General features: G+C 39.7%; 4 protein-coding genes across 7 annotated transcripts; 2 read left to right on the top strand and 2 right to left on the bottom strand.

Annotated features, from left to right (window-relative positions):
- Positions 1-7,565: 7,565 nt before the first annotated feature.
- Positions 7,566-12,547, bottom strand: LOC119489828 (MRG/MORF4L binding protein). 2 transcript variants are annotated; one of them, XM_037772742.1, is made up of 5 exons: positions 12,272-12,547; positions 10,154-10,275; positions 9,965-10,067; positions 9,683-9,757; positions 7,566-9,157 (listed from the first exon to the last, which is right to left on the bottom strand). In XM_037772742.1, exons 1-5 carry the CDS (start codon positions 12,411-12,413, stop codon positions 8,940-8,942), a joined length of 660 nt encoding a protein of 219 aa, XP_037628670.1. In that variant the 5' UTR covers positions 12,414-12,547; the 3' UTR covers positions 7,566-8,939. The 2 variants fall into 2 exon arrangements, with proteins under 2 accessions (XP_037628670.1, XP_037628671.1); XM_037772743.1 differs by having other exon boundaries at positions 9,986-10,067; positions 12,272-12,544.
- A 4,387-nt stretch (positions 12,548-16,934) lies between these two features.
- On the bottom strand, positions 16,935-32,397 carry hm13 (histocompatibility (minor) 13). Of its 3 annotated transcripts, XM_037772711.1 has the most exons (12): positions 31,949-32,396; positions 28,097-28,132; positions 25,678-25,776; positions 24,730-24,812; positions 24,553-24,641; positions 24,348-24,433; positions 23,616-23,741; positions 22,408-22,465; positions 22,035-22,155; positions 21,326-21,428; positions 20,682-20,767; positions 16,935-17,669 (listed from the first exon to the last, which is right to left on the bottom strand). In XM_037772711.1, exons 1-12 carry the CDS (start codon positions 32,180-32,182, stop codon positions 17,582-17,584), a joined length of 1,209 nt encoding a protein of 402 aa, XP_037628639.1. In that variant the 5' UTR covers positions 32,183-32,396; the 3' UTR covers positions 16,935-17,581. The 3 variants fall into 3 exon arrangements, with proteins under 3 accessions (XP_037628639.1, XP_037628640.1, XP_037628641.1); XM_037772712.1 differs by lacking the exon at positions 28,097-28,132 and having other exon boundaries at positions 31,949-32,395; XM_037772713.1 differs by lacking the exons at positions 16,935-17,669; positions 28,097-28,132 and adding an exon at positions 19,116-19,290 and having other exon boundaries at positions 31,949-32,397.
- Positions 32,398-34,454: 2,057 nt separating this feature from the next.
- Positions 34,455-50,405, top strand: LOC119489858 (deoxyribonuclease gamma-like). Its single transcript, XM_037772788.1, has 11 exons — positions 34,455-34,554; positions 35,309-35,508; positions 41,461-41,626; positions 42,477-42,565; positions 43,229-43,240; positions 46,912-46,998; positions 47,205-47,302; positions 47,430-47,542; positions 47,717-47,874; positions 49,190-49,286; positions 49,915-50,405. Exons 3-11 carry the CDS (start codon positions 41,468-41,470, stop codon positions 50,044-50,046), a joined length of 945 nt encoding a protein of 314 aa, XP_037628716.1. The 5' UTR covers positions 34,455-34,554; positions 35,309-35,508; positions 41,461-41,467; the 3' UTR covers positions 50,047-50,405.
- Positions 50,406-53,607: 3,202 nt separating this feature from the next.
- snx21 (sorting nexin family member 21) lies at positions 53,608-60,424 on the top strand. The gene is made up of 6 exons (XM_037772787.1): positions 53,608-53,754; positions 56,867-57,206; positions 57,855-58,051; positions 58,446-58,587; positions 58,756-58,921; positions 59,707-60,424. Exons 2-6 carry the CDS (start codon positions 56,903-56,905, stop codon positions 60,218-60,220), a joined length of 1,323 nt encoding a protein of 440 aa, XP_037628715.1. The 5' UTR covers positions 53,608-53,754; positions 56,867-56,902; the 3' UTR covers positions 60,221-60,424.
- The last annotated feature ends 6,716 nt before the right edge of the window (positions 60,425-67,140 follow it).

Genomic DNA, 67,140 nt, shown 5'->3' with positions numbered 1-67,140 from the left:
GTCACGGAGACGGATGACGTCACACCTCCATCAAAGGCGTCAGTTACAGAGCAGAGCTTTCAAATAGGCAACGAGAATAGCCAGAATTTAGTTCCGCTGTATTCTGTTTGAAAACAGACACGCCGATATAATTCAAAAGGTTTTCAGGATTTCATAGATGGAAAACAAAATTCAAAGCCCGGAGACATCTGTTCAAGATGTCCAGGTCCAACTGAGTGATGCAAGGATTAGGCCGGCCCAAGTTGGACACCCGAACAAGACACTGCAGACACTGAACAAACAACTCTCGGCAAAAGTGAGAGATCTCCAGGACCAACTGATGGCTGCACGGACGCAAGACAACGACGCGCTGTTACAGAGGTTGACCCAACTTGAACAGCTGACCGAGACACAACAGACGAAGATAAAACAACTATCTGCAGAAGTTCATGATCTTAAGGCATATGAGGAAATCACCCTCGCAGAGAGCTTTAGCGTGATTGCTGAGGCGGCCTGCCATGACGCTGTGATAGCGGAGAAACAGACTACAGTCGTTGAGACTGTAGTCTCAACGAAGGCTAAGACTGAGACATTGATTGAGACACCTGGGGATGCGAGTGACAGTGCTACACCTCCTGCCATGAGGCAGAGCTTTCTGTCTAGAGCTTTTGCCTTTTTGGCTGACCTGCAACGAACCCTGGCTGAGCAATGGAACGCCATCCCACATCAACGTGTGACCAGGTTGGTGACCAGCATGAGGAGGAGGTGCCAGGCTGTTGTGGCTGCGTGTGGATCTTCCACCGCTACTGAGGCTCCTGACATATTGTATTAAATGAATAAAGTGTAAAATAGCCAATATGTCTTGTTTGTTCCTTGTTACAGATATAGAGTTCAATCATCCAATCCACCAAACAACTCAAAACAAGAGTCAGTACCAACAGGAGAATACACTGTTTACCATTGACGGAGCATTTTGGCAAATTTTACTTGGGCGCTACCCACATAATCAGCTGTGCTGCTCATCTCACAAATACATGATCCTTACAAGTTAGACATCATTGTGAAGGTAAATAAACAGGCTTTCCAACGATGTAAAATACAATGCCAATTAGCATTGTAACAACAGAGAAATAATCAGCCAAACACAAATTTCCAAACTTTTTTTTTGAGTTTATATATATATAAACATATATATATTTGTCATCTTGTGGACAGATCTGACAAAGCATGAATTCAGACTTTTTTTTACAAATTTCAGCATCCTTTTGATCCGTTTATTGCAATTAAATCACAGCACCATCTGTTTATTTTGGGTTCATACCGCAGTAGCGACGTGTGGCTTGCTAGATAGAGTCAGTGCAATGGCACTGTATGTGAATGCAGCTCGCCGCCGGGTGATGTTATGAACCCAGACACGACAGCGTTTTCTGGGACTTCCACACAACATGTACAAAGCAGCAACAGTGGTTATTTCTTCCATGGTTGATGGCGGAAAGAAAAGTTGTTGGTTTCTATGGCGACAAGCTCCTTCTCCTCCCAGGTGCGTTTAGTGCGAATGAACACAAATCATACCGGCGGTCCAACTTGCACAAGTAAAGTGAGGCGAAAATTCGCTTTTCTCCTTTTTTTTGTTTCTGTTGATATTTCATGATGACCAGCTGCTGGAGGTCATAGGTCACACAGGGTCCGTCATCGTCCTCCACATGGCTGTAAACCGGAGGTGAGGTCAGAAGGTTCTTGGAGCCGAGGAGCTGCTAATGTTCTGTGACGGCCTGACTAGAATATGAAATCCTAAGTAAGTCTGTTAATGTCCCTGAGGAAACCTCCGAGGAGAATAATTTATGACTTTATATCACACTCAGGTTCTCCGGCTCCTCTTTTCATCTCCCCTCACTTTCTTCTTCATTTTCAGTTCAATTCCCATCTGTTCCAGTCCCTCTCTCTTGTCTCTGATTGGTTGGTTGAGATGCACGTCTACTTCAAAGACTAAAACAGCATCACTACTCTGCAGTAGAGGAGGATGAACAGACGAGTCTGACAGACAGACAGACAGAGGAAAAGATGTGATTAGATGGAGGAAGGGTAAAGATGGAAGGAGTAGAAGAAGGAGGATGTTTCAGAAACGATCCCGTGTGTTTCAGTGGGTGAAAACATCACAAGCTCGTCCTGTAGAAAAGGTTAAACTTCTGACGGAGCTGCAGGTCAACAACACTCATACAAGTTTGTTTGAACTGCTTCAAAAGCCTTGGAAACGCTTTACAAATTCAATGCTGTAAAGCTAAAGCAAGTAATTGACATTTTTTCAGCACACACTGGACTACCTGATTATGTGCATTTCACTGAGGTCACATGGGAGTATAAGTAGTTATGAAAATACTTCACTAGTTCTTTCATTCTTTCTCTCAAAAGAACCATTTATAAGTCGCTATTGCACTCAAAATTGGAGCCCAATGCCCCTGGGAGTTAGTAAAAAAATGTTGTTGTTTTATATGTCTCCATGTATGTTTTCATTGTATAGATCACGCTGTATGGTTTTAACTTCAGATTTTCAATATTATTGCATCTCTTGGGGTAACCTTCATGCTGCAGTATATCAATGTAAGTTCAAAAATTTGTTTTAATGCATTACGCATTCACACATCGGTATTTTTTTCTTTTGCCAGCTGTCCTTCCTGCATTTGGCAGCTTCAACTGTGTTACTTTTAGTCTGAATTATGTGTTTAACTTCTTCGTATTTGTCCAATATGATAGTTTGCTCCTGGTTTGTATAATGTGCCGCTCTGCTGACGGTGGACTTGTCCATGTTTGTGATTGGTCAGATTGCTGCAAACACCGCCCCTTTCATGTGAACGCGCTCATAGCCAGATAGAGAAACCCTGGGTTGACTTACCGCCACCGTTGTAGGACCGTTTAGTGGGATCGCGGTTGTTAGGGTTAGTTAAGCCAGATAACGAGAAGATACCCTGGGTATGTTGAACTCGCTTTGTAGTACAGGCCTCTGGTTAGTTCAGATTCACCAAAGTCACACAATAACACAAACAAACTAACTGATCGATGCAGCGGTAGAACAGCAACTCCCGTGTTCTGAGAGGTAAAATTACTGTTTTTGTGAATGGAGCCTGGTGGCTTTGAAGAGAGCGATATAATGACTTTACATACTGTATAATGGGTTTAACTTCACATTACTACCCCAATATAGGTGGCTATATTTGAATAGAAAACAATTGAACGCTATCTTTCTGTTGCCTCATAAATATTTAATTCAAAATAGAATCAATAGAATTTTTCTATTTCAGATTGTACATGATGCACTTTTTGTAATTGTGAAGGGGAAACTATTGAACATGTGTTTGTGGATTGTTTTCATGCTACTTCTTTCTGGTTTGATTTACAGAAGAAAACATTTTGAAAAATATATCACTCTAACAAAGATTAAGATATTACTAGTTTTTAACAATCCCAGTTTTTCAGCAGATGAAATTGACATCATTAATTTGATTAATATCTTAGCAAAATATTATATCCATAAAAGATATGGCTTAAAAGTATACCCTCCTTTTATGCTTTCAAAGATACTGATTTTAAAGGTCCCATATTGTAAAATGTGAGATTTTCACGTCTTTTATATTATAAAGCAGGTTTAAGTGATATATAAATACTGTTAAACTATCAAAACGCTCAATATACGGAGAAATACACACAGCCCCGTATTCAGAAATTGTGCGTTTGAAACAAGCCGTTAGGATTTCTGTCCATTTGTGATGTCACAAATATATAATATTTAGACCATTACACGGTTTTTAAAAGTAAATATTCTAAATGTGTCCCAGTTTATTTCCTGTTGCAGTGTATGTAAATAACATCAGCTGACAGGAAGTACACATGGACCCAAACTGTTGCCTAGCAACGCAAATCTGTTGAAATGCACTAAAACGGAGCGTTTATGACGGAGAGAATACAGGTATATTCAGGCTGACAGTGTGAGGAAAATAAAGTTTTTTTGAACATTACAGCATGTTAACATGTTCTAGTAGAAACACAAAATACAAGTATGAACCTGAAAATGAGCATGATATGGGACATTTAATGGAAAGTCATAATTTAGTTATTTAATGTAAATTATCCATAAAGCAATAACAAAGTGATAAACAGTGTTTTCTATAACATTAAAAGAGATCTCACCAACAGGAACATGCTATTTACAATATATTATAATATTATATAGCCTTTATACACCCAAATAATATTGTTATATTAAATTCAAAAACATAGATAAGAGCCTTTATCATTTGGAATAATAATGCCAGAGTATTTTAAGCAGCTCTTTGTTCTCTTAGTAACGAGCAGCTGTTTCCGCTGATGTCTTGAAAATAAAGCTGTCATGTTATTGTGTTAATGAGAAGAAGTGAATAATGGTGTTTTGTTGGGAGGAGGAAAAAAAGGAGACAAGGAGCTGGAAAAGAGACAATGAAGGGCGGAGGAAGAGGAGAGGAAATAGGTTTAAATCAAAGCTTTTTATTGTCTAATCTTAATTAATGTAGCAACAATCAGGTTTGGAAGGTGTTGCTTTAAATTTACAGTAATAAAAAGAGAGCAGAAAGCCTTTTATGAGGAAGAATAAAAGACGAGCTGGACTCCTTTAACTGACTGACCTTTACATTACTCATCTCTGTAATTTGTTATTTTGTGAATTGTTGAACCACTCACTAAACTTTAACTTTAAAATGTAGGAGCAGTTCCACTTTATGTTGCCTCTCTGAAAAAGGTCAAATTGAAACAAATCAATACATTGACCCCAAAGTCACAATATTTTCACTTTGCACATAAAACCTCTGGTTATTTTCCTGCTGCTGGTGTTAAACAGAGAGAGAATGATGGTTTCGTCCCACAGCAGCAGGACAGCGTCTCCCGGTGGCAACATGAACACACTGCAGCTTTAACAGGAAAGTGAATCACAGGATCCTTAATTTCTCTTTTATTTGCTGGTATCAATTAAATCTCTCAAGGTCAAACACAAAAATGTACTCAATAAGGCGGTCAACGTCTCCAGCAAAATAACACAGGAAACTCTGCAGGAACTTTACAACAATCATTTAAGATTTAAGAAAGCAGAATCCATCCCATATTTTACATCGACAGCTTCAGTCTCTGCCATCTGAAAGCCTCCTCAGACTCCCACTTACTAAAACCAATAAATTCAAACACTCCTTCCTGAACTCTCTCATAACGGTTTAACTTATTGTTTTTCAGAGTAATTTTGCTGTTTTTTTTATTTTTGTTTTATAATTAATATACTGAGTATTTCTAATTCATTTTTTTCAATCGAGTATTTTTTTTATTATATAGTTTATTTATTTTATAATTAATTGACTGATTATTTTTACTGTTTTGTTTTATAAATAATTAACTGAGTACTTTTAATTTATTTTTTTTAATTGACTGAGTTAATAATAATTAAGTAAGTAAATAAGTAATTTTATCTTTTATTTTATAATTAATTGAATGAGGGTTCTACTCTTTTAATTTTATTTTTTATTAATTGACTGTTTTTATTTTATAATTATTTTTAATTTTATAATTTATTTAATTATTTATTTTTAATTAATCGACTGAATATTTTTTATTTTATAATTTATTTTACTTTTTATTTTATAAATAATATACTGAGTATTTTTACTAATTTTATTTTAATATTAATGTTTTGTTTTATAGTTAATTTACTGAGTATTTTTACTGTTTTTATTTTTATTTTATTTTATAGTTAGCTGAGTTTTTTGTTTGATTGATTGATTGACTGAGTATTTTTAATTTCAAATGTTTTTAACTTTTATTTTAATTTTACTGATTTTTGGCCTGTGTATTTATGTGCCCTGTGTTTTATGTGTGCTAAATGTGTGAATCTAACTGCTGCATGACCAACTGCCCCTCTGGGGACAAATAAAGTGATTTGATTGATTGAGTGATTGAGTGATTGAGTGATTGATTGATTGATTGAGTGATTGAGTGATTGAGTGATTGAGTGATTGAGTGATTGAGTGATTGAGTTACTCGCCTGTTGAATAACAAGAAGAGACGTTACTGATCTGAGTTCATCTTTAATGACACAAACAGCCTCAAACATCAATAAATTAACATCTGAAAAATTAAAGGGAACATTTTATTTTTATGGTCTGAAGATGAAACCGATCAGCTGACTAAATGTTCAGCGTGTCATTTCCCTGTTTGCTGACACTCAGACTACAGACTGAAACTGATAAACTAATATAATAATCGAGTGCTTTCAACCTACTGAAGCACTCTGTAGTCACGTGACTAAAATAAAACACAAAAAAACAAAATGAAAACAGAAAAACATATTCAATAAACTTACAAAATGTTAGAACATCTGTTTAGAAGAAATAAAATATACGATAGCGGAGATTTATTGCATTATATTTAACAGTCAAATGATAAAAACCTCCCAGTAAAGACCTTCACTGAGTTAACATTTTAAATGTTCTGTTGGATGAACAGAGTCTTCTCTCTGGTCTCAATAAAACCTGACCTCCTGATGTTATAATAAATAATAAAAACAGCACTATTAAACGCTACTTAAAATGATGGTTTGGTTTCGTTGACAGTGACCTGATACTTGACCTTTAAAGATCTATAATTGATGTTATGTTGTAGGGTGTTTTATATCAACTGTAAATAAAAATGTCATGATTTCTTTTCCATGTAAGGGAGGTGGCCGCAGTTGTTTTGTCTGCAGGCTGCATGCAACCGCAACCTCATATCAGCGGTTTATCAGCCTCATAGATATGGCGTAGTGGAAGGGACCTGCTACACCTACTAGTGGGTTCAGGAGGCCGTTGTCATCTATTCACATGGTTGATCACCAATACGAATACAAGAAGACGACGCTGACCTCTAGTGGCCGTGGTAATTATGACGGGAGACAAGGGGGAAGTCAGGTGACGTAGTACAGAGAGCTACAGGAACGAGTCCTAAAACCCAGAAATGAGTTAGCATTTTAGCTTCTGGTTCCCTCATCTGGAAGTCAACGGGTTTTTAGTTAGACGGCTGAAATAAGGTCCGTGGTTAAAACAAGCGGAAGAGATTTTAACGTTTTGTTCTACGATATAAAATCCGTCAGTAAATATCTCACTCGTGAATTTTGAAGCCTTTATGTGTCTTAAAAAAGGCGGTTGCTAAGAAGTGGCTAAATGAGACTACTAAACGTCATCACGCCGAATCGTTCGCCTTTACAGCCTCGTTGTGTATACTCACACTCGTGACCGTGGTGTAGTTTGTTTATAACCCAACGTTAGTTTTTTAATTCAGGCGATTGCTTTCACACTTCAAAAATCATAAAGCTGTGTTCATTTGTGGAGATTATCTTGCTGAACAAAACGTATATGTATCATTAACGTGTGTTTACCACAGAGCTTATTTTCTGCAATAATCCAATGGAACAATCCCATTGGCTCTTAGTGGAGGGAACCAGGGTGATGCTAACTTCCTGTTGGAAAACAGAAATACGTCATCCCTGGAGCACTCTCTGAAGTTTGTGTAGGGAGGAGGTTGTCGTGGATGGATGCATCAAACAAACACAGGACTTTCACCCAGGAGTCTGCTGTTCATGTCCTGTGCGAAACCAGAAGTCAATGTTGACTTATTTTACCATATTTTGTTACGTAACTTGCGTACTTAAAGCTAGGGTTGGCAATGTTCTTCAAAATCATTTTCGTTATATTTGTCGAAGTTCTCTTTACAGCCGACAGCAATCAATAACTCAAATGCTGTGACGAAAAAAGAACAAAATCCAGCGTCTATGGCTGTTGCAGGACTGTAATAAACCCGTCATATCATTTCATTCAGGCTGAATGTGATGATTAGAAAGCCAACTTCCTGCCTGCGTGCACTCTGCCCGTTTACCGGAGTCTCCCACCAGCTGCTAGCTTGACAGCTGTGAGCACTAACAATGGCCATGTTGGTTGTTTACGTTCATAACGATAATTTAGGGATGTGGCTTTGGAGGGAGGCCTGAAGGGACGGACTGTTAGTGTTGATGACTTGGTGACTTTCTAGATTTAAGGACTTTTGGAGCTAGTGCTGCTAGCTACTTTCATTGGAAAAGAGTTGGCAACACTGGGCTGGGTTTTTGGGTTGAATCATTTTAAACCTTAACAAGTAGTTTTGTTGCCTAAACCTAAAGTTGTTTTGTTTCACTTTCACAACGTTGTAGGTGCAGCATGGCCCGTCTGAAGCATTAGAATGGTCGTGATAACAGCTGACAACGTCCATTCAATCAGATAACTTTCAAAACGGCTGCTCAGTCAGCGACGGTTGAAGAAAACAAGTCTGAAAAATCTAGAGGTGTGGAGTTAGAAAGAAGAGACCTTACCAGACCTCTGTAGCCCCTCATCTCTGCTGCTACTAGCAGAACACACTCCAAGTCACGAATGGTTGGCGATCAAGTTGCATTGTAGGTAATGCAGGCGCCAGGTTTTGACAGAAAAAAAATATTAATGCATGGATGAAAAAGGGGATGTCTCTGGTTCTGCTGCATCTGTTTTGATTAAAGTGTCCACCATGAGCCGACTGTGTTACAGGAGCGAGATGATGAAACTCTTTTAAAGCTCGTTGCTGTAAAAAACTGATGAAAGATTGACTAAATCAAACACCCTCTTCTAATATAACAAAATAAAAAAAAAAGACAAATAAAAACTTGCCGCTGTGGTCAGACGTCACTCAGCATCATGTGGCTTCAGTGAAGGAACAGAACAAGTCAACATGAAGCTCCGCCTCCACTTTATCCAGCGGTTTCCTGTTTGCAGCGCAGCGATCAGACAGCGGACGGTCATGTGACACAGCTGTGACGGCTATTCTTCTTCGTTTTCTGTCATTGTTACTGTAGCCGTCTCTCTCTCTCTCTCTCCTCCACACACATACTATGTCTCTCTCTCTCTGTCCACCTCTCAGGTGCGTCTCCTCTTGGCTCCTCCCGGACTCGCCGGGTTGGAAGACGACAGCAGTTTCTCAGCCGCTCGACTCCTCTTCCTCTTCTCCGCCTCCTTCCCTCCACCTCCTCCTCCTGCCGCTCCTCCTTCACTCCCTCCCTTCTCCTTGTCTCGCTCTCTCTCCTTGTCCCGACTGCTGCTCGTTCGCTCCGACATCTTCGACGATGAGTTACTGCCTGAAGACAGAGAGAGAGAGACAGGAAGTCATATCAAAACACAAAACCCAATGAAGAAACATAAACATCGTACTGGCCCCAATATATAACAATGGATTTTATGAAAGAACATTTTTCTATTCCTACTAGGGCTGTCAATCGATTAAAATATTTAACCCCAATTAATCTCTTGATTGTCCATAGTGAATCGTGATTAATTACACTTTTTTTATCTGTTCAAAATGCAAAATGTACCTTAAAGGGAGATTTGTCAAGTATTTAATACTCTTATCAACATGGGAGTGGAAAAATGTGCTGCTTTATGCAAATGTATGTATATATTTATTATTGGAAATCAATTAACAACACAAAACAAAGACAAAATATTGTCCAGAAACCCTCACAGGTACTGCATTTAACATAAAACAATGCTCAAATTATAACATGGCAAACTGCAGCCCAACAGGCAACAACAGCTGTCAGTGTGTCAGTGTGCTGACTTGACTATGACTTGCCCCAAACTGCATGTGATTATCATAGACGTACCTTCTTCATGTGTAGCTGGAGGTTCTCTCTCCATCCTGAACTCCTCTTTGGTCTCCTCCTCTGAGCCCAGCTTCCCTAAACAAACAGAGAGAGAAGTTCAAGTTTTAATGAGCAACATGTATGATGTTGGTGATGGTCAAAAACCAAGATGGAGACGGCCAAAAACCAAGATGGAGACGGCCAAAAACCAAGATGGAGAAGGTCAAAACAAAGATGAAAACCACAGACATAAAAGACATATTATCATTATTATTATTATTATTATTATTATTATTTTTATACCAGCAGAAATCATGTTCTGACCTTCTTTCACCTCCTGGATGATGTCATCAGGTAGAGAGAAGCTCTTCTCTGTGTTTGGAAACGGCAAGATCTCCGACTCGTGCTGCAACACAAACACACAGAGAGATTGAGATGTGAGGAACTCAGCCAGCCGATGCTCAGACAGAGAGTATCGGAGTGTGTCCTCACCAGAGCCTGCATGTCGTACATCGTTCCCAGATGATCCCAGATGACGGAGGAGGAAACCTGCCGTCCGATGTTCTGGCTGAACTTATCTCTGATACAGATCATGTGGAAGTGACGGTTCACCCCTGAAGAGAGAGAGAGAGAGAGAAGTTAACTTTACTTATCTGTATGTAGTGTATATTAGGGGTGTGTCTCTGATCTGGTTTGCAATCAGTTAAAACTAAATTATGTCCGACACAAACATCAAACTACAGAAATAACAACTTCTCTTCAGGACCCTTCAGGAAGTATACACGTGTGACTACGTCCGGTTTTCAAAATAAGATGTTAACAAAGGGAACTTTATATACAAAATACATATATATATGGAAATAAATTGGATTATATTCACCAGAAGTATAAAACATTACACGTCCCTTATAAATTAAAAAGAAAATGCCACTAATTTGTGAGGAAAATGTCTTTATTCTTTGATTTTTGGGTTGCTGGAAAAGATTTAATAAATAATTCCTGACAATGATCCTGATATATTTGACTTCAGGACATCATTGTTACTGTATTCATTTAGATATTTTCCAAAGTAAAAGTCCCTAGAAGTATATGATTCAACTTTTTCCAATGGTCTAGTGTTAAAAAAGTTAACAAAAATCACAATAAATCGCAATTAACAATCGCAATACTTAAAAATCGCAATACATATCGAATTGGCACTCAAGTATCGAATCAGGAGATAACCCTAAACGTACACAGAGTACTTTTAGTATTTCTACTTCTAGACTGTAGTATTTCTAATTCTAGACTAGTATTTCTACTTCTAGACTGTAGTATTTCTACTTTTAGACTATGGTATTTCTACTTCTAGACTGTAGTATTTCTACTTTTAGACTGTAGTATTTCTACTTTCAGACTAGTATTTCTGCTTCTAGACTGTAGTATTGTGGTATTTCTACTTTTATACTGTAGTATTTCTACTTTCAGACTAGTATTTCTACTTCTAGACTGTAGTATTGTGGTATTTTTACTTTTATACTGTAGTATTTCTACTTTTAGACTGTAGTATTTCTACTTCTAGACTGTAGTATTTCTACTTTTAGACTGTGGTATTTCTACTTCTAGACTGTAGTATTTCTACTTTTAGACTGTAGTATTTCTACTTTTAGACTAGTATTTCTGCTTCTAGACTGTAGTATTGTGGTATTTCTACTTTTATACTGTAGTATTTCTACTTTTAGACTAGTATTTCTACTTCTAGACTGTAGTATTGTGGTATTTCTACTTTTATACTGTAGTATTTCTACTTTTAGACTGTGGTATTTCTACTTCTAGACTGTAGTATTTCTACTTTTAGACTAGTATTTCTGCTTCTAGACTGTAGTATTTCTACTTCTAGACTGTAGTATTGTGGTATTTCTACTTTTATACTGTAGTATTTCTACTTTTAGACTAGTATTTCTACTTCTAGACTGTAGTATTGTGGTATTTCTACTTTTATACTGTAGTATTTCTACTTTTAGACTGTGGTATTTCTACTTCTAGACTGTAGTATTTCTACTTTTAGACTAGTATTTCTACTTCTAGACTGTAGTATTTCTGCTTTTAGACTGTAGTATTTCTGCTTCTAGACTGTAGTATTGTAGTATTTCTGCTTTTAGACTGTAGTATTTCTACTTTTAGACTGTAGTATTTCTACTTTTAGACTAGTATTTCTACTTCTAGACTGTAGTATTTCTGCTTTTAGACTGTAGTATTGTGGTATTTCTACTTCTAGACTGTAGTATTTCTACTTTAAGACTGTGATATTTCTACTTTTCCTTAAGTAAAGGATCTGAGTACTGCTTTGTTGTTGTTGTTGTTGTTGTTGTTGTTGTTGTTGTTGTTGTTGTTGTTTTAAGGTAACGTTAGCTAACTCCACTGTGTCTCTGATCTGCTTTATAACCAGTTAAAACTAAATTAAGTCAAACATCAAACTACATAAATAAACATTATCTCTCCGGGACCCTTTAGAGTCTCCCTGGAGACCCACAGACCGGCCGTGACCCCCAGGTTGAGAACCCCACTGTCCAGCCTGTTTAACGGCTCCTACCAGCAGCTAACATGCTAACAGCGTTAGCCGACTCTTACCGACGGGTTTGTGTCCGATCATCGCGTGAAACAGGCAGACCTCCACCTCGTGGCTCCAGACCACCGAGTCCTCTCCGGGAACCAGCCCGGAGTCCGGAGGCTTCTCATCGGTCTGGTTCAGCGTCACGTCGGCTTCTCCCATCGTATACACTAACAAACAGGCTAAAAACAGGAAGCTAACGGAGCTAACGGAGCTAACAGAGCTAACAGCGCTACTGAGCGACCAGCTGCTGAGAACAGAACAAGAGTCCCGAGGTCGGTTCCGCCTCCGCCGGCAGCCGGAAGTACCATACCCATTCCGGGGTTTATTTCTTTCAGAATAAGTGTCTTCAGCACAGAAACTTAATTGTGGCCCCAACAACTTTTATGTAATTAAGTAAATAGTAAATTAATTTATACGTATACAAATGAATAAATTGATGTCCGATATGACAACACTTCTGGGCTTTTCTTTCAGAATAAAAGCATAACATTAAAGGTCAAAAGAAATTAAATCTAACAGAAAACTATTTTTTGCCCCCAAACTACAAAATAATTAAGCAAATGACAAACAAATCAACAAATAAGTAAATTAATAAATGAATGTCCGATATGACAGCTGAAATTCTAACAACACTTTGGTTTTTTTTCAGAATTAAAAGCATAACATTAAAATGTCAAAAGCACTAAAATCTGACAAAAAAAATGTTTTGCCCCCAAACTATAAAATAATTAAGCAAATGACAAACAAATTAACCAAGAGTTCCGAGTTTGGCTCTACCTCCGCCGGCAGCCGGAAATACGATACTACTTCCAGGAATTATTTTTTTTCAGAATAAGTGTCACGTCTTCAGCACATATATCTGTCCAGAAACTTAATTTTTGCTCCTTCAACTTTTATGTAATTATGTAAATAACAAACTAATTCATACATATACAAATTAATAAATTAATGTCTGATATGACAGCTGAAATTCTAACAACACTTTAGGGCTTTTTTTTTCAGAATAAAAGCATAACATTAAAGCAAAAATGTTTGTAACTTCTTACACGTATAAATCACCTAGGTCGGTGTCCCATACGCGCAAGACTCCAACACAAACTACACGGAAGCACCAAAATCGCAAAGTTATATCTAGTGAAGCCCGTCTGTTAAACAGTGTTGGCCGTGGACGGAGGACGCGGGGGAGACTGTAGCTTTGGTCTCCAGGGCCGGAGTCTCTGCTGTACTCTGCTCCTCTGCCTGCCTTCACTCAGCTCGCTCCACTCTCACGTGCATGCGTGCACACTACACAATGCAGAAGACTTTGTAGCTCTGAGAATATCTAGTGAATGTACAGAGGACGTTTGTGCAGAAATAAATGCTGCAGCTCCTCCAGACCAACAGAGGTTTCCTGTATCTTTTGAAGTGACGGGGCTCCGCAGCGAGAAACGTTATCGCCATAGAACCCATTTCTTATTCATACATCTTGAGGTCAGAGGTCAAGGTACCCCTTTGAAAATGGCCATGACAGTTTTTCCTCGCTAAAATTTAGCGGAAGTTTGGAGCGTTATTCAAGCTAGTATGACATATGGTTTTCTAGTTTCATATAGTATCTGTACATTCACTCTAAAACTGAACTTGCTACAACCTCTGAAAGACAGTTGGGATTGCCTGCGAGTCTCAAGGAGGTTAAACGTGGAGTTCCTCAGGGATCTATTCTAGCTCCTCTGTTGTTCTCTAAACACTGCATTTACTTTAAACATGCAACTCAGTTACACTGAAAAATAATGTCCTTATTTGGAAACCACTACTAAATATTTCTAAAAGCAAGCATATTAACTGGGTCGACATATTACTGAACAATTTAAAAACATTTTAGTTTTGCAACTAAATGTAGATGAAAACACTGGATTTATGCATCAAAGAACAAGACTGACTCAGAGTTATGCTTCTCTATACGGTGATCAAAACACCAAAAAGTTTATTGCAAATAAAATAGATACAGTCGGGGCCGTAGAACGACCTCCTGCACAAATGCAACCAGAGAGAGAGAGAGAGAGAGAGAGAGAGAAAGAAAAACAAAAAACATTTCAGGTACATTATATTTAAAATGATGAGGGGCTACTGAACGTCACTGAGCTGAATATGAGCATGGTATTTCTATTTCTTTTCATGTTTTACATCAAAATACAAAACTGTGCATCTCTTAATAAAGCAACGACATCAATTTACATCGAGAATATTAATGTGAGGCTGAATACGTCCAGTCAGAGCGGCTTTTCTCAAGCATCTAAAAACTGTATAAGATCTGTTCTGCATTTTTAATCTGTGATGAGCAAGACTTCAACATTAACACACACCAAACGTTTGTGAAACCCGCATGGTGTCCTGGAGAGGATTGACTTCTAATTAAATAAAGATTACTTAATTCAATTAATAAAAAGTACAAAAAATTGTGAATTCTGTGATAAAGTCAATATTATGAAGGGCCAGATTTTTTTTTACCATCTAAATTTGAACTTTTATTTTGAAATAATGACTATAATGGGCCACTATGCATTATGGGAAATATAGTTTCCAGCAGTTTTTGGCACTTGACCCATCCAAGGGGCTAATAGTGAGGATATCTCGTCTTCTGCTGCTTTAATTTTGACCATTTTCGTTTTTATCCGTCTCTCGTCAGTCACCCATCTTTACATAAATCTTTATTAAATCGGCGGAGTCGCCCTTTAATATAAAAAATCTGACAAATTCTGACATTTTTCTACTAATTCTAAATTCAGTCACACAGCAAAATGCCCAAATGCCATTATATAACTGTCCAATTAATAAAAAGTAGTAAAAATGGTAATTCTGTGATAAAGTCAATATTTTGAAGTCAGATTTCTTTAAATCTCAGAAGACTTTTCTCCCCAAATTCTTCTGACAACTTTTGCCATCTAAATTTGAACTTTTATTTTGACATAATGACTTAAAATTGACTTTAAAGAGCCACTATGCATCATGGGAAATGTAGTTTCCAGCAGTTGTTTTTTTTAACTCGACCCGTAATAGGAACTAAGAGTCAGGATATCTCGTCTTCTGCTGCTTTAATTTTGACCATTTTTGTTTTTATTCGTCTCTTGTGAGTCACCTAACTTTACAATAGTGCAATATCAAATTGCTGGAGTCGCCCTTTAATATAAAAAAATCAGATTTTTAGCAATACATTCTGACATTTCTCTACAAATTCTGAATTGCATCTTAGAATTCAGTCAGCGCAAAAGTGATTTTTGCACATCTGTATTAAGACAGGAGAATAAATCCAAAAAACAGCTTCTGCACTGTCAACTCTTTTGGTAAATTTATTGAGCTTTAGCTTCAGTCCAGTGATGTTTGTCATGTTCAACAAAGAGAACGCTTGTGGAGAAACCCTGAAGCTCCTTGGCTCATTCTCACAGCTTATTGGACGAGGAGGCCACGGGGCCCGGCCCTTCGCAGCCTCTCCACCAATAAGATCTGGGAATGAGGACTGGAAATATTCAGCAGAGGAGGTTCAGTCTGCCTCCTCCTCCCTTTACGCCTCTCCTCACACTCCTCTCACAGACCAGAACTTTAAGACCGAAAACAAATGTACGGATTGTTTAACCAGACAGGTGACCACTCACCTGTCCGGTCTGCTTAAAGGACTCTGAAGAACCAGAACTATTAGAAAGGAGCTGAGTCTGAGGAAAACATTTGATCCCTTTGGTTTGCAGCTACAGCTGTTGTCCATTTAAGTTTTGTGCATGCTCTAAAACATTCCCACCTTTCAGGTATAACACAGTTATTATTAAGAGCACAACATGTGCTCTGGATAAATGAACCATAACAGTGCCTGATCATAAGTGGGATTTATTTCCTGGCAAGCAGCGGGACAGAACTGGTTCACACGTACAGTCAGTATTTAGACAGGTGGGTTTAAAAACACAGTACAGCTTTTAAACAAATAACTGTATTACAATCAAAAACTTCTAACTGGATTTTTCATCTTAAAATTCTGGCCTTTAACAAGAAACAATAAAACAAAGTAAAACCGAACCAACAGAAAACACTGACGTGAGAAAGCAGAAGGCAGAATGAGCGGCGGCCCGGCGCCAAATAAACTACGATGTGAAGAAACCCAGAGACAAAGAACCACGCCTGGATGACTGAAAGTAACAGCGGTGCGTCAGTTTGAGAAGTCACACCGTGGAATATACGAGCTCAGGTACCCGGAGGATTTAAATTAATCGTGGTTCTTTGTTTGGAGGCTTTGAAGACAAAGAAAACAAAAGAAGCGCTTGTTGTATCATGTGGTTTCTCCACTTTTGAGGCTGTTTAAAGACTAAACCAAACGCTCCTTCAAGCAGTGAGTCTAAAGGTGTGTTCAGACCGCGATTTTCCTGACGTCACCGACAATCAGAAATGGAGGACAACTTATTGTCGCCGTCTGTGACATGGATCTATAAAGTAGTGCCGTCAAAGTTAACGCGATAACGCAAATTCTGTTTAACGCCACTAATTTCTTTAACGCAACTTGAGATTATTAGGTTGTAACAGGCTCAGTTTTACAGCTAGAGTGAAGATACATGTATCATATGAAAATCCAAGGAATCCATTGGTAGCAACCATGTCCTACTAGCTTGTCGGGAAGGAGGCTAAATAACGCTACAAACTTACACTAATATTTTGGCGAGGAAAAACTGTCATGGCCATTTTCAAAGGGGTCTCTTGACCTCAAGATATGTGAATAAAAATGGGTTCTATGGGTACCCACGAGTCTCCCCTTTACAGACATGATCACTTTATGACAATCACATGCAGTCTGCTAACCAAGTTAGCACAAACGTTGGTCGTTAAGGGTGAATACTTGTAACGCAAGGCAAAAATCCGCTTTGCGTTTGGTCTGAACACACCTCCTGGTCCATCTGATCCAACAAGCTGCAAAAACACACAAGATGTTCTGATGCTGTTGGTACTGATTCTACAAACTGCTGGACAAAGTTTAACTGTAATAAAACCAAGACGACACTCGCTGGGCGCTGTGTGTTCCTGTGTGAGAGCAGCGTAGAGACACGGAGAGGAATCATGGTAGGCACCGAGTCTGTAACCAAACAACCACCACCACCGGTTAGCACGACAGCAGCCGTTACCATGGAGACCAGCGGCCGTTCCCGCGCTTATCAGAGACAGACAACGTTTGGCTACGTGAGCCCCGTTTCCCCCCCGGCGACAAACAGGAAGTAGGAGAGGCGGGAGGGGGAGGGGCTTCAGTGAAATGTGGTGGCAGCAGGCTGGATGAGGCGTTTGAGGAGGAGGGGGGGGGCAGGGAGGGGCAGCGAGGGATGCTATTGGTCCTTCTTCTCCGATTCCGAGTCCTCTTTAGCCTCTGTAGCCTCTGTAGCGTCTGTGTCCTCGGGAGGGGTCTCCTCGTACCTGGAGAGGAGGAGGAGGAAGAGGAAGAGAGAGGAGGAACAGGAGGAGGAAGAGAGAGAAACAAATGCATCATCATAAATGTTTCCATTTTCAGTGTAAAATCATCCATCAGCAGAACTTCCTTCACTTCTGCAGGATTATTTTCAGTAATTGCAAACATTATTTAAAGACCCCCTCAAGTGTATTTTGGCATTTCTATGATATTCCAACTAAGTTGATTAGCAACACTGTTTGCTTAATTTTGTGCTCAAAGTAAAAAAATAAAAAGAAGATTGTTGGTAAAATGTGAATATTATGTATGACTATAGTAGAAGCTGCAGGTCAAAGGTCATCCTCCAAGCTGCAGGTGGACTCATGTTAGTTTGAGCAAACTGATAAATCTGAGGCTGAAGAGTTGTTTATTCTGCTGTCTGCTTGTAGTTGTTGTGGTGGTTGTGATAGTTGTAGTTGTTGTGATGGTTGCTGTGGTTGTGATGGTTGCTATGATTGTGGTGATTGTGGTGATTGTAGTGGTTGCGATGGTTGTGGTGGTTGCGATGGTTGTGGTGATTGTAGTGATTGTGATGGTTGTGGTGGTTGTAGTGATTGTAGTGATGGTTGTGGTGGTTGTAGTGATTGCGATGGTTGTGGTGGTTGTAGTGATGGTTGTGGTGGTTGTAGTGATTGCGATGGTTGTGGTGGTTGCGATGGTTGTGGTGATTGTAGTGATTGTGATGGTTGTAGTGGTTGTAGTGATTGTAGTGATGGTTGTGGTGGTTGCGATGGTTGTGGTGATTGTAGTGATTGTGATGGTTGTGGTGGTTGTAGTGATGGTTGTAGTTGTTGTAGTGATTGTAGTGATGGTTGTGGTGGTTGTAGGGATTGCGATGGTTGTGGTGGTTGTAGTGATTGCGATGGTTGTGGTGGTTGTAGTGATTGTAGTGGTTATGGTGGATGTGGTGGTTGCGGTGGTTGTAGTGATTGCGATGGTTGTGATGGTTGTAGTGATTGTAGTGGTTGTGGTTGTTGTAGTGATTGCGATGGTTGTGGTGGTTGTAGTGGTTGCGATGGTTGTAGTGATTGTAGTGATGGTTGTGGTTGTTGTAGTGATTGCGATGGTTGTGGTGGTTATAGTGGTTGCGATGGTTGTAGTGATTGTGATGGTTGTAGTGGTTGTAGTGATGGTTGTGGTTGTTGTAGTGATTGCGATGGTTGTGGTGGTTGCGATGGTTGTAGTGATTGTGATGGTTGTAGTGGTTGCGATGGTTGTGGTGGTTATAGTGGTTGCGATGGTTGTGGTGGTTGCGATGGTTGTAGTGATTGTGATGGTTGTAGTGGTTGTAGTGGTTGCGATGGTTGTTAAGGTGGTGACACACAGACGGCCAGGTGAATGAGGGGATGACAGCACTGGTTAACAGGCTGATTACCTGCCCAGGTGAGACAGGAGGGGGCGGGGGGAGTAAAGAGAGAGGGGCGGGGCCTCTACATGGCGGTGGGCTGTAACCGTCTGCGACGGGGGGAGGAGCCTGTCGCCATAGAGACTGCATCCATGGAGCTAGCCAGGCTGGCGGGTGAGCCGCTGACAGTTGGGAAGGAAGTGAGCCTGGGAGAGCCAGGGAGAACTTCCTCTGACGACTCATAGCTAACCACGGGGGAGACGAGGGAGGAGAGGGGGAGGATGGATGGAGGAGAAAATCAGAAAAAGAAAGGTGATAAAAATGAAAGAAAACAGGGAGGAGAGAAAGAGAGAGAGAGAATGTGTAAGTTTTAATCTTAAACTCTAAAGTTAATAAAAGCTACTACAGAGTTCTGCTGTTAAAATATTATAGAGACGAGAGGGATGGAGGAGGAAGAGAGAGTAGGATGAGGATGAAGGAGAGGACGAGAGAATGAGACAGAAAAGGAGGAGGAGGAGGAAGAGAGAGGAGGAGGAGAGCAGAAAAGGAGAAGGAGGAGAGAGGAGGATGGAGAGGAGGAGGAACAGGGAGGAGGCAGAAGAGAGAGAGGAGGAGGAGGAAGAGAAAGAGAGAGGAGGAGGACGAAAGAGGAAGACAAGAGAGGAGGAGGAAGAGAGAAGAAGAAGAAGAGGGGAGGTGGTGACGGAGCAGAGGAGGCGAGAAGATGGCAAGAAAAGAAAGGAAGAGGAGTAAGAGAGGGAGCTGATGAGGACAAGTGATGGAGGGACTGAACGAGGTGTTGGGAAACTAAATGATGATGATGATGAGGAGGAGGAAGAGGAGGAGGAGGAGGATCTCAATGTCAATCAAAGACGTCACCTTGACGACAAAGAACGTATATTGATAAGAAGTGAAAGTCAATTGTTCGTGCCATTGCAACGTCAGCGCCCAGCAGCAAAGCTACGCTTCCGCCATTTTGGACTGAAAGCGACTACCAGACGCCAGTAAAACGTGGTTGAAAAACGATGCAATCTGGTTGCCATGGTAATGAATTACGTCTGACTATTAACCACACCCCCATTCCCTGTTTGAGAAAGAATGTTAACTAAAAAACAGGAAGTAAAACTGGCTGGAGGAGGACTTTAACATTTTTATAATTATTTTTCACTTATAGACAGATTTCCATCACAGTCGCAGTCAGTCTGTTTCCGTACTTAATAAAATTTAACTTTTACAGATGTTTCTCTTGTTTCAGGCAGGTTGAGGCTGAAGAGTTGTTTAATCTGCTGTCCAATCACACAGCAGTAGTTTATTTTTTGCAAAGAGCAAATCATGTGATCAAAAAGGCTTCACTTCAACCAAACCGACCAATCAGCTGAGAGATTTCAACGCACAGACCATTGAACCTACACATCATAACATCAGGAGTTACTAATGAATTCTATTGTAACGAATAATATATTTCATTATTTTAGTATTAAAACCAAGAAAATGCTTTTTTAACTCAACTACAAAAGTACCTAAAAGATCCAACGATTTTTGACTAATTTAGAAGAACTGAGATGTCGTTATCCCACCAGTTCTTCTTGGAAAGTAGACTGAATTGCAACAAACAAATCATCACATGGTCACTCACCTGAACATCTCTGTGAGCTCTCCTTTGAGCAGTGCTACGACGACGGGGAAGCCGATGCAGGCCGGGACCAGGTAGAGCAGAGCGGGCTGCAGACAGACCGACAGACAGACAGGTTAACATCCAGCAGATAGACAGACAGGCTCAGCCTCCTCTGTGGCCATATTATTGTAGAACTACAGCTGTCAAATTCAACGTGACAATAACACTTTAACGCAAATTTGTTATAACGCCACTAATATCTTTAACGCAACTTGTGACTTTTAGGTTGTAGCGGGCTCAGTTTTAAAGCTAGAGTGAAGATACTGGTATCATATGAAACTAGAAAACCTAAGGAATCCATTGGTATGTATATGTATGTAAAACATGTGTCATTAATTTCTGATAAATCACGATTAACTTGTTAATTGATTTCCAGTAATAAATATATACAAAGGGCTGTCAATCGATTACAATATTTAATCGTGATTAAACACATGATCATCAATCAGATTTGTCAAGTATTTAATACTCTTATCAACATGGGAGTGGGCAAATATGCTTGCACGTGTGACAACTGTTTCATCAACACAGGATATTGATGACATTTTGGCCATGAAAGGCTGAATAGTTTCACCAAAATGTGGCTTTGACCCGTTGCCTCGTACCTGTGCGTGTTTGAAGGTGTGCATGACGAAGATGGTGAGGCCCAGTCCGAAGATGTAGGCCAGGAAACTGGAGTAGAAGTACGTCCTGCTGTTCTTCTTTAGGCTGCAGGAAGAAAAATCTCATCATCATCATCATGAGGAACATTAAACCTCCAAATCTACCTCAGCCAAAGAGAGAGACAACAAAGAACAAAAGATGGAGGCAGAGAAGAAGAAAGAAAAAAAACATATAGATTGGGAGCAAAAACATAACTCAATTTCCTCCCCGAGGATCTATAAAGTATTTCTGATTCTGATATTTATTTGCTTGCCGGAGAGAGGGAAGTTCGTCCCGAAGTGGCCGCTGTATTTATACCCTACACCTTAAAGGAGGTGCTTCATTCAGCTGGGAGTGTGACTACAATCAGAGTTCAGGAAGGGTGAAGGGCCGGATTAGAATTGGGCCAGTGACACTCGCCACTCGCCAGATCGGGCGGGTGTTACTTGACGAAGATGAAGAAAGAGGAGCGAGAAGAAGAAAGAGGAGCGAGAGAAGGAGAAGGAGAAGGGTGTTACCTGACGAAGATGAAGAAGGAGAAGGAGAAGGAGAAGAAGAAAGAGGAGAGAGAGAAGGAGAAGGAGAAGGGTGTTACCTGACGAAGATGAAGAAGGAGAAGGAGAAGGAGAAGAAGAAAGAGGAGAGAGAGAAGGAGAAGGAGAAGGGTGTTACCTGACATCGAAGCGCAGCAGCAGGGCGATGAAGATACCTGGGATGACGATGTCACCCAGACCCAGCATGGCAAAGTTACTGGCTTCAAGTCCTCTCTCCAACAAGTCCTGAGGAAACACCACTGGAGGAGGGAGGGGGAGAGAAAGAGAGGGAGGGGGAGAGAGAGAGAGAGAGGGGGAGAGAGAGAGAGAGAGAGAGATAATGAAAATAAAACAGTGCGTCTGAAATGAGCTTTGTGACGGGATGTTTCATGGTGACCAGCAGAGACTAAAAATAACCACAGACGTGAGCACTGAGGCGGTGACTCATGTATCCAGAGAGAGTCGTGTTGATATTCAGAACCTGTAGAAACAACTGTTTCTCACATACTTACATTTGATTGGTGCTTCAAAGGACTTGGCAACTGTTACCATGACGTTGGTCCCAAACACCTGGAGAGAGAATCAGAATACAGATGCAACGGTGAGTTCAGGTGCTGCTGAGTTATTGTTAAAGACCATCTTTTAAAAGGCACTCACAAACCGTGGAGTAAACCTTATTTATTAAATTTAATTTCCATTGTCTCTGTTAGCAGTGTTGCTGTTTTTTCACTGTTACCTGCTGGCCACAGGCTTAAGCCCGGGACACACAGGTGTCCCAGGCAGCGTGTGGCGGCTGAGGAACCTGTTGTTTTTTATTTCAGCGTCCATGTTAACAGGTCAGCTGCGTCTCTTCTAGAGATTCGAGGTCTCGCCTATTTCTACTGTGAGCTGCACGGTTCACAGCAACAACAGACAGTGAAAATGATCTTTTGACAGTATATTGACATCATACCAGCAACATTACTACAGCTTTAATGTCTGTTTCTGTAGAATATGTCACAGACATGAAAAAAAAGAAAAGATTTATTTTTAAATCAACACACATACATTTCAAAATAAAAGCGCTCAAGCGTTTTTTTTTGCTTTGGACAGAATTTCTTCATTTGTCAATACAAGGCTTTTATTCTGAAATATTTACAGGACAATGTTGTAGAAAATGCAGTGACAGGCACGGCTCTATGAATAAAGTACGGGGTTTAAATGGTGGATTATTGCTATTATTTACAAATGAGCACACACTTTTTAACCCTTTTCTGTCTAAAATAAATATAAATGACATTTATGATGAAATGAAATGGCTATTATGAAAGGCAAACTCTATGTAGAAAGAACGGACGCCACACGCGTGAACCACGCAGCAGTTCAGCGAGGTAGCCGCCACGCACTGCTCATGCGGGCAGTGTGTCCCCGCCGTCAGCCGTCGCAATGTCAAGAGCCGTGCAAAGGCAATAGAAATCCTCCCAATCTCACATTTAGCACCTTTAATTGTTACTGGTGATATTAATGAACGTTTTTGCAGAATAACATATCACCCATCGGTCTCCACTCGGCTGGTTTACCGCAGTTTATTTACAGGAACCAATCAGAGCAATACGTTCTTTGTGATTCTTAGTTTAACTCATTTTGTAACTTGATTGATGTTAAATAAATACTGAACTGTAGAATAATAGACATGTAGTGTTTTTATTGTGAGTGAATGTGTGTTAAAAAGTCATCTCACCCAGAAGACGTCGTAGACGAACAGCCCCCCCAGCAGGATGCAGCCGGTACTGACGTTGTTCAGGTGGAGCAGCTCCACTCCATTCAGGGCAAATGCCAGCCCAAACAGGTTATTGGCTATCCAGTGCTGTGATGTCACAAAACAGAGACAGGTTATTGTCTATTTAAACTGTGACGTCACATGATCTACTGTTAGTCCAGACAGGTATGTGATTGGTTATCCAGTACTGTGACATCATAGAAACAGTTGTGGTCACAAAAACATAAATATGATGTCAGCGCTCTGCAGCTCTGTGATGTCATGACTAGGGCTGCACAATTAATCAAAAAACTATCGAAATCGCAATATGGCCTCCTGTAATTTTCAAATCGCAGGATGAGGAGGGAATCACAATATTTGTTAAAGGTGAAATGTGTCTCAAAATACCATTTTAAATTAAATATTGTGGTGCTGCAGAGATGTCCTGGCCTACACATCACATTCTACTGAAGACTTAAGAAAACATCTTTGTTTGGTTCAGATCCCCGCAACAATCACACCATAATCATTTTAATATGCTTTTTGATGAAAATGAGAATAATTATGTAAAAATTATCATCAAAATATCAGTCAAAATAATTAGTTACTTTTCAAAATCTTTCAGCGCTAGTCGTGAGGACAGTTGTCACTAACAATAACAGCTGAAGATATTACATATCTACCTAATATATCTAATATAACCTTTAACTTTACCTTTTTGAGCAGGTACCAGACTCCCACCACGCTGCTGATGACTAGACACACCAGGTTCTTGGTGTCAAACTCATAGTTGACTATTTCTGCAGAGAGAAGGAGAGACGTGGGTCGGAATTATATTGGTCAGATGTAAATTTTATTAACATCAAAATCAAAGGTTAACTGGTAAACAGTGTTTCCAGTGTTGGGCAGCAGGTCTCACCTTCTTTAGACTCTTCGGAGCCCTGAGTGAAGAGCAGCTGGAACTGCTTGTTTGAGAAAGAATCAGGAAAGATTCTCGTCATCAGAGGACTGAGAGACAGAAACAAGAAGAGTGAATCACCTTCAACATCAATGTCATGATTTTTTATATTTCCCCAACACATACATCGTGATTTACCTCATAGTGTGAGACAGAGCCAGGACGCCCAGCCCAAAGAAGTAGATGGACAGCAGCATGTTGATGTACTCTTGAGAGAATACCTGCATCAGAACACACATCACACATTAAACAGAGTGAGCTGGACTCATTTATCCAAACCCTCGCTACACGAGGCCTCTGGAGCATACCTGCCAACATTGAGATCTTAAAAAAGGGAGGATTTCAAAACCAAAGCGGGGGGTCTGGGGTCTTTCCCCCAGGAAACTTTGTTTCCTGCAATCTGGTGATTTTAAAAGAATGAAAATAACAAAATAATAAGTACACTGCAACAGCATTTTCTGTTCAACATTTGATTTTAACTTTAATTCTCAGGAAAGAAAACTGAATAATTCGCCCCTCTGGTGTGAACTTGGCGTGTGAATTTCTGGCATAAACTAATATTCATCCGTTTTCATTTATTTTTGCCCCTGCTTGAATATTTCTTTCTCTTAGTTCTCTCACTCACTGAAGGTCCTTTCAGACACAACGCGACAACGGCACCACTGTGCTCTGAAACCCGTTATTTCTAACCGCTTGCGCCGCGCCACGACGTCTTTGCCCTGCAGAGACCAAAGCCCAAATTTGGGCACTGCACGCTGTGACGGACGCAGCTTAAGCATGAGCTCAAACTGCGCTGTGTCGTGAGCATAGACTGCTCCCTTTTGCCAGGAAACGACAGTTGGTGTAGCTCTATTGTCGTCCAGGTGGAAAGGGTAGGGATTATACACACTGTTCAGTTCCAGAAACAGGCTAAGATAACGAAAAGGAAAAAAAAGTGTGAAAATCTGCTATAAAATCGGGAGAAATATGGGAGAATTGTGACTACAGGGAAACCGGGAGAGGGCGATGAAAAACGGGAGTGTCCTGGAAAAATCAGGAGGGTTGGCAAGTATGTCTTGGAGGATGGCTGAGGAAACCCTGTGTTACCTTGAAGAAGAGGTAGAGCCCAAAAAGAGTGCAGCTGGCGATGATGGGAAACCTCGCTGCGTCTCGACTGGTGATCGTTTCTGGCATGTCTGATGCATTCTGGGAGGAGAGAGAGAGAGAGAGAGAGAAACAGAGAAGATGGGAAGCAATGTGTCATTAGAAAGAGAGGGATGCTGTGGCTTTCAGTGTTTATGTAAAAAACAACTAGTTAACTCAAAACAATACAAACTCCATTTCAGTTAGTTAAAACCAAGAAACACGCTGAGTTCAGTCCTGAAATAGGCTCAGACTAGTTTACCTGAACAGGATCTAGTTTAGTCTAAAAGAACATAACACTGGCGGATTTCCATCAGCAGCCTGAGCTTCATGTATTTAGATAGAAAATGATTCTACTCTGCGTCGACGACAATGTTTACCGTGTAGTACTAATTGTTAAAAAGGACAATTTTGTTTATAAAGACTTGTGTATGGAACCATCATTTCTATCAGTGACATTAACACTGACTGTGTTTACACGCACAAAATATTCAGGTTTTTGTCCTTATTCCTAAAAAGACAACATTCCTACTAAGCTGTTGACATGACTAATGAAACTGAATATTCCACTTATATTCCTGTTGACATGCAGCTGTGCATACTCTGATTAACGTAAAACACCTCAGACGGCGTTGTGATATTTGTGCATATCCAAAAACCTGTTGATGTCCAAGTCTTTCATAATGTTTAAAAGTAGCTGTGTTCATGTCAAGACAAGCTCCTGACAATCAGAACATTCTTTAAATAGTCCGTTACACTCTGCAAATCATATCATACATCCCTCAAGAAGTAAGCAGCCTCCATGAAGAATAGCCCTTTTTACACCAGACTTTCCGGTCCACTGACTCAGACCGCCCCTCCACATCCGCCAGACCAGTCACAATAATCAAACTCACCGTATATTATATAGACACAATTTGTTCAATACTCAGCCAAACTAATTTTTTCACTGTCTCTAATTAAAAGATGCTGTTTTACTAAAATTTTGAATTGAATTTTACTGTTTTCTTGTGCAATATGTCTGGGTGGCAAATTCCATTCAATCATAGCTCGATACATGGCCATATGTTTGATTGCATTAGTCCAGTTCAGTCCAGTAAAGAGAACGGAGCTGACGGGAGAGCTAGCAACGCACTTGGAGAAGTTAGAGGAAGTATACATGTGTGACTACGTCTGGTTTTCAAAATAAGGTGTTAACAAAGGGAACTGTATATACAAAATACATATATGGAAATAAGATTGATTGTAAGATTGATTATATTCACCAGAAGTATAAAACATGACATGTTCCTTATAAATTAAAAAGAAAATGCCACTAATTTGTGAGGGAAAACGTTTTTATTCTTTGATTTTTGGGCTGCTGGAAAAAATGTAATAAATAATTCCAGACAATGATCCCGATATATTTGACTTCAGGACATCTCTGACTACATACTACATAGTAAAAGTCCCTAGAAGTGTATGATTCAACTTTTTCCCATGGTCTAGTGTAAAAAACGTTGACAAAAAAAATCACAATAAATCGCAATTACCAATCGCAATACTTGTAGAATGGCAATACTTAAAAATCGCAATACATATCGAATTTGGCACCCAAGTGTCGAGATAGTATCGAATCGGGAAATAGGTGAATCGACCCAGCCCTATTTGTAGGCGAACGTTTCACTGGCGTCCGGTAGTTGCTTTCAGTCCAAAATGGCAGAAGCGCAGCTCTGTTGCTGGGCGCTGACGTTGCAATGGAACGACCAACTGGCTTTCACTTCTTATCAATATACGTTCTTTGGTAAAACACTTTCTCTGACATCGCTCCACTTCACACATTACATCTGAATGAATTGCGTGTTTGAACTTGGCTTTTTGAAAACTGCCAGCCTCAGTTTCCAGGTGAGTAAATCACTGAGTGCTCATGCTGTCCTTCTACACTCTGCTGCTGTTACCAAAGACACAAACAGACAGAGACGGACAGGAAGTCCCTGAGAGAGAAGCTTGACAGTCACCTCTATCTATATTCTTCTCCATCTACTCCCCCGAGAGACAAACTGGGACAGAGGAGAGGAAAGGGAAAGAAAGGGAGATGATAGTGAAGGCAAAAGGAGATGAGGACAGAAGGAGGAAGAGGATCCTTGTTGCTGCACTAAAAGGTGAGCACTGTCTTGAATTAAGCGTTCAGTCAATCAGTGACTAAACTAGTACAACCTCATGTTCCAAAGCAACTAAATATAAAGCGTACAAACACCTCATGCAGAAGAGTTTTAACGAACTACAACTCCTGAGTGTCTCTGTAGCTGCTGCAAGCTCCACTATTCACTACTCACTGTTAGTGAGTGAACTCTGTGTATTTACTGATGTGTTAGTGCTGTGAACAAGCGTCCGTTATACTCACTCTGAACCCAGAATCGTAATCATTTTCTCCGAGCTCCTACAGACAGACAGACAGACAGAATGGATGGACAGACAGATGTGCACAGACAGACAGGGAAAGAGAGGGATCAGATCGGCAACAAAGAGGAGGACAGGAAGCAGGGCCCATAAATAAGAAATAGGAAACAAATCATCATCGTTGAATTCTGAGAGGAAAACAGTTTAAATGATTTTATGTTATTTGACCTCATTACAAAGATGGCCAACAGAAGAGAGAGAGACAGGAAGCACAAAGAGAGAAGGAGAGAAGAAGAAGAAGAAGAAGAAGAAGGAGGAGGATGATCTGCAACAAGGTTCAGGAGTCAGATTCAAGCCCAGTTACACCACTTCTGAGACAACACCTGAGCCAGTACCTGAGCCAACACCTCGGACAACAACAATACCCTTTTGTATTGGCCTCTGCTGGCCACCGTACACTCTCACTGTGAGCCAATTGTATTAAATCTATGGCAACAAGCCTGTATTCACTTATGATCAGGACCACATGTCGTCATGATGACTCACAAACAGACTCACAAGGTGAAAACAAAACCAGCATCTCTGTCGCAGCTGATGATAACATCCTCAGGCCTCAGAACTAAAGAGTTGAAGTCAACTCTCCTCCTTCTGTTTGTCGCCTTCGGCGATGATCATCATTAATTGAACTACCTGCACTACTGGTTCTAATGCACTCAACAGCTGCATATCAGTAAGGGATAATGTACAGCAAGCCGGTCATTGTTGTGAAAGAATCCCCTGACAGGACTAGCTGTACATTATCCCGCTTATTATTACACGGCTACTTACTTAAGAAGTCCGACATCAGAACTGCGGCCATAGCAACGGTCTGTTATAAAGAGATTACAGACCGCAGAACGATGTGATTGACCAATCAGAATCGAGCATTCAACAAAACTGTGTAGTAATAAAAGATAAATGATGGCCTAATTACTGCCAATTTAAATTCTATTATTTTTTCAATGAATCAATCTATCTATCTATATATATATATATAATTATTATTATATTATTGGTTTACAATTATTGATGCATTAAAGCTGAAGTAGGTGAGATTGGAGCAAATATGATTAAAGAAATGTTTTTATAAAACGGTCGCTATATCATGACAGTAGTACATGAACCAGTTAACCTCTGTGTCCTCCGGTGCTCCCAACGGCATCTGCAAGATTTCACAGACCGGAGGAAAACAAGCAGTAAGAGCTGATCTGAGGTCTGCTGTCCAGCTGCCGTCTATGAGAGGCAGCTGTCAATCACTCGTGAACTCCAACCAAACGGTCAAACTAGGCAGCGCTGATCAAATATGAATCAATGTTCTGTTACGTTAATGCCTATTTCTCTCCTCAAATGTTTTCAGAATCATCTTGTAGTGCACGGTTTAGCTGTAAAATGAGAAAGTTTGTGACGCCGCAGCCATTGTGAAATCTGGTGAAGGAACGCCAAGTTCAGCACAGCCAATAGGAACGCTCTCTCTGAAATGACCTGTGATTGGTCAAAGTCTCCCGTCACAGGCTAGATTTTCTAAAGCCTGAAAACAGAGCCATGAGGAGGAGCAGAAGTCTGGTTTCCTCTCAGAACACTTGAATTACAATATGCTGAAAGGTTATTATGGAATTTTTGCCCAATGATACCAAAAATATATACTGCCTACTGCCACTTTAACGTGTTCATCGCTTTTATGTTGCAGCTGGTAAAGGTGGAGCTCATTTTTTATATATTTCTAATATTATATATTGACATAAGTACAAGTACTTGAGTAAATGTTAGTTTAGTTACTTTCCACCGCTGTCAACCAGTTTCATCATCACAGTGACACCATCATCAGTTCCAGGCTGCAGACAGGATGTGGGACGGTTTAACCGTTTGCTTAAAGCTCAACTGCGCATGTTCACAAAACCCCCAGAAAAAAAGAGTGCAAATACATCCACTCTTGTACACGTCACACACACACACACAGTTACTGCTCTGTATTCAGCTACACGTCGACACCTGTCAGCCAGTTTAACCTCCTCCATCTCCATCATTGGTTTTTATTCCACAAATGTATTTAAATAAAATCATATATTTTTCTTTATCTGTGTATATATCTTGTTTTCTTTGTTCCTGGTTGTCTCTTTGTTAACCTGTGCAGGTGACTTATTCCCCAAGTGCTCCACAGACAGACTCAGGAAGGAGGACGGTCTGCAGGACAGATAATAATGCACACAGTGCACTTTCATAGACTAAGCTATTGGAGTTACCCTGCACTATACTCACTTTTAACAGTCTCTTCTGCACTATATTCACTTCTAACAGTCTCTTCTGCACTATATTCACTTTTTTAATAGTCGTGTATCACAGCTGTTACCCTGCACTATATTCAGTTTTAACAGTTTTCTTCATCTCCTTGTATTTTTATATCTGGTATATTTTTTTGTACTTTGCACTACTAACTTTTTTACTGCCTTTTTACTAACATGTTTTGCACTATGGAACTGTGATGCTGGAAACTTGAATTTCCCTCTGGATCAATAAAGTTGCTATGTATATATGTATGTAGTTATTTCTTCTCCAGTCAGGCTGCAGATTAAAGTGAGTTAGGTGCTCTGGGACTGAGGTGGAAGAAGTACTCAGATCTTTGACTTAAGTAAAAGTAGTAATACCACAGTGTAGAAATACTCAGTTATAAGTAAAAGCATTCAAAATCATACTCAAGTAAAAGTACTGAAGTATTAGCCTTTACAGTACAAAAAGTAAAAGTACTCATTATGCAGAATAATATATTACTACACTTTCATAGACTAAGCTACTGGAGTTACCCTGCACTAAATTCACTTTTAACAATCTCTTCTGCACTATATTCACTTTTTTAATAGTCCTGTATCACAGCTGTTAATCTGCACTATATTCAGATTAACAGTTTTCTTCATCTCCTTGTATTTTTATATCTGGTATATTTTTTTGTACTTTGCACTACTAACTTTTTTACTGCCTTTTTACTAACATGTTTTGCACTATGGAACTGTGATGCTGGAAACTTGAATTTCCCTCTGGATCAATAAAGTTACTATATATATATATATATATATATATATATATATATATATATGTATGTAGTTATTTCTTCTCCAGACAGGCTGCAGATTAAAGTGAGTTAGTTGCTCAGGGACTGAGGTGGAAGAAATACTCAGATCTTTGACTTAAGTAAAAGTAGTAATACCACAGTGTAGAAATACTCAGTTAAAAGTAAAAGCATTCAAAATCATACTCAAGTAAAAGTACTGAAGTATTAGCCTTTAAAGTACAAAAAGTAAAAGTACTCATTATGCAGAATAATATATTATTACACTTTCATAGACTAAGCTACTGGAGTTACCCTGCACTAAATTCATTTTTAACAATCTCTTCTGCACTATATTCACTTTTTTAATAGTCCTGTATCACAGCTGTTAATCTGCACTATATTCAGATTAACAGTTTTCTTCATCTCCTTGTATTTTCATATCTGGTATATTATTGTGTACTTTGTACTACTAACTTTTTTACTATCTATTCTTCTGGCCTGGTTCCTCAGCCAGGTGTGACAGCAGGTAAACAGTGTGGAGGAGGTGTATATAAACATCTGGTACACTACAGCAGCATCCCATCAGGAGTGACCAGCACCAGGACAAACCAGCAAACAGCACGAGCCCTTTGGTTACTAATGGCCCTTTAAAACAAACAGCACGAGCCCTTTGGTTACTAATGGCCCTTTAAAACAAACAGCACGAGGCCGCAGACACATCACAGAACCACCGAGGTCTGTTCCGTGTTGGGTGCTGCTGCAGCTGGACGTTACCTTGGATTTGGAGCAGGTGACGGACCGCAGAGCTCCGAAGAAGATGGGCAGCAGCGCCATGAACACCAGGCTGCCGTACGCCAGCGCCGTGCCCTGCGGAGAGGCCACGAACTTAGCCGTCGCGTTGAGCGCCGCCTCGGTCCCGTTGGAGTCGGTGGCGTTCAGGGCGTCCAGGATGGCGGCGGCGGCGGCCTCTGTGGCCGAGGAGGCCGGGATCTGCTCGGTGTCAGCCATGGTGGGTGTCTTCAGAGATGGGCTTCAGGGTAGAGGGGGGACCGCGGTGCAGTGCTGGAGAAGCGGCGGCGGCAGAGAGACGGACAGACGGGTGGAGAGGTGGAGGCTGCTGTGTGTTTCTCATTCATATAAACAAGAGATGCTGCTGCTGCAGTAAGGCCACGTTTCCTAAAACACTGAGCAGAGAGCAGGCTGCAGACAGGACGTCTCACTCTGCTGCTGTTTCCCGGCAAACCAGCTTATAGGTGCATTACCTGCCCCCTACTGGACTGGAGTGTGGAGCAGTAAAAAATAAATAAAATAAATAAAATAAAATAAAAAAATAAAAAACAAAAACAATAAAATAATAATATTGTTATTATTATTATAAATAATAATAACAATAATAATAATAATTATAATTAAATTCTCTCCATTATTCCTGTTGCCCTTAAAGGGACTGTTTGTAACTTTTTACACTTATAAATCTACCGTGTCGGTTTCCCATGCGCGCTTGCATGTGGCTACGCTGTTCAGACTCCCTGTGGACACGTACCATCAGACTCCAACACAAACTACACGGAAGCACCAACACCTCAAAGTTATATCTAGCGAAGCCCGTCTGTTAAACAGTGTAGAACGCGGTCGGAGGAGGCGGGGGAGACCGTAGCTTTGGTCTCCAGGGCCGGAGGCTCTGCTCCTCTGCCTGCTTGCCTTCACTCACACACCGCGCGCGTTCTCGCTCCACCTCACGTGCGTGCGCGCACACTACATACTGCAGAAGAGTTAGTTTAGCTCTGAGAATATTTAGTGAATGTACAGTGGACGTTTGTGCAGAAATAGGCGAAAAACCCACTGGGTTTATCTGAAGCCTCCACCCAGAGACAAGATTAATATAAAGAAATAATATGACTACGAAATAATGATAAACAATTAGGACAATATATATATATATGTATATATATATATAATAACAACAATAACAATACAGTAAATATATCAAAAAAGACGTGTGTGTTGTGTGTGTGTGTGTGTGTGTGTGTGTGTGTGTGTGTGTGTGTGTGTGTGTGTGTGTGTGTGTGTGTGTTGCGGGGAAGTGTATGGTTAGTGTTTGTGAGGAGGATATTGATTTAAATATCTATAAAGACTTCTGGGCAATCGTAACCACACAACATTGTGAGTGGGAAAAAAAAAATAAAAATAAAAACAGATACATAGACAATATGGGGAAAAGCAATTTACAAAACAGCAATTAAATGAACCTTAAAGCGACTTTTTGACAGAAACATTTGACAGATGAACAGTTTTATTGGTAGATGTGAAAAGCTACTCCATAATTTGGTTCCCCTAAATCTTATCGAAAATTGATCTCTACTAGTGAGGAAATTAGGAAGATGAAGATCTAGAGATTGACGGGTTGAGTAAGAATGGACCTAAGAATTTGTTTTGAACTGCTCAGGAATATTCCCACCAGTAAGTATCTTATAAATAAAACACATATTTGAGAAATATTGATATCATAAATAGAAAGAATCTTTACTCCATTTCTACCCACTGCTGCTTTAAGTAAAATATCTGAGTAATTCTTCCACCATGAGGCAGTCACGTCATCTGTGTCTGCAATCTTTTGTTTGGGTGAAGTGTGAAACATCTTCACAGAAATAGAGGATCTCTGCAGTGAGGAACTACTGGGTCTTCTTCGTTGGTGGAACAAGTTGTTCTGAGACACATCCAGCTGCAGAACCACAGCAGCACCTGCAGGTAGACAGGAGGAGACACAGACACATGTTGGGTCCAACAGCACAAAACTGACTTTCCTTTTAATGACATCTGTAGTTTTGATTGTAAATAAGGTTTTTGTGCATTTATTTAAAGGTCCCATATTATGCTCATTTTCAGGTTCATATTTGTGTTTCTACTAGAACATGTTTACATGCTGTAATGTTCAAAAAACACTTTATTTTTCTCATACTGTCTGCCTGAATATGCCTGTATTTACCCTCTGTCTGAAACGCTCCGTTTGAACAGAATTGCGTTGCTAGGCAACAGCTAAGGTTCATGTGTACTTCCTGTCAGCTGATGACATTCACATACACTGCAACCAGGAATAAACTGGGACACATTTAGAATGTTTACGTTTAAATCTGTGTAATGGTTTAAATATTGTATATTTGTGACATCACAAATGGACAGAAATCCTGACAGCTTGTTTCAAATGCAGAGTTTCTGAATACGGGCTGTGTGTATTTCCCTGTGGATTGAGCGTTTCGATACTTTCACAGTATTTATATAGGACTTAAGCCTGCTTTATAATAAAAACACATGAGAATCTCACTTTTTCATAATATGGGATCTTTAAAATAGCTGTTACCTCAAGGAGCCCAGAAGTAAAGGTAATATTTCACTCAGTGTAAAAGTAATATATAGTAAACATTATTAATATACACAGTATGGAATACGATGATATTTCCAACCATAGCTGCTCAAAGGTTAAAATGTGATATATTTGCATAGTTAAACCACATATTAAATTGATAATGGATCAAATTAAACTCACAAACAGTTTGATGTTGTTGTCAGCCTGATCTCACAGGAGATTCATAGCCTACTTATTTTTATTTATTTATTTTAGTGAAAATGACTGGACAATGTTGACTTAACCACTTTATCATCGTCATTTTCTATCATCTTTAAATCTTTTTGCCTCTAAAGTAATTTACAGTAAAATATAAACCCTAACTTTATCAAAAAATAGTAGTGTACTTAATTTTTTAACATGATAAAAAAATAAGTTCAGTGGCATTTTTGTAGTTCATTTGTAATTTTGTAATGAACTGATTTGCATAACTGTTTGTGATTTTATGGAATATAAGGCTGATATAGTTTTATCATTAACTGGAGTTTATTGGCTGTGGGAAAATGTTGAGCAACCAGGTGTGTCATGCTGGTGTTCTTCCACTTCTACCAACACAAAAGCAGCATTATGTGATATTACTTTATATGAAAATGTTATGAATTCCTTTGTATTGACGCCTGTTTTCTACTTGGTGCTTTCACAAATTTAGATAAAGAAGAAAATCTAAAATTCGACTTCTCTCCAGCTGAGAGAAAGACACAGAGACCTGTGTCATCTCGTCTTTCCCACAGACCCTGAATGCAGCAGGAGGGCGTGGCTAACCTGACAGAACCAGGAAGGTGTTGCAGAGTGGGAGGAGTGTAAAGTGACGTCACAATACGTCACGAGCCTCCACCCTGCAGAAGCAACACCCTGCAGCAGCAGCAGCAGGAAGCTCAGCACTAACTTCAGCAGTAAACACACACAGTCGACCCTCAGCTCACCTGAACAGGTAAGAAAACCAGCAGCACCAGCACTCTGTACTGGGACTGGACCAGTAGCAGCTGCTGGGTCTGCTCACTGTGTGTTTGAAGTGTGTGAGTGACTGTTTTAAAGTTTTAACAGGTGGTTTTGAAGCTGAGAGAGTGTCAGTATGTGGCCCAGATTAAGGTGTGTTTGTCTGTTGTATTCCTGTGTAAGCTTGTGCTTGTGCTTTTCAATACAATATATATATATATATGTATTGTATTGTATAATGTTTTAATTTGTGAGTGCTTGTAGTTTTGTTTTCATAGATGTATTCTCCTGTAAACTCTTCTTTCATTTACATATATTCATATGGAGCTAATTTCCTGCCAAAACTTAACAAATAAACAAAACATCATTGACAAAGTAGTGCGTTTTGTTTTGCAAATACAAAACACACCTATCAAACAGAAATCATATTTCTAATGTTTCATGTGACATTTTTCAATCTTTGTAGGATATATTTTTTGTCCTTGTAGTACATATGTTTTGTACTTGTAGTATATATAAATTTTTGTACTTGCGGTATATATTTTTATTGTACATTTAGTATATATATTTTTTGTACTGGTAGTATATATTTTTGTGCTTGTTGTAGTGTATATATATGTTTATATATATATATATTTATATTTATATTTATATATATTTATATTTATATTTATATATATATATATATATTTATTTATTGGTCTATAAAATGTCAGAATAGCAAAAAGTGCTCATCATAAGGTGATGTCATTAAGTTTATTATCACATAATAAAGAAAAGCAGCAAATCATCAGAATTAAGAAGCTTGGACTTTTGGAATATTATTTTATTTTTTGCTTAAAAAAATGGCAAAAACAATTATTTGAATAATTTGGTGATTATTTTTCCGTTGACGAATCCATCCAGATGTTAAATTATTTGAGTTTAAACAGTGTTTGGAATTCTTATGAGGGTCCAACAGCAGTAGAGTTTAGAAAATATCTCATGATTGTGAAGACACTAAAGGGGTCATTTAAGAGGAGTTTCATTCTCTGTTGAGATGTTTGAAGTCAACCGGTGTTAAAGATTAACTTGTTTCCGTGTTAATTGGTGACTTTGTGTGACATGACCCGTCCAACCCGACCTCCTCTCTACGGAGCGTTTGTCTGTCTTTACACTTGCTGGTTCACAATTACGTGGATGACACATGAATTGTTTCGTGCTGGGACTCTGTTTGCTTGGCAGTTAAAGGTGTATTTCACTCGTTGAGGTGCTTTGAGAATTAGACGGTTTCTTTGTCTTATTTGTGCAGGTTAAGCGGCCCCAAAAGCCGCACAATCCTATTGTGAATTTGCCTCTTAGGGTTGTATTATTTTCCTAAAATGACAAAGTAAGCAGAAACATGTACAGGTGGGAGCTGGGTGTACAGGTGTGCAGGTGTAGTCATGAGTCATACCACAGTTAATGTAAACGCCCACCAGCACAATTTATGTTTCCACTGCAGTCAGGATCCTGGTTTTCCCACTCACAGTGAATTTAGGCATATTTATTGGAACATTTTGTGGCCTGGTTTAAGAGATAGGTGAGGCAAAATGGGGAGAAATGTTCTCAGAGATAATTGGTTGATGCTGTCTCCTGATAGGTCACTTTCTCCGAACATTGCTCCTGTATTTAGGAGGTCAGACACATGAACAAGCTTCTGGTCACAGATCAGATTTCCCTTCAAGACAGACCATTAATCCCAAGGTACTGTTTAGTTAAACCAATTTATTCTCCTCCTTTCATAGCCAGAGACTGTCAGCAGCTTTGAAAGACATTTCTGTAGTTCACTGTGTTGACATAATGACAGGTGGCTCTAGCAGTGATGGTAAAATGATATTTCCTGTTACCACAACACAGAGTGTCCAATTAGTCAAACCAAAATTACTTTTGAGTTGGATTGCATCTTGGCAGCAACCTCTGGTTCTGAGAAGTGAAGCCAATGCGGATGTGCCTTAAACTTGCATTCTTTCTAACAGCCAGCAGGGGGCGACTCCTCTGGTTGCAAAAAGAAGTCTGATTTTATAGAAGTCTATGAGAAAATGACCCTACTTCTCACTTGATTTATTACCTCAGTAAACATTGTAAACATGAGTTTATGGTCTCAATCGCTAGTTTCAAGTCTTCTTCAATGCAGCATGATGTTCATTTAGTAAATTAAGGTCCCATTTAGAGTCAAATAGACCATAAAGCCGGGGATGCTTTAGGGCACGGCTACCTTGTGATTGACAGGTCGCTACCACGGCGTTGTACGGTCTGGGAGTTGTCCGTGTTTTTGTCTTACAACTTTAACTCTTTCACAGCGTGTTTTCAGTCCATCAAGGTTAATTATAACATTTTGGTCGCCTAAAATGTCTTATTCAGCGTTCTGTTGTTAAGGCTTCAAAACGACAGTCCACAAACCAATGGGTGCCGTAACGGTGACTACGTCCTCTTCTTATATACAGTCTATGGTTGCATCATCGTCAGACTGCTGTGTTGTGTTGAGGGAGTGTTTGAACAGAAGTCACTCTACTGGTCCCACCAGCTTCAGACTGGGAGAGGCTGAGAGGCCAGAAACAGTCACAAATACTGACTGACTGACTGACTGTGTGTGTTAACTAATCTGACCACAGTAACAGTTTCATGTTAAAATGGTGATCCACTTAGAGAAACTATACAACTGTAGCAGCAGATAGTAAAACCATCTTTACTGCTGTTGACACACATTTCTGCAGACTACAGGAATGTGTGTCACGTTACTTCCCAGGTCGTGGTATGTGTAAACGTGTGTGTGTGTGTGTGTGTGTGTGTGTGTTAGATGTGTACAGGTAGATTACAGCAGCACACACACAGCGCGGTTTAGACCAGTGTGAGCCTCATTTCAAGTCTGCCAAAAACATGTCACACGATCAAACTGGGCAGCGCTGATCAAATATGAATCATTATTTTGTTACTGTAATGTCTATTTCTCTCCTCAAATGTTTTCAGAAACATCTTGTAGTGTACTGTTGAGCTGTAAAATTAGAAATTTTGTGACCCGGCAGCCATGTTGAGATCAGTTGAGGAAATACCAAGCACCGCCCAGAAATGTTCAAACACACCATTTTTGAAAAGGTGAAAATAACACATTTGTACTACATGCAAAAAAATGCATGTTTTTTTTCCCCAAACTGCATGTGATTATCATAAAGTGGGCATGTCTGCAAAGGGGAGACTCGTGGGTACGTATTCACGTATCTTGAGGTCAGAGGTCAAGGGACCCCTTTGAAAATGGCCATGGCAGTTTTTTCCTTGCCAAAATATAGCGTACATTTGGAACGTTATTTAGTTTCGTGAAACGCACTAATCTTGTCGGTTAATAATCGGTTAACGAGGGTCGGCTATCAGTTAAATTTTTTTTTGCATCCCTACATCTTTCATTGATATACCCCCCCTGGAACTCCTATTACAAGACCAGAACATATGAGCGAGGTTTGCCTTTTCTATGTGACATTGATCACATATTTCATTTACATTATCTTAGACAGTCTGAGTTAAGCTAAGGCGGGCTCATGAGGTTGACCCGGTTACCCTACCCAATGCAGCACTCCATACTTTGCTTTGAGTTTTTGTGGTAGATGTCCTATAGTTAATGTCATTTTCTTTTCCTTTAGCTATAACGTGGTTGGGCCAGATTGTGTGAGGGCTGTCCTGAGGCGGGTGGAGGAGGTGGTCTGAACAGGTCTGAACATGCTCACTCTCCTCCATCAGACCAGTCAAACCACTAAACCTGAAACACATTGTTTCTTTGACTATGAAAATGAGGAGTGCTGTTATAGAGTTCACCAGCAGTTACAGAAGTTAAAGACTTAAAATCACACGCCGTCCTTCCTGCTGGGATTTTCCTCCCCTGCAGACGGTCACCTTCCTTGTTCATGTGGAGTTTGTTTCTTTTCTTTCTAGATTTAATCAGTCCGCTGTAGTTTTCCACCTACTCTCTTCTTCCTGTTTGTGCACCGCGTTGTGTCACATTTGGTTTCCCTTCACAAAAGCAGACATTTGATACATCAGACCGGCACATACGGGTACTCAAGGCCGCGCCCCGTTTTGGGGGATGGAAAACAGACATTCCCATAGACTTTAATGCAATTTGACGTATGTTTGAATTGTAATTTTGACAAATTTGTATGCATTCATCTCTCGTTATACAAACATTTGTTTTGTACACATGTTCTAATAATTATTTTGCAGCGTTGCCTGAACCTGAGCGTTGGCGATACCTTAATAAATGAAAGTTGATCGCCGCCATGTCCCTTCAGTATTCCCCCGTCCAACACAGTGGCCGGTTGAATTCATGACATATACTTATAGTATTTCTGCACTGTGTATTACTACTTTTACTTGCGCAAAAGATCTGAATACTTCTTCCGCTACTGAAAAACCCTGAGAGCTGAACACAGAGAACTTAATTTAAAAATGTTACTGTATAGCTAATGACATATGTACATTTTACATTCTTATATACTGAATGATTGCATATCCACCAGACCAATGTAAATTATAATTTTAATACTTATATTATACATATTTAATTGTCTTTATCTTTGCTACCCTTTATATTTATTTTTCTAATTCTTGTTTTTAGTCTTATTTGTTCTAAATATTGGACTTTATTGCAGACATGCATGACTTTCTTGACACATATTGTACAGTGTGAGCACAAATAAAACCTTTGAATCTTTGCGGTCTCCAGTAACGAGCAGTAATCCCTAAACATCCCTGCAGAAATCACACAAACAGGTTTTTCTACATTCTCTAGTTGTGTATATTTTACAGTATGAGTGACTCCTCCTCTCTTTAACTGACACAGAGTTATTGACTGTAAACATTCGCACGTCTGTACTGAATCACTTTGTTCAATCTGTCATTGAAGAACTAGTTCACTAAGGAGGAGTCAAACAACAGCTCTTATTATTATAAACAGTCTGTTCAATGGGTTTCTGTTGACTCTGCTTACAGACACATACAGTACATAACCTGAAAGTTGCTGTCTGTAGGTGTCAGCACAGAAAGTCTGTTAACACTGGACTTGTACAGGAAGTAATAGGAAGTACTTGGTCCAAACAATGTTTGTTTGGCAATGATTTCAATAGTTTAGTTAATATTTGTATCAACGCACCAGGCTGTCTGTCTGTATTATTTTCTTTATACATTTCTTTACACAATTCTTTTTACATTTCTTTCTGTATTTCTGCCTCATTATGCAAATGAGGGGGCTGTCACTCAATGTTTGTCACGGGGTCAGAGCATAAATAAGGGGTGAAATGCAAAGGGAAAATCATGCATGCATAAATAAATACATAAATAAACACATACTTGTAAAAATAAATATCAAATAAATAAAACATAAATTCAAAAATAAATAAATACATTTTGAAATGAATAAAAAATAAATAAAAGGGAAAATTAATTAGAAGAGTAAATATATAAAGGAATTAATACAAAGATAAATAAATAAATAAAGAAGTATATTAAAAGATAAATATTAATTTATATCACATTTTATCTATTAATTATTGGCTACATCTATTTTTAATATTATTTTTGCTACATTTATAAAGTAATTTATTTATTTATTTTGTCATTATCCATTATCCATAGTAAAATTTGTCTAACTGCCCGTAGAAATATCTTCTAGATTTCCAGAGCAAATCTTTAAGTCAAGTCAATATTATTTATATAGCCCAATATCACAAATCACAAATTAGCTTCAAGGGGCTTTACAGTCTGTACAGCATACAACCCCCTCTATCCTTAGACCCTTGACTCTTTAACTTTATAACAAACTTCATGAAGCTCAAACATTCAACAGCAAAGACACAACTCAGCCTATCAACTCTACATCATTATTTTGTTGTTTTATTTCAGACTCACCACATCAATGACTGTCTTTTTGTTTTCTCCACAGTCCAACCATGAGGTGGAGCTCTCCTCATCTTCCTCTCCTCCTCCTCCTCTTCCTCTTCTCCTTCCTCACCACGTTGGTTGGAGGATTCAAAATCTGCGCCTACAATGTGCAGCAATTCAACTCTGCGAAAGCATCAAACTCCAGAGTGCTACACACTGTGATGCGGGTAGGACACACACACACACTTTCTGCTGCTGTAACATTTCATCTTAAACAAAAGGTAGATTTATATTGTATACTTCATTACATTGATCCTTGAGAACAGACTGTCAGGGGTGGAGGAGGTCATCATGATGGAAGAAGATGCAGGTTTATGAGCCTGTAGCCTCTGTCTCAGTGTATTTCCTTGTATATTATTTCTTTCTGAAAAACGGATGTTTTCAGCCGTATTCTGAGATAAATGAGTTTCTCCTGCTGTCCTGGACTATATAACATATATAACTAAAGTTAATTGCTAATTAATCACACATTTTTTATCTGTTCAAAATGTACCTTAAAGGGACAAACTGCATGTGATTATCATAAAGTGGGCATGTCTGTAAAGGGGAGACTCGTGGGTACCCATAGAACCCATTTTCATTCACATATCTTGATGTCAGAGGTCAAGGGATCCCTTTGAAAATGGCCATGACAGTTTTTCCTTGCCAAAATTTAGCGTGAGTTTGGAGCGTTATTTAACCTTCTACGCGACAAGCTATTATGACATGGTTGGTACCAATGGATTCAAACTGAGCCCGCTACATCCTCCGAAAGACCGGTTGTGTTAATGCGTTAAAGAAATTAAAGGCGTTAAAACGAATTTGCGTAAACGTGTTATTAACTTCTGTTTTATTTGTTAGGAGATAGGTAGGTAGATAAGTAGGTAGATAGATAGCTAAGTAGGTAGATAAGTTGGTAGATAGGTAGATGTTACATGAATGAAGTGGTACTCACTCGCAAATTTCATTGAAACAAACTGAAACAGTGGTCCAATGCATTAAGTCTGACTGTCTGTCTGTCTGTCTGTCTGTCTGCAGATTGTGGCTCGCTGTGATATCTGTCTCCTGCAGGAAGTGATGGATCCTGATGGTAGAGTCATCAAAGCTCTGCTGGTGTCTCTCAACAGGTAACTACTGAAGCAGGTCACACTCACTAACTGCTGCTTCTCTCTGGTACTGTCTGTAGTATGTAGTCTGTAGTCTGTAGTCTGTAGTCTGTAGTCTGTAGGTCTGTAGTCTGTAATCTGTAGGTCTGTAGTCTGTAGTCTGTAATGCTACGTTCACATTGCAGGGTTTAATGCTCAATTCCAATTCTTGGCCCAGATTCGATCTTTCTGCATTAGTATTGTATTATTAGACCGTGTAACAACTCGATAACAGACTTCTTTATTTTACAAAAAAATTAAGGCCTTTATTTCAGTCACACTTTCACTTTCACTTCTCTCTTTCCAAACTTTCATTTCTCTATCAGTATTTTTTAACTTTGCTGGTTGTAGCTGATATTTGTACATTTGAATTTGATAATTTTAATGAGTTTCAGATGTTTTTAAACTGAAGTAAAACAGGGTGCATTGCAGGGTTCAGAGAACAGATGAAAGTACTAATTATTTGTCATCGTTATCAGTTATTATTGGTGAATTCTCTCTCATGTTTGACTATTTGAATGTTGACAAAACGTCACCTACTAAACTGAACAATTTAAAAATGTACTCAAGACAGTAACACTAACAGCATCATGTATATTAATACAATATGGTGATCATTATGTGTTTCCTGTCTGTCTCCAACAGGGAAATTGACAGGTACAGTGGATTTTATTAGCATGTGGAACATCATCTAATCATTATTAATCATCTCAGTCACCTTGATTTACCCTCTGTACTAATCCTAATGCCTGTAATAATCGAGGGCTCAAGTAACAAATTAGATCAGAACTTACCTTACCTTAGAAACTTACGGTGAATGCAGTTTGGTTAGTGTGCTGAGATGTAAACCTGGACTGAGATGGATCAAAAAGACACACAGTCACATTTAAGAAATAGTGGTGAGATTAGAAAGTGCCCTGCATTTGTTTAGTGTAACACTTGAGAAAAAAGGTGTAATTTGATAATGTAATATATGATGTTATAAATACTTTGGATATTGAGGATAAGTCACTATTATTCTTACAGGACTACTCATATGTACTTTTACTGGAGTATGGTTTTCAAGACAAGTGATCTTCTAGTATTTAAAGGGACTGTTTGTAACTTCTTACACGTATAAATCACCAGGGTCGGTGTCCCATGCGCGCTCACGTGTGGCTACGCTGTTCAGACTCAGACTCCAACACAAACTACACGGAAGCACCAAAGTCATATCTAGTGAAGCCCGTCTTGCAAAACAGTGTTGGCCGCGGTCGAAGGACGCGGGGGAGACCGTAGCTTTGGTCTCCAGGACCGGAGTCTCTGCTGTACTCTGCTCCTCTGCCTGCCTTCACTCACACACCACGCTCGTTCTCGCTCTTTCGCTCCACTCTCACGTGCATGCGCGCACATTACACACTGCAGAAGAGTTAGTTTAGCTCTGAGAATATCTAGTGAATGTACAGTGGATGTTTGTGCAGAAATAAATGCTGCAGCTTCTCCAGACAAACAGAGGTTTCCCGTGTCTTGTGAAGTGACGGGGCTCCGCAGCGAGTAACGTTATCGTCTCCAACCAAAACTCCGGTGTCTCCCCTGTTCCCTCCGGCCGCGGTCAGGAGGCTGAAGCAGGAAAAGCCAACACTAGGATCAGCATTGATTCATGGAGAGACCTTCGTCTGGTCAGCTAACATTACTGCCAGGCAGGTGAAATATAGAGTGATATTGTGGTTTTAGCTGACGTGTGTCGCCTCACTGTTTTGTGCGATGCTCGTTCATGTCTATGTAGAGCTAGAGCGAGCGCGAGCAACAGGACGCTGACTTTTGTTGACTTAACGGCCACAGGTGTCGCAGCAATTTCTGATTCTTACAAACAGTCCCTCTAACGTCCATACTTCCATTTGAGTATGTTTCTATTTGTCTGTCAAGAACTTATTCCACTATACCATACTACTTATATCAAAATATTTTCCCACAAAATATCTATACATTTAATGATAGTGGTATTTACGCCATTTTTTTTGGCTCCACCTCAGAAACGTCCCGGTTTAACCCGGATTATATGAGGAACGAGGCTTTGCTTTGCTCAGCAGGCAGCTGCTTTCTTTCTGGTGATCTCTAACAGGGAACAATCTCAATTTGCTCATTTTGTCTCTGTTTGATTTGTTGGTGAATAATTTATTTACAATCTGTGGTGGTTGGTTCCAGTCTGCTCATAGATTTAAGCTGGTTGGCTAATGGAAACGTGGGATTTGCAAGCGCTCTTCTTACCTAACAAATGCATGTCCATTCTGAGGGTATAAACCAGTCCATAATCCACATGGGATAAAAAAAAAGCATGAATCCTACATACACAGTCTAAAAGGTGGTTGTTGTGCATGTGTGTATCTGTGGGAAACGTCTTGTATAACAGGTCATATTAAGGGAATATATGCAAAGGCTAATATTGGAGCTAACCAGGGGCTGTCCCAGTGGTGGAAGAAGTACTCAGATCCTTTACTTATGTAAAAGTAGCAATATAAAAATGTATAAATACTCCATTACAAGTACAAGTTCTGCATTTAAAATCCTAGTTAGGTAAACGTTATTACCTAAGTATAAGCAGTAAAAGTACATGTGCAGTAAAATGTCTCCTGTGGCTGATATATTAATATATATATATATGATATAAATATATGATATATAGTCCAGTGGTTCCCAACCTAGGGGTCGGGCCCCTCCAAAGGGTCACCAGATAAATCTGAGGGGTCTTGAGATGATTAAAGGGAGAGAAGAAGAAGAAGAAGAAGAAGAAACTTTTCTCTAAACTTTGTGAAATATTGGATCATTTGTTAATGAAATGAAACCATGTGAGACATTTAGAGGGTAAAGGTTTCTTTGGTGGAACTAAAAAAAACAACGTTTTTTTCATACATCTAAGACATGACAAGGAGACACAACTAGACACAACTAGACACTGACTACGTTTACACTCACAAAATATTCCGGTTTTTGCCCTTTTTCCGAAAAAGACAATATTCCTACTAAGCTGTTTACAGCTGATGAAAATGAAGCCTCCGTCTTTCGTTCCTTCAACCACCTTCTTGAAAAGGTCGGCGTTGCGTCATTTGCGCATATCCAAAAACCTGTTGATATCCAAGTCTTTCATAATGTCTAAAAGTAGGTGTGTTTCTCCTTCTTTTCTTTTGGTCATGCATCTCTACAAACTGTCGGCTAGTTGGTTTGTGTACAACGCACAGAGCTGACCGTAAACCCCAATTTAGACTCATATTGTGAATGCGCTGTATACATGTCCAAAGAATGCTCCTAAAACCAGAATAACATCAGCATATCACACGTGTCTTAATCTGAAAATGCTCCATTCAGAATAAGACCTAAATCAGAATATCCAAACAGAATATGCTGTTTACACGACCCCTATCAAATTCACTATATTGTCATACTCGGAATAATATTAGTGGAATATTAATGTGCATATAAAAATAGTCATCGTTTTCCATTATTACAGGCATTTTTTTGTAAGAGGTCACAAGCCAAAAAGTTTGGGAACAATAACAATCTAAAAATTTTAAAATGTGTTGTATTTTCACATCATTTTAATTAAAAATCTCTGCCTTCAAAGTCACTAAATTTATCAGATAAGTGGAAAAAGCACAATATTTCCCTCAGATGTAGTTCCTTTCCACCACGGGGCTGTCGAGCTACTTTAGCTTCAGTGTTCTCTGCTAACTCATTCAGATGAAGAACAGCTGGTGAAAGCCACGTTATCATGGGTTGATGACCCAGATGAACACAAAGACAACTATATGTTTTATATTTATGATAAAACCTACTAGTGGGTGTAGCAGGCCTCTTCTGACCCACATCTATGAGGCTGATAACCACTGATAACGCCCATTCAATGACCTGATAACGCCCATTTAATGACCTGATATCAGTCTAACCGTCTGCCAAAACTGAACGGTTTAAGACATTGAGAGGGAAAGTAAAAGTTTGAATCTTTTATGTAATACAGTGTCCACACATACACACGCTCACCATAATACCTGTCCTTGGAGGATTTCTGTGTAAAAATAAATGTATTCGTTGTGATTAATTTTAGTTTTTCATGCATGTTGTGGGTGTAAATCATTAAACTTAAAACACAAAAGATTTGAGTTAGGATGATTGTGGGGAAGTGAAGTGAAATCATTTATCAGGACTGATAAACCTCAAATCAAAAACTCTCCAAACCCCTGTGGGACCTTTTCTCCACACTCTGAGAGCAGTGTGATGTGTTCCTGTGTTGACTGCCGTCTTTCTGCTTCGTTTTAGTAATCAACAGTTTCTCTCTTTGTCTGTGTTGTGTTGAGGTATGACGATTACAGCTACAAGTCAGTATCCAGTAAGAGTCTGGGAAACTCTGCCAACAACATGCAGCAGTACGTTTTCATCTACAGGTAAGACACAAAACGAGTGCAGGAGGAGAAACATACCTGTACGCACCTGGATCTGGTCTCTCAGCCTGTGGGATGTATTACAGAACTAAGATTTTTTAGCTCATCAGTGAACAATCAAGAAACATTTCTCTTTGGATTTGCCAGCAGTCTTATTCCTCTTGTGCTGGTAATCTAGTGAATATGACGTCTTCTTCTCTCCCAAACAGGACGGACACGGTGAATGTGACTGCTCAGCATCAGTACCAGAAGAAACAGTCCTTCGTCAGAGAGCCGTTCGCCGTTCAGTTCGAAAGCGCGAAAACTGGTCAGTCAAACGTCAATATAACAGCTGATTCGTAACTTTACAGCTGTAGTGTACATGACTAACATTCATCCTTCCTCCCTCCATTCTTGTTTTTTCCTTCCCTTTCTTCCTTCTTTCTCTCCTGCAGCCATCAAGAAGTTTATTTTGATTCCTCTGCACACTGATCCCGGTCAGGCCATCAAGGAGATCGACCGGCTCTACGACGTCTTTGAGGAAGTCAGCAAGAAATGGAAGAACACGGTGAGGAGAGGGGAGTTGATAGGAAGCATGTCAGACTGAATATGAAGCAAATCTTCATCTTGGTTATGTCAATGGACGTTAGCTGTAGCTGTTAGCAACAAACATGACCAGCTTGGACTTAAAATGAAAGCCATCAGGAGAGTGAAACCCTTAAAAGATTGTGTTTGTGTGTAGAATGTGATGTTCCTTGGAGATTTCCACGCCGGCTGCGCCTACCTGACTCGAACCAACAAGAAAAGCATCAGACTGTTTACCAACTCCGCTTTTTCCTGGCTGATTGGAGACAAAGTGGACACCACCGTCAACGACGAAACCAACTGTGCTTATGACAGGTAGGTGTGTGTGTGTGTGTGTGTGTGTGTGTGTGTGTGTGTGTGTGTGTGTGTGTTAGGGATGGGCACCAGACTTTTTCAATTCGATACCAATACTTTTCGTTCCAATTTTACTGATACCGATGCTGATTATTTCTTAAATTGATATGTGATTTTTTTTTTTTTTTTTAACAGTGGTAATTCTTAGAAAAAAACAATTTTATATTACTTTATTTTACATTTTATTTATGTTTATATTTTAGCCCTTTATTTTTAGACACTATTTATTGTTACCATTATTTATTTATGTACTACCGTTTGCCTGTTATTCTGATTGCTCTTATTAGTAAGTACACAATAGTAATTACAGTAGCAGTATTAGGGGTAGCCTATAGATTGAAAGCATAATCGCTAAAACGGAGGAAGATGTTTCATTGTACATTTTATTATATTATATTATATTATATTATATTAAGTATTAAGTATTAACCTTAAACAAGGAAAATAAGCCACAGCTATACTTCACGTGAGTTTTAACAATTACTTGTGATTAATGAATTATTTTCTATCACGTCAGTAATTCAGTTCATGTCAGCCTAAGGTACACACTCGTCTCCTGAGCTTATAGCAGCGATTATAGCTGAACTATCCAGATTCTAAGTAACTGGAGACAAAACTTTATTTTTCTACTCCACGTAGATCATAAACCCTTTAATATAATAACAACTCGTTGAAATCGGTTGAGAAATGTAGACGTTATAGTGCTTTTTATCCAGAAAACGGCAGCTCCCCCGTTCCCTCGTACAGGGTTACAGGCCAGTCTTGCCTGGTCCAATATGGCGCCCACGTTGACGTATAGCCGCAACGGGCTGAGGCGTCCAATGCTGCGTCATTGTATATATGTCTATGCCTCCTGTAGTAAATCACTCACATGTTTGATGTTGAAGTACGCAGAAGTGTTCTCAGGGCTTTTTCGGCACAAACATTCGGCTATATTGCAAACGGAAGTGATGCAGCCACGTTTTCTTTATATCATTTTATTATCAATATACCAAATGAGTAGCTTGTGAGTATTGAAGTATGGACCCGCCCATCCCTAGGGTGCGTGTGCTAGTAAAAGACAGATGAAAGGAGGTGAAGAGGGATAGAAATAAGTGGGTGAGAGGGAGGACATGAGGACAGAAGCACGAGATGTGATGGGAGTGAAAAGAAGGACGAAACAAAGGGAATCTTTTATATTTCTGCATATTTTTGAAAGTTTGAATATTGTTTTGTTTTAGTTTTTTCCACCATATTTCAGCTCACACTGCATCTATATTCTTTGTGTGTGTGTCAGGATCGTGGTCCATGGGAAAACCTTCCTGAAGGCCATCAGTCCTTTCTCTGCAAAAGTCTTCAACTACCCCAAAGAGTTCAAACTCACCAGGAGCACGGTCTGTCTCTCTGTCTGTCTCTCTGTCTGCCTGTCTGTCTTTCTATCTGTCTCTCTGTCTCTCTGTCTGTCTGTCTCTCTGTCTCTCTGTCTCTCTATCTCTGTCTGTCTGTCTGTCTCTCTGTCTCTCTGTCTCTCTGTCTCTCTGCCTGTCTGTCTGTCTGTCTGTCTGTTTGTCTGTCTCTCTGTCTCTCTGTCTGTCTGTCTGTCTGTCTGTTTGTCTGTCTCTCTGTCTCTCTGTCTGTCTGTCTGTCTGTCTGTCTGTCTGTTTGTCTGTCTCTCTGTCTGTCTGTCTGTCTGTCTGTCTGTTTGTCTGTCTCTCTGTCTCTCTGTCTCTCTGTCTGTCTGTCTGTCTGTCATACTTGCCAACCTTCCCGATTTTCCCAGTAGACTCCCGTTTTTCATTGCCCTCTCCTCCCTCTCCCCGCATTTGTCACGATTTATGGCGAATTTTCAGATTTTCAGATATTCTGCATCATCATCGACTTTTTATGGATCCAACGAGTTTCACTGTGAAATTTCATCTTTTCCTCCAAATGCTCTTCAGTTGTTTGTTTAAATTCAAAATGCACATAGAAAACAGATGTACTTGTTGTTTGACTCTGTGCTCTGTTGCTTCTGTCTGCCAGGCGCGGGGGATAAGCGACAGCCTTCCTTTGGAGGTGACGCTAAAGAGCTCCGCCCTTCTCCTTCAGGCCACGCCCCTCCTGATCCTCATCACCGTCTCTGCCATCGTCCAGTCTTTCCTGTCCGCTCTGTGATCGTCTGCTTCTGTCTGCTCCGGCCTCGAGATGTAACTGCTCTAAAAGCCTTTTTTTTTGTTCACCTGCACATCGATACTCTGATAACGGCGAGGGATTAACATGGTTCAGAGCAACACAGAGTTTCTAATAGATTCAGTTCACCTGGATTATTATTGTGTCATGTGACCAAAATATAGCTGATTAAGCAAATGACCCATAACTGGCTGTTTATCACAGCTTCATTGGCCCGGTTCAGACCTGGTATTAACCTGCGTCCTGAGTGATCCGAACAGAAGTGGACAGCTTTAAGTACGTCTGTTCACACCTGGCATTAGAATGCGTCTCCAGTGACCACTTGTGATCGGATCTCACTTCCCCGCTCTATGTGCAAATAAACACGTAGTAAACACACGGCTAATACAGCAGATGTTGTGACGTAATATTACATGAATGTCAGTAGTAATATCCAACATATTTGTGAATTCTGGTACATTTTATTAACATCAAGATAAAGGTTATTGTACCGGCGGTCCCCGGGGACCTCTTGACAGACAACAGAGGCGTACAGAACTTCAGAGATCTGGGGATGAGAGAGAGTGAGCGGGTGTAAGCTCCGTGCAAAACAGCTGAACAAAAAACACAGACACATCTCTGACAGTATGATGATAATGCACTTCCTGTCTGATAGTCTGTAGATATGTAGCCTATAGATAAGATATATTTTAATAAAGTACAGTTGCACCGACAGAATACAGTAGAGCACAGAGGTCGTTTCCATGCTGCGAGACAGACAAGTCTCGCGTCTGTCTGTATTCACATGAGGAGTACAGTGAGACCCGCGGATCCCAGCAGGACGTCAGTTGAGTGGGCGATCCTTAATGTGGCCCAGGACACATTCACTACACACTGCTAAAAGAATGTGGTCATATGTGACCCAGACCACCTCTGAATGTGATCTGAAAGATCTGATCTCAATGCGTCTTGAGTGCGTTCACACCTGTACTTAGAGCTGTCCACTTGTGATCCGATCACTGAGGACGTACAGTATGTTAATACCAGGTCTGAACAGGGCCATGATTTCTTTATTATATCAGGATAAATTCATCTTTTTGGGGTGCTCATGTGTATTTTGCAATCCAAATTTATTTACCTTGTTCTCTCCAGATATCGAACCATTATGTTGTGATCGTAGTGATTTTAAAGGCTTAGTTCAGATTCACCAAAATCACACAAAAACAAAAACAAACCAACCGATCGATGCAGCGGTAGAACAGCAACTCTCGCGTTCTGCGAGGTAAAATACTGTTTTGGTCAATGGAGTCTGGTGGCTTCAGTTCCCCGTCGGAAAGGGCTGTCTGATGGTGAGGTAAAGCAGTGAAAATATTCTAGATATAGTGTACCCTTTAACTGATATTGATTTTTTTTTTAGGCAGGGCTTTTATACACTGAGTATGGATGCGTACGTCACACAACCGAACTATCCCTTTAACTTACTATAAGGACCTTTTAAAACACGGCGCTTCTCTGCTTCCCTAACCATCTGTGCTTTACCTAAAGTTTTATCGACACAATCATCCCAGAAATATTATTTGTCCTCACATCACAAATTTAAAAAAACCTGTATGACACTGAAACTATGGATGAGTCAAAGTGAAGGAGTGGATAGTAACAGAAATGTCTACATCACACAACACGGAGACTTTAAATCAAAAATGCATACTCAAACCGTCACAGGAAAACCTCCTTCTGGTGCCATTCAGAAGATGCCAAATACTTTCATTATTTTTTATTTTAACAGTAATAGTGAAAGTGATGACGATGATAGTGATTGTTTACATTAATTCATATTTATTAACTGTTTAACAAGAACACCTGAGCAGTCATTCTGGTCCTTTTGCTTCTGGTTTATGGCTTTCAGACGTTTTATCAGGTTTTTATCCAAAGTGTCATTCAGCAACGAGTTGCATGAATATAATAATAGTAATATAATACAATATTAAATAACATGATATATAGAGTATGGAGAGTTGAACCACTGACCCGGGCGCAGGCCAACAGACTGAAAGCAGTCCAGGATCAGAGGACTTCAGAGTTTTTACACTTTCTTAATGAATGTAAATACTGTATATTGAATTTTAATAAAACATTGTGTAACTGTTTGGTTTTTCTAGCAGGTGAATGTGTAAACAGTTCTTTACTGGACTGTACCTAAGTAAAAATTTGATGTACTTGTAATTTGCTTGAATATTATACATTTTGTTTAGATAAATAAATACAATTTAAAAAAAATTAACTTTTGCTACTTTTTTACTGCAATACATGCAGTTTTAGTTACTTGTTACTTTACAGGTTACAAAAAAACGTAGGATCTTAATCTTATAAAAAGTGATGCACTTTTGTAGTTTAAACTAACAGTTTATACAATCTGCTACAACAATAACAGTGATGCTTACACATTAATGCATCAATAACAATAATCAAATAATATGATGCATAATAATATAACACTCCCAGGGGTCATTTCTTCTGCATAATGAGTGCTGCTACTTTTCAGAATCAGAGTCAGGTTTATTATCAAGAAGGTTTTCACATGCAGGGAAATCTGCCTTGATAGTTTGGTACATAACGGTCACAATAAACATAGTAAAAAAAAAAGACAAAAACAAGAACAGCAAAAGTCAATAATCATAAATATAATAGCAATTTGAAACAAAACAATATTAAAAATGTGTTAAATATATCTGTTTTTAAAATGAAAAGAGTTGTACAGTGTTTAAAACAAAGATGATGGGAACGTGCAAATGTTTACAATATAAAGAATACATGATACATTAAGTACATTTAGATAATAATATGTACACATGTACTAGTTACTTCAGAGATTCAGATGATTAATACAAAATAGTATCAACATGTACATTTTTTTATTATTATTATAAATCAAGCAGTATATATAAGGTCATTTAAATTAGCAACACCCATACCAGCTGCAACATTAGAGTGATGAACAAATTAATGCTTCAATAACTTGTATATATATATATATATATACATATATATATATATATATATATTTTATAAAGTTATTGAAGCATATATAGATTATTCTGATTATTCAACATAATATGCACTTTTAGTTTTGGTACTTTAAGTATATTTTGATGCTTTTGTACTTTGGTTAAGTAAAATTTTGAATGTAATACTTTTTACTTGCATCGGAGTATTATTTTTTTTATATTAAAGTATTGCTACTTTTATTTAAAAATACCTTTTTCCACCAATACTTTCATGCTATTTAGGCATATATAGATACATGTGAGTTTACTCAGGAACTTCATGTCAGCCCTCTAACAAAACTGTTTGGTTTAAAAGAGTTTTAAAATAAAAACAAATAAACTTTCTGATAGTTTTTAGCTCTGGTATTGCAGTGGTTGGAAAAGTAACTAAGTACATTTACTGGAGTATTTGCGCCCCCTACCGTCCTCTATGGAGCACTGCATGACCTTGTATGGTCATTGTCCGACATCCAGCGGTCCCGCCTCCTCCTGCTGGCTGCAGCCGGAGGAAGGCTTCAGGAATCAGGATACAGTCAGCTGTGTGAGGACCCTAGAGAACCAGCAGCCCCGGAGCTTCCTCAGCTTCAACCGTTACATCTACCCGCTGACATGGACTAACCGGAGCGGGAGGACAGTCCTCTTCAGAACCAGGGTGAGTTATCCTGACCTCAGCGGGCTTAATAGTGCTAACTTGAGCTAATATATCTCCTACTCACGTTATAAAGTTGTTGTTAGCTCGTCTGCTAACTTTCACACTGCTGTGTGTTGAGCTGCTAACAGTGTTAGCCGTTATCTCCACAGCAGCTTCCTTCAACATGTGTGCTAATGTAGTTATTGATCTGATGATGTGGGTGTCCACCAGCTAATATCTAACCTCTTAAGGGTGCTGGAAGGTGTGGTTCAGATAGACCAGGGGTCAGCAACATGAGGCTCTTCAGCTCCTCTCCAGTGGCTCTCTGTGCATTTATAAACATGGAAATGAATAACTGCTTTTTGTTTACATTTTCATTTTTATTCATCATTGTTGTAGGTCTATGGTACGACGGGACTGTGGAGTATTATGGCCATATTGAGGGAAAAAAATCTGAAATTTCGAGAATAAAGTCATAATATTATGAGAATAAAGTCACAAGTTTATGAGAAAAACAGTTGTAATATTATGAGAATAAAGTCATACATTTATGAGAATGAAGTCATAATATTACGAGAATAAAGTCACAAGTTCATGAGAAAAACAGTTGTAATATTATGAGAATAAAGTCACAAGTTTATGAGAATAAAAAGTTGTAATATTATGAGAATAAAGTCACAAGTTTATGAGAAAAACAGTTGTAATATTATGAGAATAAAGTCACAAGTTCATGAGAAAAAAAGTTGTAATATTATGAGAATAAAGTCACAAGTTTATGAGAAAAAAAGTTGTAATATTATGAGAATAAAGTCACAAGTTCATGAGAAAAAAGTTGTAATATTATGAGGATAAAATCACCAGTTCATGAGAAAAAAGTTGTAATATGAGAATAAAGTCATAATATTACGAGAATAAAGTCACAAGTTCATGAGAAACAAAGTCGTAATATTATGAGAATAAAGTCATAATATTACGAGAATAAAGTCACAAGTTCATGAGAAACAAAGTCATAATATTATGAGAATAAAGTCATAAGTTTACGAGAAAAAAGAGTTGTAATATTATGAGAATAAAGTCAGCATTTTACGGGAAAAATCGTAATATTATGAGAATAAAGTCATAATATTACGAGAATAAAGTCACTAGCTTATGAGAAATAAAGTCACTAGCTTATGAGAAATAAAGTCATAATATTATGAGAATAAAGTCAGCATTTTACGGGAAAAATCGTAATACTATGAGAATAAAGTCATAATTTTATAAAGTAGTAATTTTACGTGTTTTTTTCTTTTTTTCTCGTAAAGTTATGACTTTATTCTCGTACTATTCCGACTTTTTTTCTTGTAAAGTTACGACTTTTTTCTCATAATCTTATGACTTTAAGTGTGCCAAATGGGTTTTCTACCTCTTGAAAGGGAATCTGGCTGTAAAATACTACTGATATCCACTACAGGAGGCTATGTGCACACAATGCCTTTGACCATGTCATTTACCCTGTGCATCATCACATTGTACCATTGTGCACAGTATAAAATCAATAAAAAAAACAACTAAATTATATAATTTTGACTCCAAATGGAGTAGTTTTATTATAATAATGAAATATGATCAAGTAAAACTGAGATAATAACAAATAAGATCAAAAACAATGCAAATAAGATAACAAAAGACAATCCAAAGTCAAGTATGCACATTCAATATAAAAACGGTCAAAAATATTTTAAAGTTAAAATAATATGTCTCATGTGTTGATTTTGTAACTAAAATATTGAAATCATTGTCAAACAAACATTGTTTGGACAAAATACACTTGGAGTGTTGTTTTAGTAGCGTTGAGACCTCGTCTTTGAGAAACAATTTGGAAAAAGACCACCACAGCATTTTATGAAGTTTTTAAAGGCAGTGTTTTAACACGCAGCTCAGCTGAACCCGGTACCGGGTCCGTCCGGTAAAAGAGGTTAACTGATATTAGTTGTTTGTAAAGCCAGCAGTACCTTTACAGACGCCTCGTATCAAATTACTTTATATATTTATATTTACGGTGTTATGTTGTTCATAAAAAATATCAGGAGCGTGTGCTGGTATGACAGTCTGACAGTAGCCTACCACTTTCAAGCGGCACCTGCCGTTAGGTAACGGTATGTGGCAGAGGAACACGAGGAACATACTGTCCCACTCCAGCGACCGACTTATGCCGCTGAACCACAGCGGAACACCTTCAGCCACTTTTCGACCTCGGCGTCACTCAGCCTCTTATTGGCTGGTGCCCATTTCCAACCCTGGTTGACATCTGTGTTATGTCAACAGGTCATAACTACACTTTACCCGTCAGTGGTCCAGATATTCACTCACACAGTTCTTCGTAGATTGAACTGTTGTGTCCCCACAGTTGACCTCCAGGTGTTTGTCTTCCCAAACCGAGACACCTGCTGTGTTGAAAACGCTGAGTGTGCGACCGGAGATTCCCGTGGAAGCTCTGCAGGCCGAAGCCTCGCCGTGCGTGTTTTGTTTTCCAGGCTGCGGGCCGACTTAGCGAGCCGTTGCATTATTAATGTGTGACATGATTTCCATTCAGAGAGGCCGTCGGCTCTGTAACCGGAGCCAACTCAGCCTGCTGCCATCTCTGCCGGGGTTGTTTCGGATGTAGATCAGCGTGTCTGTAGAGCTGAAATGTGACAGAGTCGTTTTTTAAAGTGACCTGGTTTGTGGAGGTGAATCTGTGTACATACTGCAAGCTTGACCTTCTCTGATCATTACAAGACATCCAGACACATGTTAATTTACCTGCTACCTCCTTCTTTTTTAATCTGTAGTTGCACACAGTGATACGCACGCACAAATCGTGTCCCATGGAATTAATCTGTCTCTCCACATTGATTAATAAGGCCCTATTAATTGTTCTCTACTCTGCAGATACTATCTTGACAAAGTCTTCCCCGAAAGTCCAACAGCTTTTGTAACTTTACCTTAAGTAGCCTGTATCAATATACAGTGTTGGATTCTTTATTTCATAGAAATAGCTAGCATGGAACACACATATTTCATATCTGGGACAAGCATAAGGACAAAAAAAAAAAATAAGAAAATTCCTAAAAAGGGGTTGAAGTCTGAACTGTTAGATGATTAATGAACATTTTGATTTATAACTGTTCCCCTGTTGTCTCTTCAGCGGTAGCCAGGCGCCGTCATGGCGTCCCGGCTGCTCGACCGTCTGAAGCGTTCGTTGTTTAAAGATGGTCAGGGGGCGGGACCCGAGCAGGAAGCAGCAGGTGGACAGGAAGAGGAGGAGTTTGTAGAGGACCGCTGGGAGGCGGAGCTGGAGGAGGAGGACGAGTGTGTGACTGATCGGCTCGGAGGGATGCTGTGCTTCGATAGCGGAGGAGGAGGGGGAGGGGGAGGAGCAGAGGATGGAGGCGAGGGCGAGGGGTCGGGGCTGGACAGTGACTCTGACTTCCTGGGAGAGTCGATGGAGGAGGGGCTCAGCAGCACAGGTGAGCTGCTATTCTGCTCATTTAACACTTGCATGAACATTTGCTAGGGGTGTGAAAAGAATTCCATTCACCTACAGTATGTTTCGCTATTATTTTTATGATTGTTGAAAAAGATTTTTTTAATGCCAGAATCGATATATTTGCTTCATTTGAGTCTATGTGGAGGTAGAAGGAAGTTACCGCTTTTATTGTTGTAGTGTAAGTAACGTGACGTCATATCCGTTCCGTATCCGTCAACCAAAACAAACAGTAGCTGGGTCTACATGGATACGACCTGCACCCTCCAAACCTTAAATCCAAAGTGGTAAACAATACACATCCAGTAAAATATGGAAACGCTTTGGGTTTCACACATTGCAGGAAAAGCAGAGCTAGACATCACGGCAAAAGCTGCATGCTAACTCTGTCATGGACAGGAAATGTTATCGTATTAAGGTAAATCAATTTTCTTAGTTTCTCCAATACCGATAGCAGAACCGTTAACGTCAGAGCTTATCGATACTACAATCTTGAAAATTTTCCCCGTATCTTGTTTAGTACCGGGTTTCGGTACCCATTCCTAAGTACATTAAAGTCACATCAGGGCGTAGATTAACAGGACTAAATGCTACCTAGTCACCTGACCCTTGTCTCACCTGTCTGGTACAGACACCAGTCCTGTGGGCGTGTCTCCGGTGGGCCCCTCCGCATCCTTCCTGCTGACGCGGCAGCTCCAGGAGAGCTGGAAGACCCTGCGGGGACTCGGTGGAGGAAGCCCTACCTCGGCCGGGAGGCAGCTGACAGACAACTTGCTGTTTGAGGTGACCGACGCCAGCGTGGTGCAGGACGGCTCCTCTAAATATGTGGTGAGTTCAGACAGCCTGTGTATCACGATTTTTTTCTTTTTTTTTTACGTGACGTCATATCCGTCACCAAAACAAAACACAGCCGGCCGCAGGACTTAACAAAAATACTGTTGCAGTGTACTTATTATTTTGTTATTTTCATTCTTTAAAAGTCACCAGAATGCAGGAAATAAAGTCTCTGAAACTTAAATTGTTCTGAGGATGGCCCGCTGACCCCCCACTTTAGTTTTGAAATCCTCCCTATTTTTGAGGTCTCAAGATTGACAAGTATGCTCATGAGGCACGAGGGTTAAAAGATCATCAATACAGTTTTAAATCCCAGACACTTCCTGAATAAACAGAAAGTTAAATCAACAAAATAATATTTAACTCATCCGTCTCTGTCTCTCTCCAGCTGTACACCATCCATGTGATCCAGTCTGGCGGCAGCGACAAGACTCCCGCCATCATCACCCGCCGATACTCCGACTTCCAGCGGCTCCACACCACGCTGCGCCGTAACCACGGAGACCAGATGGAGCGCGTCTGTTTCCCACGTAAGTCCCGTCATCATGGATGTTGTCGCTCAGAGAGGCTCACTGGTGACGAGGAGGCGTGGATCCTCGGCCCGGCAGCATCAGTGACATCATAGATGGAGAGAGTCCTCATTGGAAAAAGTTTCCCGCGGCAGAAACATGACCACTTCCTGTTTTGATTCTACGCAGGGAAGAAGCTGCGCAGGAACTTCACGGCGGAGACGATCGCAAAGCGGAGCCGGGCGTTTGAGCAGTATCTGTCTCACCTGTGTTCCCTGTCTGCCCTGCGGGGGGCGCTGTGTGTCCGACAGTTCTTCTATCTGACTGACCTGCAGAGTGGACAGCTGCTCATGAGGTAACTGACACACCGACAGAAACTGTTATCTCAAGATGGATCTGACATGAACAGTTAAAATGGCCAGAATTATGTTTATGCTCATTTCGATTATATTGTCTGAGACACATTCCTAAATGTGAGTTTATTATTTTTCTTCAATTTATAACATCATAAATTAAAAACCTTTAGGTTTACGTGAGGTGTCCGCAAAATACATTTTTCTGTGAGCTCAGTTTGAGTCTCAGCTCTGTTGAAGCTGATATGCAATGAGTAACGTCACGGTGGCTACGCCCACTTCTTACATACAATGTATGCTTATTTGCTATGTTCACACAATGTATGACAAAGCTACAAAACGTTCAGCGTGGCCAGCTACATTGTCTCAGAGTCATAGACCGTCGGTCACAAGAACAATCCCTTTTTGTTTTGGGTGCATGTTCAACACACTGTTGTTGAAGCCACAAATTTAGCTTTGTCTGGTTGTTAGTACAGCCGTGGACAGCGCAGCAAGTACCAGAGCTCCGCAAGGACATTTTAGAAAATGTTAATTTAACCAATATCTGTTAAAAAAATAAAGCAGGATTTGCTAAATTGAAGGCGAATCACTTTTCTGGTTAGCCACTATGGTTAGCCTGTGGGACTATGAACCTTGCTGCTACTCCGCTACCTCACCGAAAGTTACGCCCATAATCATTTCTACAGTAACGCCCTCGAGAATAAGGTGGATAGCTTTTATGAAGTATCGTGGAGACTCGTATCTCCCGTGTTGGTATTGAGAGTTGAGTTTGTGTTGTTTCGTTGAGGGTGGAACGTTACCAGGAGGCCTTGGGTCCGCTGCTCAACGCCAAGAGACTGCAGCACAAACTGGGCTGGGCAAATTACTATGACAACCAGGCCCAGGCCCCGCCCCCGGCCTCCTCCCATTGGTTCTTCACTTTGGTGGGGCTGTCGAGCTGTTTCCAGGAAGTGGACCAGCTGGAGGAGGCCCGGGATCACTGTGACGATGCCCTCCGTGTCCTGACCCCCGCTGAGACGGACGCAGAGGACAGGCCCCTCCCACTTGAAGAGAAGCCCCAGCCGCCACTGACTGAAAAGCAAGACGCATCGCCGCAGCGCCTCGACAGGCCGCACCCCCTCCTGTTGCCGTTGTTGCGGGCGGTGGTTCGGCTGTCGTGGCAGACAGGAAGGGACAAGCGGCACTGGGAGGAGCTTCTGCAGCAGCTGGAGGAGCAGAGGGCGGGGCTAGTAGACAATCAGCCAACCATCAAAGAGTTTCTGGTCAAACACAACCTGCAGGAGAGTGAGGGGGACGGCTAGAACAACACACACACACACACACACACACACACACACACACACACACACACTGCAGAGTACAATCACTACGCTACAACATGAGTGCTGCGGCCACTGTGGGAAAAAAAACATCTGAGATTTAGAGAATAGAGAGCTGAAGTCCCTCCCCTTCTGGTGGACCATCATGGGACCTTATTTCAGAAAATATATGAACGATAGTCAACGGAGAGAGAGAAATGTTTTTGTCATGCAGGAGGTTAAATAATGCTGCAAACTTGCACTAAATTTTTGCGAGGAAAAACTGTCCTAGCCATTTTCAAAGGAGTCCCTTGACCTCTGACCTCAAGATATGTGAATGAAAATGGATTCTATGGGTACCCACGAGTCTCCCCTTTACAGACATGCCCACTTTATGATAATCACATGCAGTTTGGGGCAAGTCATAGTCAAGTCAGCACACTGACACACTGACAGCTGTTGTTGCCTGTTGGGCTGCAGTTTGCCATGTTATGATTTGAGCATATTTTTCATGTTAAATGCAGTACATGTGAGGGTTTTTTATTGACAATATTTGTCATTGTTTTGTGTTGTTAATTGATTTCCAATAATTAATATATACATAAATTTGCATAAAGCAGCATATTTTCCCAAGCCCATGTTGATAGGAGTGTTAAATACTTGACAAATCTCCCTTTAAGGTACATTTTGAACAAGAGCAATTCATTTGCGATTAATCATGATTAACTATTTTAATCAATTGACAGCCGTAGTCCTATTACTATGATAGTCATCTCATAGAATTAAGACTTTTTTTCTTTTTTTTCTGATAATATTTTGACTGTTTCTCATATTAATTATTACAACTTATTTTCCCAAAATATTTTTTACTTTGTTTTCAAAGTCTCAGATTTATTTTTTTTCCTACCAGTGGCCGTAATACTCCGTCAGCCTGGAGACATCATTCATGTATTCAATCATACTTGTCATCCCTGCAGCACTCTATAAGAAGCAGAGAAAGGAGAAAACACATGTTTACATCCATGGCTACGTTCCAAATCGTATACTTTTTCATTTTACTTTTAGTACATGCTGCAGCTGCCTTTACAAAACAGTATGTATACAATTGGGACGTAGTACTTCATCATAATATTGTGCCTTGAACTTTGACCCTCTTGCTCGTATATCCGCTGTGCAGAGGATTCGGGGTCGGAATAGCCAGAAAAGCATGCTGGCTTGCAGCCTGCATGCTGCAACCGGATGTAGTAGGACATCCTGGTATTTTTGGTATACTGCATTTGACATATTATGAATTGGGACATACTAAATCTTTTCCTCGCATGCTAAATGGTATGGTAGTATGGCTGTTGGAACACACAGTATGTTTACTAGCTTGCTGTCTTCTTTATCCCTGCCTTTGTTGGTATCTTGCTATAATTCTTGGTGCATTAGCGCCACCTGTTGATCAGTGGAATAATGTGAAACCACTGGCAGGACATGTAGCAGGTCCCATGTGCATCTGAGTCCTCTAGACAAACAAAACCGAGACCAGATCATAGAAATCCTCAAAGACGATCACACAGCAATAATCAATTCACTAGTGAGACAATCGTCACTCTACAGTTCATCACAAAGGAACTGAGAGAGTCAGACTACATTGAGGATCGTCTCTAGCACTTTTCGTGGCAAAACTCAGATTGTTTCTGAATACGGCCAGGATTATTTACTTGGTATTTTACTTTGTGAGTAACATTTCAATTTAGATTTGAGGGACTAAATTGTTTTATTGCACTTTTTTTAAAATCAGCATCTTGGATGTCTTCACATGGTGAAAGTGGAAAACTTTGCCTGTTGCCAGTATGTAATATTCAACAGCTAAAGAGGCATTAAATCATCACTCAGTCCAACATTTTACTCACTACTTCAGCACATGATCAGTAGGGTTTTTTCAGTGATAAATGTGTGTTTTTATGTGGATTTGGTCACTATGCCTGGTGACCTGGAGTGGGTGACTTATAAGGGATTTATTGATTTACATGTAAAATGTTTTTTTTTTTTTTTTTTTTATCCTGATGTGAAACTAGTGATTAATAAGGGACGAGACAAAGTCTTTAGCACATTAACGACTTCACACAGGGAAACTTATAAAGCAATGACCGATTGAACAAGCATTAACATTATAATCTATGCACATGCTCTAATCCTGTGATCACATCATGCGTACAAGCTGCTGCCTGGAGGAAACATTGTTCAGATATCAGTGATGGACTGTGGAGATGCTGCATATACACAAGTAAAACATGATGCACAGTTACAGGTAATAGTCATCATGTCATATTCAGCCTTACTGCTTCTTCTCTGCATCCTGACGCTTCACAGACTAAAACATTTTAAATTTCCCCACCGTCTGATCATGACAGCTGCAATATTATGACTGTTGGTAATTGTAGGAGCTGTTTGGCACGAGGCTGCGGAGCCACCGGGGGTCAGGTAGTGGGAAAATCATCAGGTCATTAAATGGGTGTTATCAGTGGTTATCAACCTCATAAATCTGGGCCAGTAGGCCCCTGCTACTCCCACTAGTAGGTTTTATCATCGATTCATTTGGTCGATCACCGAAAGAAGGAATAAAAGAAGATGACCGCGACCGTTTGAAGTAGAATCAGGTATTTTATGCAACGCAGCATTTAATTGTAAATGGCTGTGTTTATTTACAGTAGGGCTTTACAATGTGCCTTTTATTCTGAAGGTCAGAGGTTGATGTTCTCATGAAAGAAACTTGGCTTGCTTTCCTCACTTCCGTTTCTCTTCTCGTGCACTGATTGGTTTAAGCTGAACAGCCAATCGGAGTGTTTTCTCTCACCGACGACCTCCGCCGCCGATTCAACATGATGAATCCGATGAAAAACCTCAGAGATGGGCAGACAAGAGCAGACGATGCGTGACACACCGCAAAAAGTAGACAGACGTTCACCAATGGCCCCAAACTGTCCGACGGCCGACCGTCGACTTGGTGTGTCAGGACCTTTATTAATCCACTCGCTCCGTTTAGATTTCACCCCTCCCCCCCGGTGCTCCATACTAACACAACATGTCTTCTTATATACTAGAAATGTTAAAACCTTGTGATTGCTAACAATTTATGAGAGGCTATTACACCTGATACCCCCAAATCACATTACAGAGCGCTGTAGATGAAACTGCATTCAAACACTCCTTGTTTCATGTCTCAGAGATGCTTTTGTTGAAGTCGTGTCCCCTACAGTTTACAGTGAAAATGAGGTGGATTTTCAAGGATAATACCAATAATTGACTATTTTAGAGCCAAAAAAAATAAAGAATTCAATGGGCCTCATGCAAGAACTCTTATTTTTAACATTGCTTTTTTTTTTTAATCCTAAACCAACTTTCCTTGTCAGGTTTGCTCATACAAATGTTTTAAATGCACAAATGTAGTAGTTTGTGAGGTTTGATGATAAGCATAATTGATGCCCCCCCACATAACAGTGTGTTTGTTGTCAAATTTTATTGACAAAAATTTCATTTTTATTTCTATTTAATTTTTTTAATTTTATTTTAGTTGACATTTAAAGCCCCCCTCCAGTGTATTTTGGCTTTTCTATGATATTTCATATTTATTTGAGTCATTTCCTGACTAAGTTGATTAGCAACACTGTTTGCCAATTTTTTTTGACAAATAGCTTAATTTTGTGCTCAATTTAAAAAAAAAAAAAAAAAAGAAGGTCGGTAAAATGTGAATATGTTGTCTGACTATAGTAGAAGCTGCAGGTCAAAGGTCATCCTCCAAGCTGCAGGTGCACTCATGCTCATTTGAGTCTAAATCTGTCACTTTGTCTCTCTAGTTAGTTAGATAGTTGGGTGTAATTAGCAAGCCCAACTTGTTGTTTTCATTTTATTTTTGGGTTTCCTCCACCTTAGTTTACCGTTATCTTTATTTTCACCATGGCGTTTTGTTTGCGGTGAACGAGTGAAATCAACGTAGTGAATTAGTCTATATGACAGAATTAATTAGCACAACACACCGACTGCTTCTCTCAGAGTTAATCTGTTTGTACAAGTGATTCTTGCTTGAAGCCCAATATTTACCCTAAATAATATTCCTGCTGGGTTGGACACAGTTGGGGAAACAACAAATATTTGAGCTGTTAAATGAATCTCTGAGCTGTGTGGCCTGTTTCATTTCAATCTTTAGTAACTCTGATTTTAGTTGTGTTTTTACTCTGACTAAAGGTTTACACGGTCACTGCAGAAATGTTCATAGTTTCTGTGGCAGTTTGGGGGAAACGTCATATTTGAAGAATTTCACAATGAGCTCATTTCTTCAGATGCAAAGTTTCTCTGAATCGATCTAAATGTGACAAACATCATTTTGTAAACTCCTCTTCACCACATTCACCTGTTCAGATGATTAATTGTTTTTTAAGAGCTGTTTTGTGTTTGTTTATGTTCGGCTGCATTTCCACTGAAACCCAAACAGCTCTCGTCTGTTTCCTCCTCGCTCATTCGTCAGATTTCACTTCCTCCCAGTGGAGACGCAGCCCGTCTGTCTGTGTGGAATATTTTACAATGTGGATTGAGCAGAACTGCTCCACAGAGCGATATACAAGTATATTTTATGGAATAAATTTGTTACAAATTCTGGATTTCTCTTTCATTATTTCTTCATGCGTTGACCTTCAGTGGTAACGGAGACTGAGGGCTGTAACACCACCAGAGAGTTGAACAATGATGCAGTTTGGAGTTGTTGGATGGTGTGTTATTTTAATTTCCTCTGCTTTCAGTCTTTATGTTGGTTGGTTTAAACACATCATTGAGTTCTGTCTGATTAAAATTCATCCCATAATGATCGGAGAGTGAACTGAATGTCATATTGTTCCTTCAGTGTACATTTAACCCGCTGAGACCCACAATAGACACGTTTTTGTCTTTTTTAGGGGGGTGCAGGGGGTCTTTAAGGGGAGACAGCAGGTCAGCAGTAGATGTCACATAGAAGTGGTGTACATCTTCTGAAAGCTGGGAACCTGAAGATTAATTTTAGCTGTTTCAAGCCGTTCTAGTCATAAATCTGTAATAAACATTAACTAAAATAAATGTGAAAGTGTATAAGGGTTTAGAACATTATGATAGAAGTATATGAAGTCCATTCTCATGCTCTATTATGTCTCATAAATTGTTGCAGCAATTTTTGGGTTAATACCATTTGTTACACAGATTTGCTGCTAAATTTAACCATTTGTTTATCACTTGAGAATTGATAAAAGTGATCAATAATCCCTCCAAAATACCACATTAATACACCAAGACCTTGAGGAACACCATAGAAAAAGCCATGCTGTGATTTGGGAAAAAAACTTTTGACATTTTGGAGATTTCTGCAAGAATTGCATTTTTCGGTGATTGGATGGCGAGCACTTCTGTTGTGTAAACTGCTCAGAAACCCCCTTATTGTCAATCTAGCTAGTAAAGCCATCCATCCTCTGAATGCTCTAGGTCTCTAGGACACCACAGGTCATTTTATACAGTGAGGTCAACTTAAAAAAAAAAAAATGGTCTCACTACAATGAAATGGCTACTATGGGGACTAACATCATCACACTTGAATACAACTGGGCTCATTGGATCCACAAGAGTCTCAGCTTTACAGTGATACCAATTTATGTAATTCAAGACTGTTTATGGACCCCAGGATGCAGAAATATTCAAACACATTATTTCAGAATAGGCGAAAATAACACATTTATACTGCATGCAAAAATTGGCATGTTTTTTGCCCCAAACGGCATGTGATTATCAAAATGTGATAATCTGTCTGTAAAGGGGAGACTTGTGGGTACCCATAGAACCCATTTTCATTCACATATCTTGAGGTCAGAGGTCAAGGGATCCCTTTGAAAATGGCCATGACAGTTTTTCCTTGCCAAAATTTAGTGTAAGTTTAGAGCGTTATTTAGTATCTTCACTATAGCTTTATAACTGAACCCGCTACAACCTAAAAATCATAACAACTCATGTTTGTCCTGATGTTATTTTTCTCTTACAGCTGCAGTTTTCTTTATTGTAATTCCACATGGTCGCCAGCAGAGGTTGTCCTGCTTCAGCCCATGTTGGAGCGATGACGCACTTTACTGTCAGATTCCTCAGGTCAGATGTAGAAAAACAACAGGAGGCTCTGTTGAGGTTAGTATTTCATTAGATTATAAAATAGATCCTATCTACTGGTTGAAGAGTCACCACGACGACTGTGGTTCTGTGATGAAACCAGTTCAGGATCAGATCTGAGATCAGAGTCAGTCCAGGTGCTTCACTGCATCTGCTGCTGCTGCTGCTGCTGCTGCTTTTCTCTGTACAGCTGACGCGTGTTAGCTGCAAATAAGTCCCATCATCCTCCACAAAACATCACCATGGTGACAAGGCCAAGAGCTGAGAGATCAGCTGCCGTAGAAACACCAGTTGCTATGGAAACGGTCACGGAGCAGGACTGAAGAGCCAACATGGCTGTCAGTGGAAAGTGTTGCTTCCAAACTCAGAGTGACTGTCAGTCAGTGTTCATGGTGACAAAACAACCACGACACCTCAACAACTCAGGATTTTAATCATAATTAAATAAAATGTAGATAAAAGCCTCAAAAACTTAAACTTCTTATCTGCTCTCACATGCAATTTTCTAATTATTTCTGTGTCCCATAAAAGGAGCTGCATCCTGTGAAGTTCAGCATTTCGACAGTGAAAATATCATAAAAGCTCAAAAACAAGAACTCAGGATTTTAAACGTAATTACCTGAAAAACAAGAACTCAGGATATTAAACATAATTAAATAAAATGCAGATAAAAACCTCTAAACTTAAAGTTATTATCCGCTCTCCATCAAAGGTACGTACAATTTTTTTTAATTATTTCTGTGTCACGTATAAGGAGCCGCGTC

Source organism: Sebastes umbrosus, chromosome 6 (genome assembly GCF_015220745.1).
Source record: "Sebastes umbrosus isolate fSebUmb1 chromosome 6, fSebUmb1.pri, whole genome shotgun sequence".
Taxonomy (NCBI): domain Eukaryota; kingdom Metazoa; phylum Chordata; class Actinopteri; order Perciformes; family Sebastidae; genus Sebastes; species Sebastes umbrosus.
The sequence above is the reverse complement of the archived record's forward strand: the minus strand, read 5'-3'. Positions and strand labels throughout refer to the sequence as shown.

What these genes read in the sequence shown, in the direction of transcription:
- hm13 (XM_037772713.1), bottom strand. Translation starts at nt 32,182, where the DNA reads ATGGCTGACACCGAGCAGATCCCGGCCTCCTCGGCCACAGAGGCCGCC. An exon ending in GGCTCTACCTCTTCTTCAAG is followed by an intron (nt 24,813 to 25,677) that starts GTAACACAGGGT and finishes GTTCTGATGCAG; the next exon opens with GTATTCTCTCAAGAGTACAT. An exon ending in TCGTCTACGACGTCTTCTGG is followed by an intron (nt 22,466 to 23,615) that starts GTGAGATGACTT and finishes TTCTCTCTCCAG; the next exon opens with GTGTTTGGGACCAACGTCAT.
- snx21 (XM_037772787.1), top strand. Translation starts at nt 56,903, where the DNA reads ATGGCGTCCCGGCTGCTCGACCGTCTGAAGCGTTCGTTGTTTAAAGAT. An exon ending in ACGGCTCCTCTAAATATGTG is followed by an intron (nt 58,052 to 58,445) that starts GTGAGTTCAGAC and finishes GTCTCTCTCCAG; the next exon opens with CTGTACACCATCCATGTGAT. An exon ending in GGAGCGCGTCTGTTTCCCAC is followed by an intron (nt 58,588 to 58,755) that starts GTAAGTCCCGTC and finishes GATTCTACGCAG; the next exon opens with GGAAGAAGCTGCGCAGGAAC.
- LOC119489828 (XM_037772742.1), bottom strand. Translation starts at nt 12,413, where the DNA reads ATGGGAGAAGCCGACGTGACGCTGAACCAGACCGATGAGAAGCCTCCG. An exon ending in GATCGGACACAAACCCGTCG is followed by an intron (nt 10,276 to 12,271) that starts GTAAGAGTCGGC and finishes CTCTCTCTTCAG; the next exon opens with GGGTGAACCGTCACTTCCAC. An exon ending in TGTACGACATGCAGGCTCTG is followed by an intron (nt 10,068 to 10,153) that starts GTGAGGACACAC and finishes TTTGTGTTGCAG; the next exon opens with CACGAGTCGGAGATCTTGCC.
- LOC119489858 (XM_037772788.1), top strand. Translation starts at nt 41,468, where the DNA reads ATGAGGTGGAGCTCTCCTCATCTTCCTCTCCTCCTCCTCCTCTTCCTC. An exon ending in GCAAGAAATGGAAGAACACG is followed by an intron (nt 47,543 to 47,716) that starts GTGAGGAGAGGG and finishes GTTTGTGTGTAG; the next exon opens with AATGTGATGTTCCTTGGAGA. An exon ending in ACCAACTGTGCTTATGACAG is followed by an intron (nt 47,875 to 49,189) that starts GTAGGTGTGTGT and finishes TGTGTGTGTCAG; the next exon opens with GATCGTGGTCCATGGGAAAA.